General features: G+C 37.0%; 3 protein-coding genes across 3 annotated transcripts; all 3 read right to left on the reverse strand.

The window, feature by feature from the left end:
* Window positions 1-5,197: 5,197 nt before the first annotated feature.
* Window positions 5,198-44,772, reverse strand: LOC149246484 (uncharacterized). Its single transcript, XM_089455704.1, has 4 exons — window positions 44,501-44,772; window positions 5,910-6,343; window positions 5,635-5,790; window positions 5,198-5,541 (listed from the first exon to the last, which is right to left on the reverse strand). Exons 2-4 carry the CDS (start codon window positions 5,970-5,972, stop codon window positions 5,464-5,466), a joined length of 297 nt encoding a protein of 98 aa, XP_089311830.1. The 5' UTR covers window positions 5,973-6,343; window positions 44,501-44,772; the 3' UTR covers window positions 5,198-5,463.
* On the reverse strand, window positions 40,834-42,015 carry LOC149246485 (uncharacterized). The gene has a single exon (XM_089441682.1). The coding sequence runs from the start codon at window positions 42,013-42,015 to the stop codon at window positions 40,834-40,836; it is 1,182 nt and encodes a 393-aa protein (XP_089297808.1).
* Window positions 44,773-48,095: 3,323 nt separating the features above from the next.
* LOC149246486 (uncharacterized) lies at window positions 48,096-48,831 on the reverse strand. Its single transcript, XM_089455705.1, has 3 exons — window positions 48,714-48,831; window positions 48,411-48,533; window positions 48,096-48,320 (listed from the first exon to the last, which is right to left on the reverse strand). The coding sequence occupies exons 1-3, from the start codon at window positions 48,774-48,776 to the stop codon at window positions 48,240-48,242; spliced, it is 267 nt and encodes an 88-aa protein (XP_089311831.1). The 5' UTR covers window positions 48,777-48,831; the 3' UTR covers window positions 48,096-48,239.
* Between the last annotated feature and the right edge of the window lie 23,258 nt (window positions 48,832-72,089).

The following is a 72,089-nucleotide window of genomic DNA, read 5'->3' on the forward strand; positions in this document are numbered from 1 at the left end:
GTGACCCAAACTGGGTCTCCATATATTTATTTAAATGTATAGCAATTCATTGATCAAAGCCTGTTTTAAAAATATACAATTATTATTATTATTTTGAATAAACATTGGTTGTAATAATTAACAATATCGCTATTTTATTATTAAAAATATTTATCAGAATATTTATAATAGACATCTAATACTGACTGTTTCAAAAGAAGTTCAAACACTTCAGTGGATGGATATTCAAGCTATTAAAATTTTCTTTCATGTCATTATTATTGAAGGAGTGGTTAGAATGCCAAAGGAGAAGTATGTGGTGATGATATTTAGTCCATTTTCCCTTAAATTTAAGGCCTATTATCAAGATGTATTAATTTTAACATTTATATAAAAATTAAATTAAATTTAAACATTAAAGGGCATATATATTTCAGGAAAATACAATAACAATGTAGTTTTAAATGCACATTACATCAATTGCTGTAAATTTCTTACATGTTGCTTATGGATTCAAACTAAGATACAAACAAAAATAAAAAATGTTGCAAAATGTTCAATCATGCTCAATATGGAAATTAGACCTGAATTGTGCAATTATGGGTGAGCGTTTACTGTACCCAAATAAATTTGAAAGTATCTTCAATACTCTTCAAAACAATAAGAAAGTGACGGGGTCCCCGCAAATACTTTTGCATGAAACCTCTGAGATGACGCTACGAGCAACGCCTATAACAATGCCCCCAGGGTGGGAGTCTTTTTCTCGATATAGGTGTTTGATGTGCAAATCATAATAAAAAAATTAAAACACATGCATGTCTGGGTGTGGCATTCTGTTTGTAAACATAAGACAATCTTACCCATCTCTAATAAAAAAAAATATGTGGTTAAGGTAGATGGTGCCTTGTTGTGGTCAGGATTTATCATATTTAACTCAATTTTAATTTTCCCTGTAAACGAATCTATCGCCAATGTATTTTGAACTTGGAAATTTGGGAAAATATTGTGAACTAATCATTAGATGAAAACATGGTGCATAAATTTACTGATTTTTTTTAGGTTGTGATAATGGTGATTAATTCTAGACATTAAACTCTTTTTCCACCCTACCGATCCAAGGAAACCATAGTTCCACCTCGATATCTGTGCATATGAGATAATGATGCAAAAATGCATGGACGCCATACGCCCCTAGATTGATTTCCACACAACTTAGAAGCATTGTTAACACTTTGTGACCACCTGCATTTCAGTAATGCATTACAATGCGTTGATCTAGAACAAGTGAACCATTAATCTATACAACCGTCATAGTAATAATGTTAAAACTTAAAACAATGGAGTTATATCAAGAACCATGATAAACAATGTTAAAAGATAATCTAATACTGGGAATGAAAAATACTGATTCAATAATCAATGAAAACACAAACTGGATAATTGAAGTAAGCTCGGCATTAAACAGTAACCCAACAACCCTCATCGTTGAACCAACCAACGCACAATAAATAATGATGAAAACAACAGGGCTATACTACTACTCCAATATCCATGACAAATGTTGTGATCGATGGAACAAAACAAACATGCAGCATGCAAAGCCTTGAGCAATGTATAGAATCAATGGTGAAGAGAACAAGAAAGCAAATATGGTTGTGCCAAGGATGTGAAAAAGAACCAAGAAAACGTTGGGGTGGGAAAAAACTCAGATTGAAATAGGAAATAGGGGAGCTTTGGCTAATTATCACAAACCTAAAAATTGAAACAAGAAAAAGAACCAAGGAAATAGACCATCTTATCATTTTTCAAAAATGTATTATCATCGCATAGCTAAAAATTAAAACTAAAGAATAAACAACAACCGAGAGAAAAGGAACGAAGAAACGACCCATTTTCAGTTGAGAAAAACATGTTTGAAAGAAAAAGAACGAAGAGCTGAGAAAAATTAATGAAGAAACGAAAACATTTTCAGTTGGATTCACATAGCAACCACGATCCACAGCATTTAGGACATGTTTCAAACGATGAAAAATGACTTGGAAATGATAAATAAATTCAAACAATGGAATTAATGAAAGGAGTGGCCGTGTAAATACATTCTGAGGAGGGTACCAAGGAGAACAATCAGAAGTTCCATGGGAAGGATTAGTAGTGGCAGAGGGGGTGCTGTCAAGTTAGGGATTCAGGCTTTGGATAAATGTGTGGTTCTTGAAAGTTGAGCATGTTTTTCATTCATTTTGATTTAATTTGGGTTTGATTTTGGTCCTTTAAGAGTTGAAAAGAATTTGGGTTTGATTTTGGTCCCTTAAGAGTTGAAAAGTTGATTTCATTTGGGTTTGATTTTGATCCCAGCAAGCCCAGCTCTCAAGCGATGAATTAGCTTTTGGGTTTGATTTTGATCCCAGCAAGCCCAGCTCTCAAGCGATGAATTAGCTTTTTATCTGGTGCTGGATTAACCTTTTATGGAAATGAGGTGTTTGAAACTTAGGTATGTTTTGTAATCATTTTGTTTTTATGTGGATTTTGAAGAGATAATTTCATTTAACTTTTTATCAAACTGAGTTGTTGGATTAACTTACTTTTATAGAAATTAGGTGTTTGAATCTTTGGTATGTTTTGCATTCATTTGACCTCAGTGGATTTTGTTTTTTTTAAGAGTTGATTTATTTTAGCTTTATTTTTTACCTTTTCGAGTTAAAGAGACAAATACATTCAACTACAGCTAAAAAAACACTTAAATACACAAATACATATAAATTACATACTAAGCTACAACTTTTCATCGCAGTGCTTCCATACACAGAAAATCTTAAATACACAAACACATATGAATTACATACTCAGCTACAATTTTTCATCTCATTGCTTCCATATGCATGCATTGTTTCTTTTCAATAAACATTTTTTCTATATACAGGAAAATTGTCGGATTAACCTACTTTTATAGAAATTAGGTGTTTGAAACTTTAGTATGTTTTGCATTTGATCTGAGTGGATTTTGGTTTTTGAAGAGTTGATTTCTTTTAGTTTTGATTTTTGACGTGTTCGAGTTGAAGAGACAAATATCCTCAATTACATCTAGAGCTTGACAAACACTTAAATTAAAAAAAAAAAAAAAAAAAATACATATGAATTATATACTAAGCTACAACTTTTCATCTCGTTGCTTCCATATGCAGAGAAAATCTTAAATACAGAAGCACATGAATTACATACTAACTTACAATTTTCCATTTCAATTTCTATATACATTGTTTTCATATATTTAGTACTATATACATTGTTTTCATATATTTAGTAGGTAGATTAAGTTTCCATATTTTCACTAATTTCCAATTTTTTAAAAAGATATGAATTATATATTAAATTACAATTTTTCATCTCATTAGTTGTTTCCATTTCTATTTTTTTTTAAACATACGAATTACATACTAAGCTACAATTTTTCATCTCATTGCTTCTATATGCATTGTTTCCCAGTTACAATTTTTCATCTCATCGCTTCTATATGCATTGTTCTATATTGATAGAAAATTTTACTTCCAAGTTACAATTTTTAATTCCAAATTTTTTAATTCCAATTTTTTTATTTTAAAAAGCATTGTTTCCATATGCCTTGTTCTATATACAAGGGAAATTTTACATTGCTTCCCTATGCATTGTTTTATATAGGGGGGGAATTTTAAAGTTGTTTTTATTGAGAAAATTTTAAAGTGCCTTGTTCTATATACATAGAAAATTTTAAAGTGCCTTGTTCTATATATATAGAAAATTTTACATTTTACATTGCTTCCATATGCATTGTTTTATATTGAGGGAAAATTTTAAAGTTGTTTTTATTGAGATAATATTGTTTTCCATATCCATTGTTTTATATATATTGGGAAAATTTTAAAGTTGTTTTTATTGAGATAATATTGTTTTCCATATCCATTGTTTTATATAGAGGGAAAATTCTAAAGTTGTTTTTGAGAAAATTTTAAAGATTATATAGAGGGAAAATTTTAAAGTTGTTTTTATTGAGAAAATTTTAAAGTTGTTTTTATTGAGAAAATTTTAAAAATTAATATTAGTAGGTGGGTTAATTATCCATGTTTTTACTAATTTCCAATTTTTTTTTATAAATCCACTAATTTCCAATTTTTATTTTAAAAATAATTTATCAAAATTTTATTTTAAAAATAATTTATTAAAATTATATAATATAAAATTATTTTACAAACTCACTAATTTCCAATTTTTTTATTTTTATTTTAAAAATAATTTATCAAATTTATTTTACAACTTCACTATTTTATCTTTATTTTAAAAATAGTTTATCAAATTATTTTACAACTTCACTAATTATATAGTATAAAATAGTTTATCAAAATTATTTTACAACTTCACTAATTATATAGTATAAAATTATTCCACTGGCCCAAAAAAACTCCCAAACTAACTATGTCAATGCCTTTTTTATTTTTATTTTAAAAATAATTTATCAAAATTTTATAATATAAAATTATTCCACCTTAAAAATCTCAATGCTTAATCTTAAACTCCCCTTAGAGTGAGACTAAGTGCTGAAGTTCATGTATTGCATTCTTTTAAAGTTAAACTCCCCTTAGAGTTCCCCGAAGTTTATGTATTGCATTCTTTTAAACTTAAACTCCCCTTAGAGTTCCCCTTACCCCTTGGAGTGAGATGTAGTGCTTCAAACTTCGCTCGGGTAGTCTCCTTTTCTGGTGATCTTGAATCCCCTTAGGGTGAGATGAAGTGTTGAAGTTTATGCATTGCATTCTTTTAAACTTATGTATTACATGCTTTTCAGATGAGGTGCCCTTGGAGTGAGATGAAGTGCTTCAAACTTCGCTCGGGTAGTCTCCTTTTCTGGTGATCTTGAATCCCCTTAGGGTGAGATGAAGTGTTGAAGTTTATGTATTGCATTCTTTTAAACTTATGTATTACATTCTTTTCAGATGAGGTGCTTGAAACTTGAGGTTTGTTTCATGAGATGAGGTGCTTGAAACTTGAGGTATGTTTCAAATTTTGAGATGAGGTGCTTGAAACTTGGGGTATGAAACCATGAAACATGAACCGATCACGATGAATAGAATCACCTCATGATAATCGAATCACCCCACGATGAATGGAATCACCAACAGAAACAGAAACATTGGACACATCACATGATACTACACGGTTCTATTCCGAAAATCATCCACAACAATTCGCAAACGGTTAAAACCACTTTGTGTGCACATTTCCCATTCAAACATATATAGTCCTGAATATATTGTTTCATATAGCCGACGCACATCAAACATTCCAAGTCTCATCTCCACATTCTAATTAACATTCATCCACTTGTCCACATTATCAACAGATGCATCACATAATTTTTATTACTAGACAAAACTGGGAGACTTATTACAATCTGCCTTCTCTAACATAAAGTCTCTCAGCATGGGACTACAGTCCTAACTTAATTTCTTCCCCTGGCTACTGATCGCTACCACCAAAGGGTTTCTTGACAGCGTCCATGACACTCTGTGTAGCGCCCTTAGCCTTATCCCCCGTCTGCATTAACATCATCAAAACACAATTATTTTCAATACATTCAAAAGAAAAAGTGACATTCAAATTCAATAGTTAATATGCTCAATCAATAACCTGTTGAAAGAAAGAGCCAGTTTGATCTTTGCCCTCTTGCGCTTTTCCCATGATGGACTGACCCATTCCCTTTGTCGCGTCAGTGGCCTGAGAAGTCTTCTCCTCACTCATATCCTTCATCTGACCACCCTTCTGTTGAGCAGTCCCCATCATCCCCTTCGCAAAACAAAATACACAATGTCATCAATAACAGTAACCCAACTCAAAATCTCTAAACAGTACAAAAAAAAAGAAGAGAGAATGACAGAGCACAGAAATAATATATAAATCGTTACCTGAGATGTTTGTTGAGCTTGCTCAACCTTCTCCTGCCCATATTGCTTGCACTGATCCGCCATCCTTGTCCTTGTGATTAAGGAATAGATCGACCGATGTCTTCAAAGGTAATGCAAATATGCAATGCTCTGATAGGGTATCGCTGAGATAATACTGCGTTGAATAGCATGAGCAGAGCCCCATATAAATATCAGTCACCGGAGCACAAGAGATTGACACGTATCTCACTCATGTGATACCGCTGTGGACAGATGTAACCTTCCCCTGAGGACGTGTCACTTATGCACAGACTTCGGTAAGCAGACATTCACGAATACTATGAGTCAGAAGGCGGGTTGTGCTCAAATGAAAGAGATGAAGAACTCTCTTCACGTTTTTCATCTCTCCTCCATCCCATTCATCATGACTGTTATGTCTGAGAGGTTTCCAGTACCTATATCACCGGGTATGTTCATCATGTGCAAAACCAAAATACTGCAGTCCCAATAAAAGACTGAGAAATTAAATATCATAACTGTCCACACATTAGGTCTGTATGTTCATCCAAATTCTAAAGGCACTGTACAAAACAGATGAAGAACTCATATACGTCCATATCGCAGAGAAATTGTGGCCTATCAGATATAAAAAATACAAACAAAAATATGAAATCAGAAGATGTTCTTCAAAGAGCGATCTCGCCCTCGTCTTGCACTGCACCATCGAATATAAAACTGTAGTGAAAAGAACCTGGATTCACCACTAAACCTTTCTTTGACAGCCCATTCGCCACGTTGTTTAACATCTCAATACGAGCCAACCAGGATTGTTCTAACATCTCAATACGAGCTAACAAGTATTGTTCTAACATCTCAATACGAGCCAACAAATTGACCAAGTTGGGGCCAAAAAATTTTACTTCCATAGACAGAAATTTGATCCAGACGGTGTTTCCTGGACATGTATAACAGTCCCCAAAGGGTAAGGGACTCTCCTCTAGTATTTCTGCCCTCCTCGCCAAACCAGAAGAACTGAAACTGAATGTGTGAATTGATCATCAACACAACCCTACATCTACATCTTTTAGTATTTGTGCCCTCTTCGCCAAACCAGAAGAACTGAAACTGAATGTGTGAATTGATCATCAACACAACCCTACATCTACATCATCCAGATTGTGAGGCACCATCAAAAAAGCCAACAGGATACTTCGCCTGTAAAATTTCCTCTTCGGATTGGGTGTCTTGTCAACTTTGCTTACCCGCACCCCAGCCTCCAACCAAGCCTATATGTTGGTACACATCCGGGCAATATCCAAGGAACTATCTTCAAATATCACATAATTCGTTGCGCGCTAAATTTCCCAACTGATGAACACAGAATAGATTTATACTCCCCTCGCCTATTGAACCAGCATTGATAGCCAAATTCAAGCAAGGAGAAAGCCCAAATTGCAGGAAGCTCGAGAAAATCCAAGACCCTCACCCACACTAAAATAGAAAATGGACATTGTAAAAAAAGTTGAAGGGCATTCTCCGGTGACTCCAGGTGGAAAAAACACCATCCTGGGCCAAAATTCCCCCTTTACAAACGTTATCCCAAGTAAGAATGTGTATTTTCCATGCTAGTCGATCAAAAATAATTATTTTCAAATGCACTTTCAAACTCCATAGCCCCTGTGCCAGCATTGATTTGTCAAACCATGTGCTTTGTAGGAAATGTATTTGTTAATTTCCGAAACTACCATGCTCCCACTATGAAGCGAACCACTCCAAACTAAGTCATCCCCTCGTCCCTTCATTACAAGACCTGACGACTAAAGATATGCAATGAGCTTATTCCAATAATCAGTGTTTGAAGGGGATAGTCTAACCTTCACAGCGTCCATCCAAGACGAGTAAGGAGAAATAGCAACCTTCTGTCTGTAGGATTTTTCCCCACATCCAAAGAACCCATGCATATTATAAAAAATGCACTTTCTAACTTTTAAGAAACTATTCCATATATGAGATCCCTTCTTTGTACCATCACTCTGGCTTTTATACCATTTCAAGAGATACATGTTGTTCAAGTATTTGTCATAAATGATTTCCTACCAAATACCACCCAAAAACTCTAAAATCCAGTAAGTCCCATCCACCGAACTCCTTTCCTTTAGTAAAGGCATCCAAGCACACCAGATGAAACTTGTGATACCCGTGGCCCCCGATCATAGGAAATGTGCAATAATATCCTTGATCCATAGAATGAACTTAATACGAAGCATGTAAAGGTGCACTCAATACACTGAGATATGTTGTAGGACCTATGGATAAGTGTATATTTGCCTCCTAGAGATAGCCAGCGATAAGACCATGATGATAGACACTTCTGAAGCTTATCCAGTGACTAATTCCAATCCACTATCCGGTATTTATTTGGTTTCAATCTTAAACCCAAATACGGGAAATCTTCTTCAATACTCAAGACAACCACCCCAAAAAACCTAACAATGTTGGTTACCTCCTCATCATTTCTAGAGTAGTGGATCAATAAATATTTCTTACCATTTAGACAAAAGCCCAATGCAGCACCATATCTAACGAAAATGGAATGTAATACATTCCACTGAGCCAAAGAGACCTATCCAAAGGTAAGAACATCATCAACAAACAATAAATGAGAGACAGAGACTCTACGAGTTCCCTACAAGCCACATAAAGCGCCTCCAATACGAGCCTCCCCAATTTTCTTGCTCAGTGATCAATGACCAAGATGAATAATAACAGGGATAATGAGCACCCTTGGTACAAACCTCTCACAACCCATAAAAATTTGATGGGGCACCATTAATCAAGAGTGCAAAATTTACAAATGAGACACACACCATGATCCAGGAAGCATTGTCCATAGATAACTCAATCTTAGAAAGAATCATTCGTAGAAAGGAGCAATCAACATTGTCATAAGCCTTGTGAAGATCCAAATTCATAACCAAAGCATATATCTTCTTTGTGCGAATGGTATGTATGCATTCCTGAGTAATTGCCACAACATCCTTGATCTGTCGATTTGAGAGAAAATTGAATTGTTCCGGAGAGATATAGCTAGAAAGAGTTCCCTTTAGCATGAACGCAATGATCTTTGAAATCAGCTTATATGTAATGTTGCAAATGGAAATCAACCAAAAATATGTGAAAGCAATTGGGTGGGAGAACTTCGAGATGAGAGTGATAAAAGTGGAGTTAATCACCCCATATACCCAACCAGAAATGAGTGATTCCTCCACCATATTCAAAAGATCCCTACCCATAGTAAAAAAAATGTAAGAAGAGCTCTATTGTCCACCCATCCAGGTCAGGACACTTGTCCTTCGTGAAAGATATAAGAACCGTGGATATCTCTTCCATTGAAACAAACATCCCCAACATCACATTTGATTCTGCCATAAACATAATAGGGAAAGCCTCAATACCCAAGAGTTGTTCATGGATATCCACTTCCGTGTGAGCCAAGAACATGCCTCAAAATAATTGACAACCTCCCTCTTTATGTCTTCAATATTATAAACTCTTGCCCCTGAAGTAGTCTCCATTTCCCAGATAGAATTCATATTCCTCCTATGGGTAGCGTAATGCTGGAAAAAATGGGTATTACGACCTCCATTCTTGATCCAAATTGCTCGGCTTTTTAAATGCTAGGTGGCCTCTTGAATCTTTAAAATATTTCTTTTTTATATTCCAACTCCTTCAGGTAAGTGTGTTACAAAAGGGACAGGGCCACAAGATCCATTTGAAGACCAAGACTTTCCATCTCAACGCCAATCTTCTCCAACTCCACTCACGTATTTAATTTTTTTTTACACTCCCACGATCGAATCACATATTTTAACCTCTTTAACTTATCCATAATTTGGCTCATCATCGATCCTTCTTCTGAAAAATCAAAATACATCCAAGAATATCAAACCATTTTGTTAAAGGCCCCCTTGTCGAGCCAAGACCTGTTAAATTTGAAAGGGTGGCCTTTCTAGGCCTTCTCCCCTCTCTATTGCATAATAATCAGAGTATGATCTGAATTTTTTGCCTCAGAAACCCATGACCTTACATTCCCCAACATTTCTAGAATATTCTCATCTATCAATATCCAATCTAACCTTCTCCCAATATGGTCAAAAGCGCATCTACCATTACTCCATGTAGGACGAGGGGAAAAGGTCTAACACCCACTAAATGGTTTTCCGCAAAGAGATCCCATAACTGATTTCCCAGTGGGTCGATATGACATTGTGTTCCCCAAAATTATTCTCCAAAGATAGTAGCAATTAAATCTCTAGCTAACATCATTGAGCCAATCTTCAAAATCTCGTATTCGACCATCCTATTCCAAAAACCTTGTATGTACTGGAAAGAAATTTATATATTGAGGAAATTGTAGATGACAAGATAAACCCCTAACCAAAAAATTGATAACATGATGCCTGGACATTCACTATCCTTTTGCACATCAGAAGTTCCTGGTGCTCAACACTAGTGAAGAGACTCAATATGATCATCACCAAGCTTATTTCTAAAATTTCAGGGACATCTTGCCATCAGGTGACCTGTATGGTGACAAATTAAGCATTGGAAGGGAAATCCCAAAAATCCACCTGTTTCCTAACCTTAATAAGTTTTGTAATATTGATTAAGTAAGTAGTGTATTATTATAGTTATTACATATTTTGGAAAGTTCAAATCAGTTTTTTATTTTACTTATTTATTTAAGATTTTTAAAATATTTTGAATATTTTAAAATTTATAATTAAATTATGAATTATTCTTATATAATTTTATAAATGATTAAAGTGATTGGGAAACATACCCTCTTTCAAGTGACTTCATAAATCACTCTAAGCATTTGGAAGCAATATCCTCTTTAATTGTGTCCAACTATCCTTATATCTATTACACATTTAAAATATTTTTAAAGAGGATTTCAAAATAAAAATATTCTATTATATAAGTGACTTAACTTCACTTATAGCTATTGAATTTTCTAAATATTTTTAAATTTAGAATAATTTAAAATAAATAAATAAAATAAAAATTAACCAAACTATACTCAATAACTATATCATATTTAACACAACGAGGAAGGTATACATCTCATAACTATATCATGTTTAACACAACGAGGAAGGTATACATCTCGGTTCTAGATTTCCAAACATCTTCTCCCATGTATATTATTAGGAATACAGTTATGGTTGGCCAGCTGGCCCTTTTGTGGAGAGGGTGCCACAACCATCCTCTCATACCAATATTAACACTTGCTGGTTGAAAGATCAATGACAAGTGCCCCCATAATGCTCCTTCAAATTATCCTTAGAGAGCATCAAATGAATGGCAATGGTAGTAGAGTCATTCGCTGCAACCGGTAAAGTGAAAAGATAAAGGCAAACCTTTGAACATTAAAGTTTACATGGTAGTGTTAAATCGTTTCAATTAAAAATAAATTAGGTATATAAAAGTCATAAATATAAAATATTATATAGAAAGATAATATGAGAAATATGTTTTTTATTAATGAGAAAAAATAAAAGGTGAGGTTTATTTATTTATTATTTTCTAAAGTGAGGTGAGGTGATTTTTTATTAGAAGTTGATAGTTTAGTAAAACATCTATATTGTTAGTTTGACAATGAATTAGTAACTTTAGGTAAAATGTAACTAGACAGTTTTATATCGAAATATTAGTTATGTAATGACGGTCGATGATATAAAACTAACAAATGCTCATGAAATGTGATGAGCGGAGAATCATTGTTGAATAACAAATTCCAATCCAATTCAGTTTCTTGTCTTGGTTATTCTGTTGAGTTTCTTTGTTTTTCTTCATTATTTCCGTTATTCGTACAACAAGTGGTATCAGAGCTCCGAGGGCGGTGAGCCTGGGCATGAAAGAAAGCGGCTGTGTGTTGAAGGCGTGAGTCCAAGACTTTTTTCTTTGTTGTGTGAAGACCAGCGAGGCGTGAAAGGCTGTCTGCATCAGCGATTGGTGTAAGGCGCGTGAGGCTGAGACCTGCAAGCTATGCGTGAATCCAAAAACCTGAGCGTGAGACTAAGACCTGCGTGAGGTATTTTTTTTTCCATGAAAGAGCCTATCCCTACATGAGAAGTCGTGTGAAGACGTGCTGTCCTTGCGTGCAGAGCCAGATTGTTGCGTATTAAAAAAAGGTCGAGCGAATGAGAACATGCAGTGCGAGTTGAATGATTGCCTGTGTGAAAGACCTACGTGACTGTGTGAAGACGCTGCAGTCCAGCAAGGAACCGAGCCTGCGTGTGTGAAGACGTTGTTGTCCAGCGAGGAACCGAGCCTGCGTATGTGAAGGAAATCGTTGCTGTGCAGTGTTCTGAGTGAAGTGTATTTTCTCTGTCTGTGGTGCTGTTGCGTACCAGAGATCGAGGAACCACTGCCCAGAAGAAAACGCTGGTGAATCTACCTGATTGCTGAGACGTTGTGTGCTGCGTATTGAAGAAGTCAGAGCCAACTCGAAGAGCAGGTGCTGGTCAAAGCTGCGTGAAAGACCGGGTATTATTTTTTTTTTCCAGCAATGCTAAATAAATTCTGGGCTTGTTAAAGGTTTTTCCTTTGAATCGAAAAAAACAAAAGGAACAAAATATTCAGAAATTGTTTCAGAATTTTTTCAGTAAAGGAGTGAATGTGTGAAATTGGAGGAAAAGAAAGGGTTCAGGAAGGGTTTCTTTGTTTGTTTGAATAACAAAGGGGTTTGTAAGAAAGGGTCTCTAAATAAAGAAAGGTTATTATTTTTTGAAGGAAAAATATAAACCCTAGTTCAGAGGCTGAGATTATTTTTTTTTCTTGAAAAGCAAAAACCCTAGAAAGACTGAAACCCTAGGAAGGTGGAAAAATGGCCAAGATGTCGAATGCGAAATTCGAAGTGGAGAATTTCACCGGAAATAGCAATTTTGCTCTTTGGAAACTGAAGGTTAGGGATTTTCTTGTGCAACAAGGGTTGCACAAGGCATTGGATGGGGCAACTAAGAAACCTGCAACCATGACTACTTCAGACTGGGAGGACTTGGATGCCCGAGCTCTCAGTACCATCTGGTTATGCCTAGCGGATGAAGTTCCCTTCAACATTGTTGAAGAGACTACGGTGTCAGGATTGTGGGAAAAACTTGAAAATCTCTATATGACAAAGTCATTAACCAAAAGAATTTATCTGAAAAGGAAAGTATACAGTCTTCGAATGAAAGAAGGTTCAAACGTTGCAGAACATTTGAATGTTTTTAATACACTAATATGTCAATTAACAGATATGGAATTCAAAATACAGGAAGAAGATAAAGCCATAACCTTGTTGTGTTCTCTGTCTGAATCGTGGGATCACTTCGTAACTTCAATCAGCTTCAGCTCTGCTGATTCTTTGAAGTTTGAATCAGTCGTGGGAGCTCTCCTATCTGAAGAAGTACGAAGGAAATCCAGCACTGAAACATTTGCATCAGAAGCCATGGTCGCTAGAGGACGCTCAAAGGAAAGAGGAGATAAACCAAGGGGGTCTTCCAGATCAAAATTGAAGGGAAAGAAGTGTAAGGCAAAATGTTGGAACTGCGGTAAAGTTGGACACTTGAAGAAAGACTGTTGGAAACGAAAGGAATACTAAAACCCGAAGAACGAAGCGAATCAGGTCGATTTAGGTATGATAGATGAAGTTTTATCTGCTGAAGAATTATGTATGATAGATGAAACTTCACCTGAATGTAATGTCTCTCAGGGTTTTGATAGTTGGTTGTTAGACTCTGGTGCTTCGCATCACATGTGCCCACATAGAAATTGGTTTACTTCATATAAAAATGTAAATGGTAGTTCTGTGTTTATGGGTAACAATGTGTCATGTCAGACTATTGGGATGGGAGATATCAGGATTAAGATGTATGATAACACAGTTAGACATGTACCTGATTTGAAGAAAAATTTGATTTCTTTGGGAGTGTTGGATTCAGATGGTTATAAGTTTACAGGTCAGGATGGCGTCTTGAAAGTCTTTAAAGGAGCCCTTGTGGTTATGAACGCAGAAAAGGTCGGAAATCTTTGCAGGTTAAAAGGAAGTACTAAGGTCAATGAAGCAGTGGTTGCATCGGAAAAGGAAGAAGCAGGTACTCGTCTATGGCATCAGCGATTGGGTCATATGAGCGAGAAAGGTCTTCAGATATTGATGAAACGTAAATCTCTTCCCGATCTTAAATCCTTGAAGTTAGATTTCTGTAAACATTGTGTCTATGGAAAACAGTGTAAACAGAGATTTAAAGTTGGAAATCATAATAGTAAAGATGTTTTAGATTATATTCATTCTAATCTGTGGGGACCATCCCCTGTTGTGTCATATGGAGGTGCATTGTATTTTTTAATGTTTATTGATGATTACTCTCGTAAAGTTTGGGTCTATATGCTAAAAAGGAAAGCTGATGTATTAAGTGTCTTTAAACAATTTAAAGTAATAGTAGAGAAAAGAACAGACAAATCTATTAAATGTATAAGAACTGACAATGGTGGTGAGTTCACTTCAGTTGAATTTGAACAATACTGTAAGGATGATGGAATTGTTAGACACAAAACTGTTGTTTATACTCCTCAGCAAAATGGTGTTGCTGAGCGTATGAATCGGACTCTTATGGAAAGAGCTAGAAGCATGATTAGCAATGCTAACTTGCAAAAGGAGTTGTGGGCAGAAGCAGTATCTACTGCTTGTTATTTACTTAACAGATCACCTTCAGTAGTAATTGATTGTAAAATTCCTGAAGAAGTTTGGAGAGGTCAGTCTTGTGACTATTCACATTTGAGGATATTTGGCTGTGATGCTTATTCTCTTATTTCGAAAAATCAGCGTTCAAAATTAGATCCAAAGTCAAAATGTTATGTCTTTGTTGTGTATGACTATGCAGTGAAAGGATATAGGTTGTGGGATTCTACATTGCGGAAGATAGTCATTAGTAAAGATGTAACATTTGATGAATCCTCTCCGTTAAAATCAAATGTTGAAAGAATTGAACAGGAACAGGTATCGCTGAATCAACGAGTTTAGTTGGAGGCTAGACCTTTCGGTGACAGTCGAAAGGAAGGAGAGACTTCTGGAGAAAAAGGTGTTGAAGACACAAAGGAAGCCGTTGAAGCTTCTGAACCAGTGCAAGTTTCTGAACTAGTTCAGCAACTAGTTGCTCTGAGAAGGTCTACAAGGGAAAGGAAAACTCCCAAAAGGTATGAAGATTCTACTTCATCTTTTGCTTTGATTACTGAAGATGGGGGACCCTCTTGTTATCAGGAAGCAGTAGATGATACAGATAGAGAGAAATGGAAAATGGCTATGGAAGAAGAAATGGACTCCTTAGCCAAGAACAATACCTGGGATCTTGTATAGCTTCCTGAAGGGAGAAGTGTTGTTGGATGTAAATGGGTCTTCAACCTGAAACAAAAAGTTGATGGAAGTATCGAAAGGTATAAGGCGCGACTGGTAGCAAAAGGGTATTCTCAGGTTGAGGTATAGACTTTCATGAGATTTTTTCTCCAGTTATAAAACTTGTTTCTATACGTACTGTGTTGGCACTAACTGCATTGCTTAATCTTGAGTTAGAACAGTTAGATGTTAAAACAATTTTTCTACATGGTGATTTGAATGAAGAGATATATATGTAACAACCATAAGGTTTTGTACGAGGTCGCAGCAGAAGATTAGTTTGCAAGCTCAAGAAATCATTGTATGGTCTGAGGCAGTCTCCCAGACAATGGTACAAGAAGTTTGATTCCTTCATGGTGAGCCAGAACTTTATAAGAAGTGAGTATGATCATTGTGTGTACTTCAAAAGTTTCAATGGCATATTCATTATCTTAGCTTTGTATGTTGATGATATGCTTATTGCAAGCAAAAGCATGGAAGAGATCAACAGGTTAAAGGCTCAACTCTCTAGGACGTTTGATATGAAGGATCTTGGAGCAGCAAAACATATCTTGGGCATGGAGATACACAGAGACAGGAAAAATGGTAAGCTTTGGTTATCACAGCAGAAGTATGTGGAGAAGGTACTTGAAAAGTTCTCTATGAATAATGTGAAACCTGTTAATGTTCCACTAGCTTCCCATTTTAAGCTTTCTTCGGTTTTGAGTCCTAGAGCTAATGAAGAAAAGCAGTATATGTCTCATGTACCATATGCAAATGTTGTAGGCAACTTAATGTATGCGATGGTATCTACAAGACCTGACATTTCACATGCAGTTGGAGTTGTCAGCAGGTTCATGGCAAATCCAGGTAAAGAACATTGGCAAGTAGTGAATGGGTGCTTCAATATCTAAGAGGCACAAGTGACCATTACATCGTCTTTAATTGTAGTGAAGGATCAGTATGCAAATATGTAGATGCTGACTATGCAGGTGATTTGGACAAAAGAAGATCTACTACAGGTTATGTCTTTACTCTTGCAGGTGGAGCAATTAGTTGGATGTCAAAGCTTCAAGAAACAATTGCGTTGTCCACTACCAAAGCTGAATATATAGCTGCTTCAGATGCCAGTAAAGAAGCAATCTGGTTAAAGGGTCTGCTCGATGAGATTGGAAGGACACAAGAGAAAGTGAATGTACTTTGTGACAGTCAAAACGCTATTCACTTGGCTACAAATCCTGCTTATAACAGCAGAACCAAGCACATTGACGTAAGGTATCATTTTCTGAGACATGTGATCGATGGCGGAAAAGTAGCTCTTCAAAAGGTCCATATGCGAGAGAATTGTGCAGACATGTTCACAAAGCCAGTTACAATAGAGAAGTTGCGATGGTGTTTAGCTTCTCTTGGCTTGCAGAAAAGATGATGAATGGGCATGGGCAAGAGATTAGGAAAACTGTTGTCAAGGTTGAGTTTGTTAGTTTGACAATGAATTAGTAACTTTGGGTAAAATGTAACTAGACAGTTTTATACTGAAATATTAGTTATGTAACGACGGTCGATGATATAAAACTAACAAATGCCCATGAAATGTGATGAGCGGAGAATCATTGTTGAATAACAAATTCCAATCCAATTCAGTTTCTTGTCTAGGTTATTCTGTTGAGTTTCTTTGTTTTTCTTCATTATTTCCGTTATTCGTACAACACATATATCTTTAGTTTTTTAAATAAAGTTATAATAACAAAATCATTATTGAATGGATTTTCGTGATTAAATAGTAATAATTATTTAGTATGTTTTATTTAATAAAGAAGATTTTTTTACATTTAATAATTATTTAATAATATTGGTGGGTCTTATTTGAAGATGATGATGATGATGATGAGATACATTAATTGAGTAACTACTAACCAACATAAGGTAGGAGGGTTAAGGTAAGACCCTATGTCCTCCCCCTTCCGAAGCAATGTTTTTATCTAGTTTGGAGGTGGGAAGATTATTGTAGAATCTCTACTCATTCTTATGCAATATCATTTGGTTACATACATTTCCACTAGATTGGTACATCTCAGATTGTAAACTAACACAATTGATGCTCTTTGGCATATGGACCCTCCATCTAGTTTTGTTGATTTAGTTTGCACCATGCAATTCAATTAGAGTAGCTTTTTCTATCATGATACATGAAACACTCATTGAATCTTGGATTTTTTAGACTAGAAAAACTAGTTTGTAGGATAGTTATTCAATGCATTAGTCAATGATGATATGGCTCCATAGAATTAATATGATGTTAGTTTCTCGTGGATTTTATCTTTGAGGTATGTTTCTTTATAGAATTCATGGTAAAGAAACACCTAATCCTCATCTACAAAAAACACTCTAGTAGTCCTAGTCACATGTTGCTTCATTCTATTTTGAGCCATAACAAATTGTCCTAAAGGCTAAAGTGTGTGGAGAATGGTTTCATTTGTGTGAAGTGTGTGATCTGCTACCTGAACCTTGCAAGTTCTTGATAAATAGAAAGCCACCGACAAGGGGTTTGGCTAAATATAGCTTCATATGGTGTCATTGGAGTAACTCCATGATAATTGGTATTGTACCACCATTTTCCAAGTGAAGCCATTATGTCCATTGGTGTAGTATTTTGGAAGAGAAGCATCACGGGAAGCATTTTAATCACTTGTTCACCACTTAAATTTAAGCGTCTATCTAGGGATGATATATAATGTTCATTTTTAATTGTGTACCTTCATGTTTAAACAACTTAGTGAATGTGGGATCCCTGACGAAGACAATTGGTGTGGGCATAATATGTACCTTACAAATATAACCCATAAAGACTTGTGCCACTAAAGAAGGTGTGAATCAATGTAATACGGTATAAAAATGAGTATGTTTGGAAATATTGTCAACTAGTAGTATTGGTTAGTTTCCAAATTTAGAAGACCCATTGTAAAAACCATATATATGTGTTGGAATTAGTAGTGGTTGCAATGCTCCTATCATCTTCACCATATCACCCTTGTTTCTTTGGAAAGTGTCACATACCACTAGAAAATTATGGATGTTTGGTGCCATTCCCTCTTAAAAGAAGCAACACATAGTTCATTTATAGGTTTTGCAAATCCAAAGTGAATTTTTGTAGGTGATGAACACAATTCCTCTAAAACCCTTTAGAATTCTTTACCAAAACAATGTTCCCTGTATACCTCAATGTATCTTGTTGCCATGCATACCCTTTAGGAGAACTACGGTATTCCTAAAGCCTTTGGATTCGTTGAACCATACTATTTTTTGCTAGCCATTCTTTATAGGATACATCCAACCATCACAGGAAAGTGAAGGAATAGGAAAAGAGGGACCGATCCTCCTAAAATTGCTTTGATAAACATCAATCATTATATTTGCTTTTCCTTTCTTATAAATGATTTCATAATCATAGCCAAGCATCTTAGTGACCCAATTATGCTAATTTGGTGATGATAGCATTTGTTTTACAAAATACTTTAGGCTATGGTGGTCAATCTTGACTTAGAGACACCTCTTGCTGAAATGTGGATATGAGATCTCAATTACATAAAGGGTAACCGTTATATCTTTCTCATATGTGGATTTTTTCAAATTGTGTTCACACAAATACTTATTTATTAATTCCAAGAGACACCCTTCTTGCATTTCAAGAGACACCCTTATTTATACTTATTTATTAAATTATAACCAATAAATGTTATCGATATCCATTCTCTTTCAACAACGTATAATCTATCATTATATGAATTTTATACTGGAAAGAACTAAAATAATTTGATTTTTCATCAGTAAATGATGAGTTAATTAAGTAATTTCCCACAACAATGTTAGGATTATTGATTAAAATTAGCCCATAATCCAATAAGCATCCCCTTACCAACTATAGTTTGATTATATTAATGTAAAATTAGTGCTCTTCTTCGGGTTCCTTCTAAATATTCTCAATGGGCATCTATCTCATATGAGATTTATATGTAAAATATATTTCACACTTATTTTTGTGGATGAATGTTCACAAACTCGGCTCTCTATGATACGTGTGATTATTCAAATCATCTGTAATTAAATATGATACATTTTAATGGTAAGAATTGATTTTTTATTTATTTTTTTTAATTTAAGTAACTGAGATAAAATGCATTTTTTTTTAATTAAAATCAAGTAGAATCATTTAAAATTATGGCTGATGGGATGTAAATATTGCACAATTTATTTGCATTGCAAGAAAATGGAGAGAAAGCATTTTTTTTACTTAAAATAAGGTAGAATCATTTTGAAAAAAGGATAATGGGATTTTAATATTGTCCAAATTATTTGGTTTGCAAGATTAAATTGGTTGTATTAAAGAGTGTGCAAAGCTCACCCTAGAAAACAACACTAAGCAAACTCGGCCGTGAAGTTCTGAAGCATGGTGGCTATGTTTGTCATCCTGAATCAACTAATCGCCTTGTAATTCTCTACATCTTTGTATAAGCTCCATCACATTACAGAGGCAACATAATTCCATGGATTGCCTTACATCATTTTTAGTAAAAGCTAGAGTTTCCATTTTGATTTAAAAAAAAAAAAATGATTGATTGCTTTGCTCTTCCATTTTGCAGTATGGAAAACAACGAAGCAATTGACCCAACAAACCAATGAAGCCATTGGAACAGAAGAGGGGAGCAAGAAATTCATTTTAGTCAAGGTCTCACCTCAGCAAGGCTCTCAAAGCCACAAGTGTTGTTGGTGTGATCGGATATGGAACTAAATCATAAACTGTATTTGCATATGCTCCTTATGTTCGTAGTGAATGATAGGGGCCTGCCGCCTATTCCAATGACTTAGCATATTCTAACACGCTTGCTAGGTTAATGAAGTCAGCTAGCTCAAGGTAAGCAACTAAGTCCATTGGCAATACCTCTTGTTAGTTCAAAGCATACATAACACACAACATATTTATACTCAGAGACTTAGACGGGAATAGCAAAGAATAATTTCAGAGACAGACAAATGGAGAAACAACAAGATTACTCAATCAGACACAATGGAATAGATAAAACAATCATTGGAGAACAAAAATCACTTTGCATTACGTAACAGGCCTAGACCTTGGCTTGCTTTCCCTAGGCAGAGAAATTACAAATCTATAGAGGCAGAAGAAGGATCTAGAATCCTGTATGTGATTCAAATGGAGATCTAGAAACTAATGGCGGTGTAGAAGGATCTAGAATCCTGGAGATCTAGAAACCAATGGTAGTGTAGAAGGATCTAGAATCCTACATGTGATTCATGAATTTGGCTTCACACTTAACATTCTCCCACTTGAAGCCAAATAAGAGTCATCAAGTCACATTGAGGCCTACCATGCCTCTACATAACTCATGTTTATTTCGTGGTAGAATCTTAGTGAGCATATCATCAGGGTTCCTATCTGTATGGATTTTTTCCAAGGATAACTATTCTTCCTCCAACACATGCCGGATCCAATGGTACCTTAAGTCAATGTGCTTGGTTTTTGAATGAAATGCTAGGTTTTTCACCAAGTGAATGGCACTCTAACTATCACAATATAACACATACTTGTCCTGCTTTATTCCTATCTCTCCTAGGAATCGTTGCATCCACAACATCTCTTTACAAGCTTCTATTGTAGCTATGTACTCTGCTTCTGTTGTAGAGAGGGATACTATTCTTTGTAGCCTTGATACCCAAGATACTACTGCACCTGCAAATGTATACAAATAACCTGTAGTGGACTTTCTGGTGTCCATATCTCCAGCCATATCTGCATTTGTAAATTCTTCAAGCATAGTCTCATCATGACCAAAACATAAACAATAATGACTAGTACCTTTGAGATACCTCAAAATCCATTTTACTGCTTGCCAATGTTGTTTTCCAGGATTGGCAAGGAACCTGCTCACTACTCCCACTGAATATGCAATGTCTAGTTGTGTGCATACCATGGCATACATCAAGCTGCCAACTGTTGAGGCATGAGGAATCTTGCTCATTTCTTCTTTCTCCTTGTCATCACTAGGACATAATTCAGTACTCAGCTTGAAGTGGGCTGCAAGGGGTGTACCAAGTGGCTTGGCACCCTTCATATTAAACCTGTCAAGCACCTTCTTGATATATTTTTCTTGTGATAGCAACAACCTTTTGTTTTTCCTGTCACACATAATCTGCATGCCCAATATCTGTTGTGTTGGTCCCAAATCCTTCATTGCAAATTTGCTACCCAAATATTTCTTCAACCTATTGATCTTATTTTTATCATGCCCAACAATCAACATGTCATACACATATAACAATAATATGATATACTTTCCTTGATCATACCTCTTGATATAGACACAATGGTCAGCTTCCAACCACCTAAAACCATGTTCCAACATGAATGAATCAAATTTCTTGTACCATTGTGAAGGTGCCTATTTCAACCCATAGAGACTCTTCTTCAACCTGCAAACAAGGCCTTTTTTGCCTTTTTCTATGAAGCCTTCTCGCTGCTCCATATAAATTTCTTCCTCCAAGTCACCATGAAGGAAAGCAGTTTTTACATCTAACTATTCACATTCTAGGTCTAAAGCAGCAACTAGACCAAGAATGACTCTAATGGATGAGATTTTAACAACAGGTGAGAAAATTCCAGAGAAGTCAATACCTTCTTTTTTGGCAAAACCTTTCACCACCAGTCTTGCTTTATACCTCTCCTTCTTTTCGTCACCTTCATGCTTAATCCTGTAAACCCATTTGTTTTGTAGAGCCTTTCTACATTTTGGGAGGTTTACCAACTCCCAAGTTTTATTTTCCAGCAAAAAGTTCATTTCTTCTTCCATTCTTCACTGTGCTCAACTTTACAAGCTTCTTGAAAACAATTAGGCTCGCCTTCATCAGTCAACAAAATATAGTTTGAAGGAGGATACCTCTGTGAAGGCTTATGAGGCCTAGAAGATCTGTGAACCAACTGTGGTGGTGCATTATCAGGTTGAATCTCCTATAAGGGTTCCTGCAAGATTCCTTCTTCTTGTTGTTCATCATTTTCCACTTGTTGTTCTTGATGCTCCTGAATTTGCTGTTCATTTTCTTGCATTGGTGGGATGTTTTCCTGTTGCTCTTCAAACCTGTCAATAACCTTCTTGACCTCAAACTCACCTACAGTCCTCTTGAACATTTCTGACTCATTAAATATATCATCCCTACTTCTAATAATTTTATGTTGACTGGATCCCATAGATGATAACCAAAATCTTCATCTACATATCCCAAAAATATGCATTTCATAAATTTATCATCTAGCTTAGTTCTATTTTCTTTGGGAATATGTATAAATGCTTCATATCCAAAGATTTTCAAGTGAGAATAATTCAAATTCTTACTAGTCCAAACTTCTTTAAGGATACCGCCATCCAAGGCTGTAGTTGGAGATCTATTTATGAGGTAGTAAGCAGTCCTGATTGCTTCAGCCCACAAATTCTTCTCCAAACTAGAATTGGACAACATACTTCGCACCTTTTCCATTATGGTGTGATTCATCCTTTCTGCGACACCATTCCGTTGAGGAGTACTAGGCATAGTCTTCTCATGCTTTATGCCAAACCTGTTACAATATTCCTTAAATTAATTTGAGCAATATTCTCCACCATTATCTATTCTTAAACACTTCAGCAATTTTTTAGTCTCTCTTTCAACAACAACATGGAATTTTTGAAATATCCCAAACACTTCACTTTTATTTTTCATAGGATATGCCCAAACCTTCCTGGATGCATCATCTATAAATGTTAAAAAATATGATGCTCCTCCTAATGATTTGATGTTAACAGGTCCAAACTGTTACGAAACCAGCTCACAAAAAGATAGAAAAGAGAGATCCACACCTTAGAATTCAGCCTCTTCGAGGGGGCAACCTCCTTTACATTACATAAATGAACAATTCTTGGATGATACAAATGAAAAAACCTCCTTTCTATATATAGGAGTCTAAGGAGTCACAATATAATCCAACCGACCTAACAATAATAATATAAAGCCACAAAAATAACAATAGAGGGATTCTATGGGGCACAGAAATAACAATATGGGGGTAATAGGGGCACAACAATATAAATAGGGGGTATAACTACAATAGTAATGGGGTAATCACTAGTATTATAGGGACCCAACATGCCCCTCTCCTTAAAAAACGTGTTGTCCTCAATGCTTGAGCAGTTCTGGATACTTCTGCATAAAATTCTCATCCTCCCATGTGGAATCTTCAGCGGATAAATTCTTCCACTTGATAAGATACTCTGAAATTGATCGATTTCGTAGCTGTCGAGTTCTTGTTTTTGTGATTGCTTCCGGTTCCAATATAATTTTTCCTTCCTCGTCAAGTTCTGGCAATATTGTTTGAATTGGGAGCTTGTCACCTATAACCTTCTTTAAACATGAAACATGGAAAACTGGGTGCAATCGAGAAGCTGCAGGAAGCTCCAATTTGTATGCCATAGTACCAATCTTTTCCAACACCTTGTACGGACCATAATACTTTGGTGATAATTTATTATCCTTCTTAGCTTGCTTTAGGGACATTTGCTTATATGGTTGTAGCCGTAGGAATACCCAATCACCTACATCAAAACTTCTTTCACTGCGATGTTGATCTGCCTGTTGTTTCATTCTATTTTGTGCCAACACGAGGTTATCCTTTAAGAGTTGGAGGACTTGTTGTTGATGTTCAATGTGATGTTCCACTGCCTGAACCTTAGAATTTTCTCTTAAATATGATGTGATGGATGGTGGTTGATACCCATAAAGTGCCATAAATGGGGTCATTTTTGTTGCTGTATGGAAGGAAGTGTTATACCACCATTCAGCCAGAGGCAACCATTTGACCCATTGTGTCTGTTTATCAGATACAAAGCAACGAAGATATCCTTCCAAACATTTGTTTACTATCTCAGTTTTCCCATCAGATTGAGGATGATAAGATGAGCTATGAGCTAACTGAGTACCAAGACAAGAAAATAATTTTGTCCAAAAATTTCCAGTGAAAATGGGATCTCTGTCACTTACAATAATCTTTGGGTTTCCATGTAGCTTTTGAACTGTTTCCATAAATGCAGTAGAAACTGTACTGGCTTTAAATGGATGTGATAATGCACAAAAGTGTGCATACTTGGTAAGTCTGTCAACTACCACCATGATGACACTCTTTCCCTCAGACTTGGGTAAACCTGTGATAAAATCCATTGAAACCTCCTCCCAACGTTGGCTTGGAATGGATAAAGGTTGTAATAGACCTGGTGTCTTAATTGTTTCAACTTTATTTTGCTGGCAAACCAAACATTCCGCCACAAACTTTTGAATATCTGATTTAAGGCCATCCCAAAAAAATTCCTTCTTAACCCTGTGGTAAGTTTTTAAAAATCCTGAGTGCCCTCCTAAGGGAGAAGTGTGCAATTCCATAAGAATCTTTTGTTTTAGCTGGAAATTCTTACAGAGGTATAAGCGATCTTTGTACCATAACGAATCATTTTTCCAGCTAAATGTATCAGAAGTACTGGAATCTTGTTGTAGCTTTTGAATAAGTGCCCACACTTCTTCGTCGTTCTTCCATTCCTCCCTTGCTTCGTTTATCCAATCTGGTTGGATAATAGAAATGGCACACAACAATGCTTCCACATCCTCATCCTTTCTTGAGAGTGCATCTGCCACCACATTTTGCTTCCCTTTTTTGTAGATGATTTCAAAGTCATAACCCAACATCTTTGTGACCCACTTTTGTTGCTCTTCAGAGGATAATCTTTGTTCTAAAAAGTATTTAAGGCTATCATGATCCGTTTTTACCTTGAAGTGTCTTCCCATTAGGTAGGGTCGCCATTTCTTAAGTGCATGGAGTATTGCCAACATTTCCTTCTCATAAATAGCTTTGCTTAAAAACTTTCCCTTGATTGGACGACTTTCAAAAGCAATGGGTCTTTCATCTTGCATTAGAACAACACCAATTCCATTTCCTGAAGCATCACATTCCACAATAAAGGTTTTTGTGAAGTCCGGTGTAGCTAAGACCAGTGCTTGGCACATTGCCTCTTTAAGATGTTCAAAGGCCTTTGTTGCTTCCAAAGTCCATGAAAATGAATCTTTCTTCAATAATGTTGTTAGAGGTGCTGCTATTCTCCCATAATTCTTAACAAACTTGCGATAATACCCTGTCAACCCAAGAAATCCTCGCAGATGCTTTATGGATGTGGGGATTTTCCATTCCTTAATGGCTTTAATTTTGCTAGGGTCTACCTTAACTCCTTCATGAGATACAATATGACCCAAATATTCCACCTCCTGGACTCCAAAGAAACATTTGGATCTTTTTGCATATAATTGTTTCTCCTCCAATAGTTGTAACACCCTGTCAACATGTTCAACATGATCCTTCCAAGACTTGCTGTAGATTAGTATATCATCAAAAAATACTAACACAAATTTTCTAAGGAATGGTTTGAAAATTGAATTCATCAAACCTTGAAATGTTGAAGGTGCATTGGTAAGGCCAAAAGGCATGACCAAAAATTCATAATGACCCTCATGAGTTCTAAATGCCGTTTTAGGAATGTCTTCAATCTTCATTCTGATTTGATGATATCCCGAACGAAGATCCAACTTGGTGAAGTAAATTGATCCATGCAATTCATCCAGTAATTCATCAATAACAGGAATGGGGAACTTATCTTTAATAGTGAGCTTGTTGAGCTCCCTATAATCCGGACACATGCGCCATGATCCATCCTTCTTGTGCACCAATACTACTGGAGCCGAGAAAGAACTTTGACTCGGTTGAATTATACCAGCCTCTAGCATTTCTGCAACCATACGTTCAATTTCACTTTTTTGGACATATGGATATCTGTACGGCCTGATGTTTGGAGGAACACTTCCTGGAATCAGATGAATAGCATGATCATGATCACGCATAGGTGGGAGACCTTTGGGAGTCTCAAATACCTTGGAATGATTGTCCAAGACTTTTTGGAGATCTGGAGAAATAGATGATTCCAATGTGGAAACATCTAGCGAACATAATTGTGCAATTACACCTCTTTGCTCCTTTTTTAGAAGCTTTGTCATGCCATTAGAGCTGATTATCTTTCCTGGTTTCCCTGCAATACCCCTTAATTCAACTTCCTTTCCTTCCACAGAAAATTTCATGAAAAGTTCTTGAAAATTAAAAGCTATTGTACCCAAGGATTGTAGCCATTGGACTCCTAGTACAACATCAGCACCTCCCATTGGAATGGAAAGCATTGGGCTAGTCAATACATATTCTCCCATGGATAGCTTGATATTATGGCACTTTCCAGAACAATTTATTGTTCCTCCATTTGCAATCATCACTTGACACTCTGGTGCTGGATATAGGAAGCAATTCAATTCTTTTGCTACCCTACAATGAATAAAATTGTGGGTGCTTCCTGAATCAATCAACACTATTACCTTTTTCTTCTTGATTTGTCCTTCTATCTTGATGGTTTGAGGAGTGGTAATTCCCGCCAATGCATTACAAGATATGGTCGGATTTATTTGTTCTTCATCTAGGCTTTGTTCCTGGAATATATCCTCTTCTTTTGACCTTTCTTGCTCCTTTTCTTCTTCCTCTTCACAATCTATGTAGAATAATTTCTTCTCAGCACACTTATGACCTTTTGTGTATTTGCTATCACAATTGTAACAAAGCCCTTTTGCTCTTTTTTCTTCCAATTGTTGTGGTGTCAACCTTGTAGGTTGTGGAAGACTATGGACAACAACACTTCCGTCTTTATAGTTGTGAATGGTATGCTTCCTAGTTGCCATAATTTTGCTTTCCATTTTTCTTGCTAACCTGAATGCCTTCTCTAATGAATCAGGTTCCCAAAGGTGCACATCATGTTGGATATTATCCTTTAAAGACCCTATGAACACATCAATCCTATGCTCCTCTGGAATATCTTTTACCCTTATGTTCAATTTTTGGAACTCCTCAATGTGCTCCATTATTGAACCCTTTTGTTTGAGACTTATCAATTGGCTAAAAAAAGTGTTGCTTTTTGTATCCTCATAATGTGCTATCAATTCTTCTGTAAAAATTGCCCAAGTGATAAATTGTTTACGAGAACAAAGCCATTGATACCATACAAACTGATTTGGTTCCAAATATAAAGTTGCCATACGTACCTTTTGTGTGTTTTGCACATTATTGAGATCGAAGAATTGCTCCATCTGTAATATCCATGTGGCGGGATCCTTGCCATCAAACTTCCTCATATCGATTTTTGGAACATGGTGAGTCTTCGATCCAACATTAGAGTCTATGGAATCATGATTAACATTTCTTTTGTTCTCATCATGAGTTTCCTTTACTACCTTTTCACCATTAGTGACCCTTTCTTGTAGCAACTTCTTCAATTCTTCCATGTATGTCTTCAAATCTATCTTCAAATTTGCCATCGAATCCTCCATCTTAGCTTCCATGCCCTTTATCTTAGATTCCACGCCATTTACCTTAGCTTCTGTTAGCTTTTGTGAGCGTGACATTTGTTGCACTTGTTCTTGTAATTTTGATATATCATGTAGCATTTCTTCCTCTTCTTCATGAGTCATGCTAAAACTTTCAGGTTCCTTAGTAGGTGTTTGCATTTTCTTTCCTCGGGGCATCAGTTACCGATAATAATGCTTTACTATGCCCTTTGAATTCCGTTAATCCAAGCTTACACAAAAATTAAAAAAAAAACTACACACCTTTTTTCACTTTATAGAAGCCTGATATTGAATCTGATGTATCTCTGTACTTTCAAATCATCCAATTCTGAAATTGCTACTTGTAGTAGCCTTCTATGTCCTCTTTCCAATTCCACAAATCTGAGCCAAATTGGATTCTCCAAGGAAGAGTTATGTGAAATCTCCCACAGTGACTTGCTTTTAGACTGGTTTAGTAGAGCGAACTTGTACGACGTGCCACAAGTCCCTGTTTCAACCTTTGAATCTAAAACATACATACAAGAAACTACAGTCCGTTCTCTTTCTGTACCTTCTTACGAAATTTCAATCTGATCCCCAGAGAGAAAGTTATGATGATTTTCCCCAGGTCACCTATTTTGAATGTAATTCAGGAGTCTGCAAAAAGACCAACTTCCTCAGATCATATCTCCGCAAATATCACGCAAAAAGCTCTGAAATTCGGACCCAAGGTTCAGCGCGATTTCTTCTCAAATGGGTTTTTTTTTGCGACTTCTGAAATGTCACAGAAAAAAAGTTATAGCGAAAATTCCACGATGACCTGTTTGGAGCAGCAAAACCCTAGAATCCAAAGCTCTGATACCAAATGTTATGAAACCAGCTCACAAAAAGATAGAAAAGAGAGATCCACGCCTTAGAATTCAGCCTCTTCGAGGGGGCAACCTCTTTTACATTACATAAATGAACAATTCTTGGATGATACAAATGACAAAACCTCCTTTCTATATATAGGAGTATAAGGAGTCACAATATAATCCAACCGACCTAACAATAATAATATAAAGCCACAAAAATAACAATAGAGGGATTCTATGGGGCACAGAAATAACAATATGGGGGTAATAGGGGCACAACAATATAAATAGGGGGTATAACTACAATAGTAATGGGTTAATCACTAGTATTATAGGGACCCAACACAAACACATCTGAGTGTACCAATTCTAACACATTTTTCTTTCTATCATGGCCACCTCTAAGGAATGAAACCCTTATTTTTCTACTATTTATACAATGCTCACAAAGATCAAGATTGTAGGATTTAAAACTTGGCAATAAATTTTTACCAACAAGGATTTTTAATCCCTTCTCGCTCATGTGACCCAGGCGCTTATGCCACAGGTCTGTTGAATTTCCTTCTTTTGTGACAATAGCCAAATCTGATTTTCCTATCAGTGTCTTCAATGTGTATACTGTTCCTATCTTGGGTCCTTTGGCCACTACCAATGCTCCTTTGCTAATTTTCCAGCCTCCTTTTCCAAAGCTTGTGGAATAGCCTTCATCATCCAGTCGTCCCATAGAGGTTAAACTCATGTGCATTTCTGGTACATGCCTGACATGTTTCGACGATATATATTTTCCATCTTTCATCTTGATCTGAATATCTTCCACTCCAACAATACTGTAAAAATGATTATTCCCCATATGCACTCTACCATAATCACCAGGATTATATGAAACAAAACTATCTTTGCATGGGGTTACATGGTGAGATGCCCTAGAGTCAAGGACCCAATCAAAGCTATTTTTAGATGTATATACACATGCATCCTCTATTGAAACATTGAACAACACATCACCATCTGTGGCTACAGCAGTAGTCTCACCTTCATTTGTGCTCGATGACTTGTGATTTGTACTGGACGGTCTATGATCCTTTTGACCTTTCTTCCAGAATCGACATTCTTTCTTCATGTGCTCGGGTTTGCCATAATGAAAGCAGATGATCCTACCTCTCCTTGATTTTGATCAGCCTCTCGATCTTGATCGTCCTTGACGGCCTCGATCCATTCTCCTACCACAATCAACTAGAGCTAAAGCCTCTCCTCCCTGGTTTTTCGCAATTGACTTGCGTCGCAGTTCCTCATTCATTAAACTATTGTTGACATCATCAAACTTCAGGCTCCCTGTAGTTGTTGAAGTGCTCATAGCTACAATTGAATTTTCCCAACCGTTTGGCATAGAACACATTAGCAAAATGGCTCTAAGTTCATCATCTAAAATGATTTTAACAGAGGCAAGTTGATTAGTAATAATATTAAATGCATTCAAGTGCTTAGCAACTGACGCACCCTCCTTCATTTTGAGATTATAAAGCTTATTCATCAAGAACACTTTGTTTGATGCCGTGTTCTTCTCATATAGATCATGGAGCTTCTTCCATAATCCTTCTGCCATCTTTTCTCCGGACACTTTGAAATAAACATTCTTTGCTAAATATTGGCGGATTGTTGCAATCACCTTTCTATCTAGCTTATTCCACTCTTCATTTGTCATTGATGAGGGTTTCTTTGTTGCGCCCTCAATCGAAAAACACTGATCCTTAGAAATCAGTGTATCCTCCATCTGTGATTTCCATAGGGAAAAATTAGCCCCGCTCAACTTCTCCATATCTATAACTGTTGTCTCCAATTTCAGTCAAATTCATGCCCCAAAACACAAAAACTCCACTTAAAAATAAAACTTTAATTATTACTCTTTAAAATTTAGTAATAATGACCTTCCTCCTTTTAAGATACCCTTTTCAAAATTCCTGCTCCTTTTAAAATATACTTTTCAAAATTCCAACATATAATTATATATGTTTCATAATAAATATAAAAAACATATATAATGTTTTAACCTTTTCACATTTCACACATATATATGCTGGTTTGAGAAAAAACTTGACGTATATGTGCAAGCTTGATGTAAAAAAAAAACTTATGAACACCACGTTTCAACTCCATTCTCCCCGGAGCTCAACGTTTCAAACTCCAGCAACACGTTTCAACATAGGTCCACAACCTTGCTTTTCTTGTAGCAACTGTCTTTTACTTCCAGCATTCCCCAGCGATTTCCTGGACAGATCCTTCAATAGGTCTAGAGGTAACAGCCAATGTTTTAACGAACGTTGCTAGAGTAAGGCTATGTCACTAAGCGGCTTGCGCAGTGGATATTTGACCCTAGCTCTGATACCAATTGTTAGTTCAGAGCATACATAACACACAACAGATTTATACTCAGAGACTTAGAAGGGAATAGAAAAGAATAATTTCAGAAACAGACAAATGGAGAAACAACAATATTACTCAGTCAGACAAAACGGAATAGATAAAACAATCACTAGAGAACAGAAATCACTTTGCATTACGTAACAAGCCTGGACCTTGGCTTGCTTTCCCTGGGCAGAGAAATTACAAATTTATAGAGGCAAAAGAAGGATCTAGAATCCTATATGTGATTCAAATGGAGATCTAGAAACTAATGGCAGTGTAGAAGGATCTAGAATCCTAGAGATCTAGAAACTAATGGTGGTGTAGAAGGATAATCCAATGCTTCCCATGTGTTTTGTGGCATGTGCTTAAATCTAGCGATGTGTCTGTTTACTAACACCTGCGGGTTTTGGTGTAACAGCAATCGTGACTCCAACACCTCTGTCTTAGCTCCCTTTGCTTCATGGTAAATGAAGCCATTGGAATTTGGAACAAATTGGATTCAATTGGAACGAATAGGGAGGGATAACCACATCTCTACAATAGTGGCGTGTAAATCATCACATTATTTGGTGCCGCTTTAATTGAAAAGTGGCTACTACATAAATTGAAATGTGTCTATGAAATATGTCTTTGCTAACCAGCCTCTGGTGTTTTATGTAGACACGTACCCACTTACAAAGCCATGTATTACCTTCATGGTGCAACAAACGTTAAAATAAGTGAAAATAATGTACATTTATTCTATGAAGATCTGGTGCTATATTACGCAGTATATTTCCCACTTAAAAACTTCTCAGACATCTCGTGAAACAAACAAGACAGTATATGGTGGACCATTCAATTATTTTTATTTGGGGAAATATGGCGATGGCGCAACACAATTAAGAATAATCCTCACACATAGTGCATCGAATCCTTGAGTGGTATCATATTTTTATGGATAACAAAAAGGATAATAGGAACACTACTATTAAGAAGCCTGGTCTGGGGGATATACATCCGGTTGTTTTTTATATGGGGTAGCACAAAATGATGTTTTTGGATGTGGTTTTTGGCTTAGAATATCGGAGGAACAAGAACACTGGGTACATTGGAGTGCAGGCCAGGGTTCAAGTATGAAGGCCGAAATTATTGCTATATAGGGATTACTTTATTTTACTACATATTTGGACATCCCCAATATTCACATATTTGGCGACTCAATGGGTATCATTGAACACATTTAAGGGAAAAGCAATATCACACTACTCCACCTACAGGGATGGCTAAATCGTATTGGGATTTTATGGGGCTCCCATAGTGGCTACTCGATTCAGCACATTGGGAGGGAATACAACCAAAATGCTGATAAGCTGTCAAAGATGGGATTAATGGATACAATGGACGGGATGCATATAGAGATAAGACTGGGCAACAATATTTTGGATGTGGGGATTTTACGCCTCCATGGATAGGATAAATATGTTATGTTTCGCCTTATGTATATGATGGATAATTTAGCTTGTTTTGTGTTTTGGTATTTTTTTGTCTATTTGAAACAACAATATTGTATTGGATCACACCGCTGATGAAGTATATGTGTGTTTTATCTATAAGATCAATGATACTTTTCCATTACTATAACCTTTGAGATAGAATTGAATGTCACATGTCTTGACAAAAGATCTATAAAAATAATATGCACAAATATATTATGTTGCTAGAAAGATATACTGGTTTATATTTATTAATATAAATGCCTGGTTTATATTTATTAATATAAATGCAGTTTTTTTCTCGCTGGAAAAAAAAATTATCCCAATTATAACATGGAATTATGTAAAATTATTTGTCAGCATAATGGCAAATGAATTTGTGTTGTCAATCCACGTACAGCTTCCAGATAAACCTTGCTTTAAAGTTTCGAAGCATGGTATAAGTGGAACAACGGCAAGTGTTATTTCATGGACTATAGCATCATTAATGTGGCCTGACATGGGGCCGATTTAAGACATTACAACACGCCGCGCGGTGATGAGAGAGAAAAAAAAAAGAGCGGCGTGTTGTAATGTCTTAAATCGGCCCCATGTCAGGCCACATTAATAATGCTATAGTCCATGAAATAGCACTTGCCGTGGAACAACCCATCAAATTATATTTACTCATTACAAAGATGTACTATAATAAATTAATATAATTATGGAACACATTATAATGTGATAAATTAATATAGAAGTCCGGTTAAAAATAGGAAAGGAGGTAGTTAATTGACCGCCACAGGTCTCATCAAACGTTACCACGTGGATATTAGCTTCTCGAGTTACTCGAAACCTTGGTCTGCGCAGAAACATCACCAACATTAGGTGAAGAAGTAACGTTAGGTTTATACCCTGAAATGACTCAAAAGAAAGCCTATATGACGACGATGTTTGTAAAAGAGCATGGACGATACTTTGAAATTGCCTACTTTCACCTTAATTTATGTTTTTAATTACTTTTCACTAGTCATGTAAACCTGAAAACTATTGGCAGATTAATGATGGATTTAGAGAATCGTTGTTGGGGGCTTACTCTTTTTTTTTTCCTAATCATAAATTATGCATTTGTGACTCCACATTTTGTGTGTTCAAGCTTCCATTTCTTCACTATCTATGTAGTAATCTACATTTATGTAGTTGTTAATATTTTGTGTGTTCAAGCTTCCCCTTCTTTAATATCTATGTAGTAATTAATTAATATTTTGGAATTGATTTTGTAGTTCAAAAATGATTAATGACTTTAAATCCTTTATTTTGTTAATTAATTGGATTGATTTTCTAGTGCAGCAACGATTAGTGACTCTAACTACCTTTTTTGGTTATCCTGTTTGAGTAGGGAACAATCTCTAGATAGTAGTATTTCCATGTTGTCAAAATCAAGCTAGAAAGAAATGGTGCAAAGCGAAATGATGAGTAGTATTTCCTTCTTGTCAACATTAAGCTAGAAAGAAATGGTGCCAAGCATTAAATTATGAGTCGTTATATTTGGGAATTTTTTTTTTTTTTTAATTTATCAGAGTAAAATAATATCAAAAGTTAAGCTAGAAATAAATGTTAAATAAGCATGGTTAAATACTAAAATTCCTATTAACCAATAAGTTATTATTGTTAATTTTTTTAAGGACGTATATGTCTCTTATTGAATGATCAACTTTTACGTGGCAAGAAATTAAGTGTGGCCTTTTACATTTGAGCCTCCTTGACTACCACTACGCATGAAATTAAGTGTGGCCTTTTGCATTTCTAAGCCTCCTTCGCTTTACTTGTATTATAGGCCAAACGCATATAAATAGGCCACAACACCATAAAAGACTCAAAAAAATTATTTAAATATGCAATAGCCAAAGCTATCGACTATTTTCAATGCTAGGCATTGAAATTATATCGACTATTCTCAATGCTAGGCAGTGAAATTACAAACTTCTATCGTGAAATAGAAATTGATTAATAATAAATAATAAACATTATAATTGATTAATAATAAATGATAATTTAGTCTCTCTTGGGTAGTGATTTTAAAAATTAAATATAATAATAATGCAAAATCAACACAATCAACATTATTGTTTCTTTTCTCAATTATATATACTTTCAATTATTTATGTAAGTAGCACAATCATATTAATAAATGTTGTTGATATAAGTAGTAGAGGTCAACTTAGTATACACTATATTATAAACTTAAACTAAACTTAATAAAGTGGAAGATAAAATTTTTAAAAATTTAACCCATTTTAATTAAACTTGTAAATTTAAATTATCTAATTTAAATATTTTTAAGTTAAATTCATTTATATATTTAAAAACAAATTCATTTATATATTTTAAAATAAATTTTAATTTCTGTGATCGGGGTGCGAGTTAGCCCTAGTGGGCTTGTCCAGACCCAGAAATTAATGTGTATCTTAAAGATCGTCATGACCACCCTTCACATGCATGCAACTCTTGGAGTGGTGGTCGCAAGCATGTGAGGTTTAATGTTTGAAGGCGACAAAGTTTTAAGGACCCTTGAAGTGGGAAACATTCTGTTCAGTTGGTTTAATAAGGTAGCTTGGGAACTTATGCTCCTATGGAACTGGTATGCGAACGGGATTCGGGGGCAGCCGGAGGTCGCCGTCGTCTTTAGGTTTTGGCAATGATTCCTGATATGTTTTCTGTCTTAACTCAACAAATTTTGTTAGCATGGAGCAGTCAATTCAACCTTTGGTCGGGGATTTGTATGTGTCTGGTCTATGGGGTGACGGGAACTAGAAGTGCCAGAGGCATGGCCTCGCTGGGTTCATGGTTGGGTTTGTCTCCATTGTCTTGCTTGTCCCAGCGTCTGTAAAGTATGGGATATGTTTGTCTCGCATGAGTGCATGCATGGATGAGGTGGTAAAGAGTTGTGAATGTGGAAACTCCCATCATGAGGGTTTGGAAGAGCTGAAAGGGGGTTGGGTCTGTGGAGAATTAGGTTTGGTTCCAGATTACCTTGACATAGAGAGAGCTCATAGTTGAGCCAGGGGTTTAAGGAACTCCACATATACCCTCTGATGGTAGAGGGGCAAAGGTGGAGGAGCCCTATTGGCTAGTTTCTGGGTCAGTGCGGTCTTGTGGACTAGAATATCCCAGGTTGGGAAAATTTGTTTAGACAGAAATCAACTCTAGTTTCGGCATTGGGTAGGCTTGATGCCGAGCATATGAATCAGGTCTTTGTGAATGGGGTTTTTATTCCCATATCTTAGGCATTCTATATGGAGTCGTGTAAGAAGGGGTTTGGTGGGCTATGGGCTCAGTTCCGTGGTTGTCTTAAATCCCCTTTCAATTCTTGTTATAATGTTTGCCTGGTGAAGTTAATAACTGGTGGAAAGTGTTGTTATAATACTGAGGCCTTGGAAATGGTTGGCACGGTCAGTTCACTCAAGCTCTACAATGGGAAGAGGAAGACAATTGCAAACAATGGTACTATAATCCTATGTTGACATCCAATTAGTCGCAATATGTGGAGTGGGTTCCTTACTTGGTTGGTTTCGTTTGAATTTGAAGCAGGTCTGCAGTGTGGGCGCGACCTTTGGCAGCGTCAAGCACCCAAACTACAACCTTGTGCTTGTGGAAATTTGGTGTTGGGAAAAGAACAATATTTGTCAAGCAACAACAACAACATGGCCTGAGCAAAGGGTACAAGAAAAAATGGCAATATAAGTCGAGGACGGGGAAAGCAGAGAAAGGCCACCTCATCACCGAGAAGCCAACGCAGCTCTTCCAATGGGGTGACTAGGGCGGGTCGAGGGCATAAGACAACCTCTCGCATAATTGAAGAAGCAACCCAAGCTTACCATGTCAGTAGCTCCAACCTAGTTAGGCAGCTGATTGCAGAGTGGGAAGATGAAATTCGACAGACCGTGGAGAGGTTTGATTTGGACATGGATAAGTGGCAAGCAGTGGCCCTAGATCCGGGCCATACTCGTGGAAGAGTAACCCAATACAAGCCAGACATTATACTTGTTCTAGATTATGAAGAGCATTTTGGCAAAAGCTCTAAAGAAATTTCCTCCTGACATGCATGTAGCGCCTTGGAGACAGTCGGATTATACCAAAGAATTTCAAAAAGTTTAATTCCAATTGCAATAACATAGTGGTTGGTTGCGCCAAATTGAGCAACACATCCCTTGCATACCCCACACAGCACTGCTAGGTTCCACTGTGAAGGACCTTGCTCCAGTGGATTCCACTGATGATGAGTAGTGACAGTGCATCTATGTTTTTACATTTTGAATGTTCCAGTCCCAAAGTTTTAGACTTATTAACAGTTATGTTTATAGTTATTTAGAAAATAGGAAGTATAAAGACGAAGTTTATATAGCATGGCTAGAGAGACTTATTATTTTTTTGCTTATGGATGACATATTTTGCGATTAGGTGGCCAACATACCTAGTTTATGGATGACATATTTTTTGCTTATCAAAATATAACCAGAAAATTATAAGTTCACTCACACTTCTTTTAAAATCCCAAACCATTCTTTTAAAATCCTTAAACGTTTAGTTAGAAAAGGCCTTTCATTTAATCCAAATTCCCATATAGTAATTATGCAGTTTAAAATCCCAAAACTTTAGTTACAAAAGGCCTTTTGTTTAATCCAAATTCACATATGGTAATTATGTAGTAAATTTTGATAGCAGAATGCACATTAATACTTTATATGTTCTCTCTGACTCTTTAGCCAAAATTGGAATCAATAAAATTCCATCCACGAAATCAGAGAAATGAGTAGATATGACCAAAAGCTGGTTAGCTACTAAACTCGTCCAGTGGGTACGCCAAAACTTTGTTCGCCATTAAACTTGTCCATTGCATAAAAGTTGGTTTTCCATTCAACTGACAACCAACTGCAATTCATGTGTAATGTCAACAACGGAGGGAAGAACTATAGAAAATGAATATAAGAATTAATTAATGGATTCTCCCTTACAATTCATCAGAAATTTGTTTTGGTTTCAAGCGGATTATAACATACCAGTGCAGATAGTCAAGTCCAACCGTCAGGATCCGTCGTAACCCGGAGGGGAAATCCTTATGTTGCATTTCCCAAATCCAAGATTTAGTCCGTCCGACCGATTGTGATTTAGACGAAAATATTCTTAGCTTATTATTAAATCTAAGTTAAATCTGTATAATTCTTAATTTATAAAAAAATTTGAAATATTTTTAATTTATTAATATTAAAATTCGTTGGCCATATAAATCCAATATAAACCATGCCCAAAGTGTAATAAAATCTTATTAATTTTTCAAAGTAAACCCCATAAATCTTTCAAAATCAACCAATCAACTGCTTAACTGATCAAAATTAAATCAATTTAAAAAAATTATAACTCTAATATTAAAAATACTGAATTTTAAAAATATTTTTTTTTTTCAGAGAAAAAAACTATCATAGATTTATATTAAGAAAATATAAAGATCTTCAATACATATCATGTTTGGATTGAGGCATAAAAATGCCCAACAACCTTTGCAAAAAATAGATCCAAATAGTCCATTGAGGCATAAAAAAGCCCATCAACCTTTGCACAAAATAGATACAGATAGTCTGAATCTTACCAAATCTGAAATAAGAAAAACATATACTTCACTTCTACAAAGCCTGCTTGTCCAAAATTGCAACAGAACAAACGATCACTTGAAGAAACAGCCCCATGTGAAGATTACATGCAATAACACATAAAGAAATTGGGGCAGACGGCCCAGCCTTGGAAAAGAGAACCCAAAAGACTTGATACTGGAGATCTGAAAGGAGAAACCATCTTGCAGGAACAAAGACCCACGGCATCATATAGCAGGCATATTTGGCAAAGAGTCATTCTGATGAAAGGAATCATGGCATGCCAAAATACGCTGAAGAATTGCATGGAGGGGTTCCTTAGAACCTTGGAAAATTTGTGTGTTTCTCCAGTTCCACAAGAACCAACATGTAATAATGAACAGCGATCTCCAAGATGAGGATTGTCTACTCCACCACATAAAACCTTCTTGAACAGAAGAAAAGATGATGTAAGGAAAACCAAAATATAAAGACAGATCATACCAGATATAAAGGGACGAGGCACATTGAAAAAACATATGCAGATTTGTTTCCGCATCATTTTGGCACATGGAACATCTGCTCGGACCCTGCCAGTTTTTCCTTTGAAGAACCTCCCATGTGAGATTTTTGTTCCCAAATAACAGCCAAGAGAATATAATCATTTTAAGTGGACATGCAGCCTTCCAAAGACAGGGAGGGAAAAGCGAATGAGGACTCCCAGCGATAACAAAGATCATTTCTGCATAAATATGCTTTACGCTCACAGGCAGATTTGGTTTTTGGAGAGACCATACCAGGCGATCCTTTGATCCAGATCGTGTGATTCCCATACTATCAAGTCTCGCTTTTACCGAATGCCAAAGAGGGAGCATCGATTGGGGCAGATGCAGATCCTCCCCATCAATCCAAAACGGGGAAGAACCAGACCAGTCTTTTATCAGCTTGTCCCATGTGAAGCATCCCAACCTATGAAGATTGTGAACCAACGGAGAGGGGAACGAGAACTCCCGGGCAGATGAAATAGAATCATAACCAATAAATATACTAGTTCCGGAGCAGACTTTCCATCGAAAATTTTTCATGAAAAAAAGATGGACCTTCCTGAGACTTTGCCATATCATCGATCCACTCCTGATGCCAATGGACGCCTCCTGTACCAGAATTATATGCTCCTGCCTTTTAAATATTTCACCTTTATAATCTTACTCCATGGCCCATTGCCAAAAATACCTCTATAAAGAGACTTACAGAGGAGGGCTTTCCCAAATGTGCGCATATCTAAAAGGCCCCATCCACCAGCCCTTTTTGGTTTTGATATAGAAGCCATCTTGACAAGATGAATTTTGTTCTGATATGCATGTCCTCCCCAGAGGAAATTAGCAGCTAATCTGTTCATTCGTTTTATAATACTGGCAGGGAGAAAGAAGATATGAGCCCAATAGGCTGAAAGTTGGCATAGGACAGCCTGTACTAAGATGAATCTGCCAGCTAGAGAAAGAAATTTAAACTCCCATCCTGAAATCTTTTTATAAAATCGGTCCAGTAACCATTGCCAGTCCCTTTTTGAGTATCCTTTTGCCTTTAAAGCAAAGCCCAAGTATTTAAACCCTTTCTTAATTGAAAAAGGAGCAATGCCCAACAGATCAGATATCCAGAGGACGGTTTCCATGTTTGCATCATTGTGAAACAAAGAAGATTTTTCCTTATTGATAAACAAACCTGTAGCTTTCTGAAATTTTGAAAGAATGTCATTTATGCATGCCCAGGAGACCCTACAGAGCATAGCAAAAATGAGGACATCATCAACAAAGAGATTGTGAGAAATGGAAATACCCTTACAAATCTTTACCGGGCGACATCTTTTGTCCTCAACTGCTTTATTTATCTGCAGACTGAGAGAGTTCATTACCAGAATGAAGAGCAGTGGGGAAAGGGGACATCCCTGTCGGAGTCCTCTCTCCGCTTGGAAGAAAGACGAGGGAATTCCATTTATAATCACTGAATATCTTACGTTCTCAACACAGGACATGACCCAATTGACACTTTGTGACTTCAGTCCTATCTTAGCCAGCAGAATTCTTAAAAAGCCCCAATCTACACAATCATAATCTTTCTACAAGTCAATCTTGAGGACAGCCGCATCCATATTCTTTCACAGCATTGTAAACAAACTTTCCTGTGTCATGGCAACCGCGTCCAAGATGAAACGGCCCTTTAAGAACGCATGTTGGTCCCCAGTAATGAAGGAATTTAGAATAGGCTTCATTCTCTCCGTAATGATTTTGAGATTAATTTGAACATAATGTTGCAGAGCAAGATAGGCCTAAAGTCGTGAAAGGATTCAGACTTGTTCTTTTTTGGAATTAGCGCTATGAAGGTTGAGGAAGTAGCCGAATGAATGCTTCCAGACATCCGGGATGCTTCAACCATCCGCAACAGATCTGTTTTGAAAAGGTCAAAGAAGTGAGAGAAAAATTCGATTGGCCAACCGTCCGGCCCCGGACTTTTATCCTTTTTAAAAGATTTGATAGCCTTTAAAAGTTCTTCTTCAGAGATTGGCTTTATGAAATCTTCTTTTGCAGCGTCATCAAACATTTCCGGCACCAGCTCAATGCCCCATAGGGCATCTTGAATGAGGACCTCCCTTCTTCTATATTGATTTTGGAAGAATCTCACAACCTCCATCGATATCTCTTGCTATGATAAGAAAACATTACCCTTTTCATCTTTAATGCTCCAAATGGACTTTTTTTCTCTTCTTGAACTTGCAAACTTGTGGAAGAATCTCGTATTTTTGTCCCCCTCTTTGAGCCAGATGGCTCTGCTCTTAAGACGCCATGTAGCCTGCTCCTTTAGTAAGATCAAATGTTTCCTTTTCTCTAATTTTCTTATCATGCTTTTCTGTTCTAGAGATAGACTGTTGGGATCAACCGACTCTAGAAGGGAGTCCAGTTCCTTACGTATATTATTTAACTCCTTTTTATCCATCCTCCTCTTTTGATTTTGCCATTCTTTCGTCACTGACCTCAATCTTTCCATCTTTACATGGAATGGCATAAAAGGTGCCATTTCAGATTCAAGGAGGCTCTTCCATTTTCCAGAGATAAATTCATTGAAGGATGGGTCTTCTAAGTGAGTCCTATTGAATTTAAAAGGGTAACCAAGTCTGATTACATTATCACGCCATTTTAGGAGTACGAGTCTATGGTCAGAAGAGTGATCATTCCCAATAGATAATACTGGCGTTCCCATTTTCCCAATAATGCTAGCATGTATGATGATTCTATCAATTCTCTTTGCTATGTAGGCCTGCCCAATCCTGCTATTGTCCCACGTGGGCATCATTTTATCAGGAGCAATGTCCACCAGATCCCTGTTTAGTAATTCCTTCTTTATTTTGTCAGCTAGAGGGTCATTTTTCTTGCAATTACCCCAACATTCATCAGAACTGAGGGTCAAATTTAAGTCACCGGCTATCAACAACGATTCGATCTCAAGAATTCGGGATTCAAAAATCCTTTCCCAAAAGGAAATTCTGTTTTTATATGGAGCATAGACATTTAGCAAGTTGAGTGCAAAAGCTTGACCCCTGATAGATGCTGATATTAAAATTCCTGCACAACACTTGTAGGCTTTTGCCATAATCCAAGCTGGATCCCACAAAACCACAAGACCACCAGACTGACCATTTGCCTCAGTGGCAACCATATACCACATAGGAAACATTCTCCTAAAGAAGGCTATTGACACATAGCTGGGATGAATGGTATCTTGTATAAAAATGATCTTTGGATGAGCCGTGTAGAAAATATCCTTTAGCGCATTATACTTCGGGGCTGCGCCCAAGCCCCTGATATTCACAGAAGTGAGGAATGTCATTTAGATGACTCGCCAGCCACGCATGCTCTAAGAGGCTGAAACTCCGGTGAATCCAGGACAGGAACTTCCACTAGAGATAAGTTTCTCACGCCATGCTCAGTAACTATAGACCTCCCTCTAAAATGACGACTACCACCCTTTGATTTCTTCCTGACTGTGATATTTTTTGCAGATTTGGGACTTATGAAGAGATGGGATGGGCTGGAAAGCTTATGAATGGTCAGTGGTTCAAGTTCCAGTGATGTCCTATTGAGAAGGCAGTCAACATCGCTGTCAAAATTGTTTGCCGGAAATTCTGAGAGTAGATTATCCGGGGAGGGCATATGACAAAGATCTTTTTCTTGTATCTGGATAGGATCCTTCCCTCTCGGGTTAGCAAGATGATATTTGACAGGAGTCAGAGAAGAGGAGGATATCTGAATAGGAAGAGAGCCAACGACAAAATCCCTTTGATTCATATCAGGGGGGGAGGGAACCGGGATGTCCTCTCTGGGTTCTGGAGTTGGAGAGCATAAATGAGGTGAGGTAATTGTATCAAAATGACCAAGAGAGTCTTGAAGAGAGCAGCATAAGTCCAGCTCAGATGGTGGATCATGAGTAGGGAGCTTATGAAACATTTTTTGACTAGGAGCCGAGTGATTTAGATTATCCTGTTGAGAGATCTCCCGAATGTCCAGGGAATCCGGGGAGTACTCTGACTCAGACTTCCTGACTCGTTTGACATTAGATTTCTTGATTCTTCGAGAGAAACGATGACTGCAATTTTTAATCAAGTGTCCAGTCTTATGGCATAAGGAACACCTGAAGGGTATACCCAAAAAGTCTAATCTTTGATGGATTTTGAAACTGCCCCATGCAATCTCCATATGATCGGGATATCCTCCTTTGTACGGCTTCTCTATAAGGATCCAAGCAATTCTCTTATCTTTCTCTCCTGTACACCAGGGGTCTACATAAACAAACTTGCCTATCGAATTCCCAATTTTTGAGAGAGTTCCCTCCGACCAAAGTTCCAAAGGCAAGTTTGGAAGTTTCACCCAGATCAGACTGTTTGATGGGGTATTCTTTAATGGATCAAAACCTATATACCATCGAGATAGGACCAAGAAGCTCCTTCCAAAAACCCAGGGATTATTTAGAATGATCTCTAAATCAGATACTTTTAGGAAATGGAAAGAGTACCATTCCTTCATAAGGCGGGAGATGATAGGAGTATACCCAATCAAAGGAGCCCATTTGTCTGACAGCCACTTCCTCATGTCCGTATCACCCATTTAAGGGAATTGCCATTTCCCAACCAGAGCTAAATTCTTCAGACTGTCAATTCGATTTGAAAGAGTGGCACCATCCAAAGAAATGGCTTTCGGGGGAGGTACTATCTTGACATGATTTTTGGATTTGTTGAAGAAAAGAGATGGAGACCCGACTTTCCTGGAAAAATCCTTTTTAGACTTATGAAACTCTTTACAAGCTGGATTAATTATCATGTCTTCCACTGTAGCTTGCCAGCCTGTAAGGTTCGTATGTTTTTTCCACGCCTCCTCAGCTTGTATAGTGGCCTGTACAAGCGCCCTCGTGGCTGATGAGTCAGACCCATCCGCCATATTGATGGGGGTAGGAATGCAATTAAAATCGGAAGGTACTTTGAGACCTTCAGCCACAGCAACAGTACAGAAAATATCCAACCCGCAAAATCCTTTCTGAATAAACTCCCCAGATGGAGTAACTCCTAGAGGGTGAGGAAATTAATAGGACGAATAAGGCAAGATCAAAACCGTAGATCTGATCCTGACAAAAGGACGCAGCTGGACAGGGATAATTAAGAGTACCAGCAAGATGAGGATTCGGGATCCGAAAGATAGAAGGCTCCAGAAAGGGAAAATGGAGGCGATAAGACTGACACTCTAGAAAATGCTTCTAATGATAAGACATGAAAGGACAATTCCATTCCCCAGTGAAAGACTAGAATTGAATGGGATAGATTTTTTGTACTGTGCCAATAAGGGAGTACTAACAAGTGCAGAATACACAACAGATGAGGGGTGCTGACGACTATCTGAGAAAATTTGAATTTTTCAGATCACCGGGTAGATAGGAAAAGCCAGAGACTCAACTGGTTTTCCGGCATCCATTTTAATATAGCTTTCAGTGTCAGATACCAAATTAGAACTGCATAGTTAGAACTGTAACACTATGCAGGAGAATGGTCTTGACAATCAATACAACAACAGAATGGCTGGACAACACACCACCATTTACCAATTCTAATGCTGAAATCAGAATAGGGACTGTAAAAGACTATAGAGTTCTTTATCTTAACATAAATCGATTTCAGCATTTTTTAAACAAACCCAGAAAAATCGCCTATATCAATTGCTATAATGGATAACAGATTACTTCAACAGATTACTTCAGACACTACTAAGAAACACCCTATATCTCAACACCAACGATCAAATGACATAAGAAGGGAAACGAAACTAACCTTGTGAGCTTCGCCGGAGAAACAGGAGAGAGAGCGTCCAATACCATTGCATAACTGATATTTACTGTTGGGAGAAAATCTATAGCGATACAGACCATCCTCCTGGCAATACTTACTGAGAAAACCGAAACCAGCAAAATAGAAGAGAGCCTTCAAGAACGAAGGCCCAGAAGGAAACTGATATTTACTGCTGGGAGAAAATCTATAGTAAAGGAAAATTTTCAGACCACCCTCCTGACGATACATACAGAGAAACCCGAGGCCGAAAGGCCCAGGATTGGAAAAGGAAACCACAATAAAGCTTCTGGGGAGGTATATATAACTTACAAGCAAAAACGAATCACCAAAAACGACTCCCCCGCCAGGCGTCTTCTTGCATGGGCTTGAGAGCGATACCAGCTCTACGTGTCCATAGGATAGGCTGGGGGTGCATGCAGAAATCTACTGTTGGATGCAGGATGGCGCTGCGTGTAGGAGGCCTATAAATCCTACCAACCCATGAACCACTCAGCAGTCTTGACAGGGGTCTATAGATGTCTTAGGGAGGCGCACATTATGATAACACCCGCTTAAACCTGAGAAACCAATCAACCGCAAGGAGTTTAGAATCTCCTGAAACGCTGCCTGGCTCAAAGGTTGACGAGTGGCTGAATCCTGTATGAGACTGAATAATGGCAGCTAGACCTCTCCATGACATATATAACCAAATCATTATAAAAAAATAAAAACGACTCACGAAAATCCGAAACCACTGAATCAATCATTGAAAATCAACCAATCAATTGCGCAACTAATCAAAATTAAACAAATTTTAAAAAATTATATAAAATAATATTAAAAATACTAAATTCAAAAAAAATTAATATCCACACATCTATCTTCCACACACATATACATATATATATATATATATATCCAAATCAGACTATGACACTAAAAAAAAGTACATGTCCACACATATATTTTGTAATAAAAAAATATATATATTAAATGAAAAAATGGGATCCACTAAAATTAAATTGAAAATAAATTAAAAATGGTATGGTAGATAATTAGAGAGATATTCTTAAAAGTTTAAGTTTAAATGGTTTGATCTTTATAATTAGATTGTGCTTCAGAGTGAAAAAAAGAAACCAATAAAATTAAATTGAAAATAAATTAAAAATGGTTTAAGAAATTAAATTGAAAATAAATTAAAAATGGAATAAATTAAAAATGGTTTAAGAAATTAAATTGAAAATAAATTAAAAATGGTGTAAGGTAATTAGAGAGATATTTTAACATTAAAACTTAATTTGAACCACTTCAGGTCAAATCAAATCCACTTCACATAAAAAACAATCTAAGTAGTTTAATCTACATAATTAGAGTGCCCTAAAACTTAATCTGAACCATCAGATTAAATCAAACCCACTTCAGATTAAAAAACAATCTAAATTGTTTAATCTGCATAATTAGATTCAGGTTAAATCAAACCCACTTCACATAAAAACCAATCTAAGTTGTTTAATTTGCATAATTAGAGTGCCTTTTGGATTCATCCAAGTAAAATCAAACCCACTTCACATCCAAAAAACAATCTAAATTGTTTAATCTGCATAATTAGAATGCTTTAAAAATTAATTAATCTGAACCACTTCAGGTCAAATCAAACCTATTTCACATCGAAAACAATCTAAATTGTTTAATCTGCCTTATGGATTTTTGAGAATGCTGATACCATTTATACAATCAAAAATATATTTTAAACAAAAACAAATCTTGAAATTGTCCGTCAAATTTTGATGAATTAATTCCAGTCAATAAGTTACACTAATCCATTATGGATTAAGCTAATAAGTTACACTAAGCCATTATGGATTTTTCTAAAAAAATACTTTTAATAAGTTAAACTAAGCCATTATGGATTTTTCCAAAAAAATTAATTAATTTGAACTTGTAACTATAACTTTTCTAAAAAAATTCTAAAAAATAATTAATCTGAACAACTTCAGGGCAAATCAAACCCACTTCACATCAAAAAAAACAATTTAAATTGTTTATTCTGCGTGGATTTTTCTAAAATCTGAACTTCAAGGCAAATCAAACCACTTCACATAAAAAACAATCTAAATTGTTTAATCTGCATAATTAGAGTGCCTTATCGAATTTTATTCTGCGTGGATTTTTCTAAAATCTGAACTATCTCAAGGCAAATCAAACCCACTTCACATAAAAACAATCTAAATTGTTTAATCTAAATTGTTAAAACAATCTAAATTGTTTAATCTGCATAATTAGAGTGCCTTATCGAATTGGATATTGAAACCATTTATCATTCAAAAATATATTTTAAACAAAAAATCTTGAACTCTGCATAATTAGAGTGCTTTATCAAATTGGATATTGAAACCATTTATCATTCAAAAATATATTTTAAACAAAAAAATCTTGAAATTGTATTGTCAAATTTTGATGAATTAATTCCAGCTAATAAGTTACACTAAGCTATTATAGATTTTTGAAAATGCTCCAACATTAAAAAAAAGAAAAAAAGAAAAAAACGAACAGATATTCAAATTGTATTGCAAACCACCCGACTAAACTACACTAACCCATTAAAAATTAACCTGAATCAAAAACCCATTAAAAATTAAGCTGAATCCATCAAAATAATAAACTAAATTTATTAAAAATAGAAGTATATTAAATTGATTAAAAATATAAAATCAAAACCAAAATGGATCAATCAAAATAATAAACTAAATTTATTAAAAATAAAAGTATATTACATTTATTAAAAATATAAAATCAAACCAAAATGGATCAATCAAAATAATAAACTAAATTTATTAAAAATAAAAGTATATTACATTTATTAAAAATATAAAATCAAACCAAAATGGATCAATCAAAATAATAAACTAAATTTATCAAAAATAAAAGTATATTAAATTTATTAAAAATATAAAATCAACCCAGTTAATTTATTAAAGATATATAAAATTAAATATATGAAGACATAAAAAAAAATTAAATTTATTAAAAATATAAAAAAAATAAATTTATTAAAAATATAAAAAATAAATATATAAGACGAATACAAGAATACTAATTTGGATGATGAAATAACAATATGATTTTTACAACCAGAAGAATCCAGAATTTTATATAAGTCTGGTATAAGAATACTAATTTAGATAAAATAAAAATATGATTTTTTTAATGGAGGTCGAGCTAAATGAAGCTGAAAATTCTTGAGTGTAAATTCAAGAAACTAAGTGTATTAATAGCTAGGAAAACTTATATTTCAATGAAAAGTGAAAACGAAACGAATGAAAGAACCGGAATTTGTTTAAAACGACAGATGCCTCGACATAAAGCAATGACAACCACATAAATCATGTATCACCCATAAGATAAAGCAATAGAAAGGAAATGAATCATATACCAATCCTTGTATAACGAAAAATCCAATTCAAAACTTCGTACACTATAAAATTATTTCTGATACAGAAAAGTAACAAACTGCAAAAACCATAAATAGATTGCCATATCAAACATGTAACTCCGGAATGCAAAGAAAATGAGAGCCTCAAATATTCAAAGCCTCATCTCCAGAGTCTCAGATTCGGATTCATTTCATTTGGTTGGTAATAAAATAATGCATCAAATATTTATTATCCACAAAAATGGGAGAGTTATTACAATCTGCCTTCTCAACATAAAATCATAGTATAGCATAGCACCACAGTCGTCATCATTTGTTTTGTTCACCACCGAAGGGGCTCTTTACAGCGTCCATGAAGCTCTGCGTAGTACCCTTCGCCTTGTCCCCCGCCTGCATTAACATCATCCAAACTCAATTAAATCCACCACACTTTCAGCTTCAATTAATAATTACTTGTTTAATCATGAAATAAAAAACAACCTGTTGGAAGAAAGAGCCAGTTTGATCTTTGCCCTCTTGGGCTTTTCCCATGATGGACTGCCCCATTCCCTTTGTCGCGTCAGTCCCCTGAGAAGCCTTCTCTTCAGTTATATCCTTCATCCCCTTCATGATGCAAAATATAAAATACCATCACCAGCAGCAATAACATCAATAACGAATATAAAATACCATCACCAGCAGCACTAACATCAATATCAGTGAAATTACTAACTGATACAATCCAGTCCTTTAAAAAATAATAATCAAAAGAGTTGAAATATGACCACTAAACACAAAAATTACTTGAGTTGTTTGCTGGGCTTGTTCAGCCTTCTCCTGCCCATATTGCTTGCACTGCTCCGCCATCTTTGTGAATAGTAACTAGATCGATCGATTTCTTCAACACTAATACAGGTAATGTAATGCGATAATTTGCGTTGAGAAGAATGAGTAGCAGAGTCCCTTATATAATGAGGGAGCGCAGCGAGTGAGATGGACAAGTGTCTTCTATGTGATACTGCTTTCAACTAATGTAGCCCAAAACTTGAAGTCGTGGCACCCATGCATAGAGATAACAACCCACGCAGACGATGAGGCGCGCTCTATACGTTTTTTCTTTTCTTTTTCTAATTACTGTTGTGTGTAAATACAACGTTGTTTTCAACCACATGATGAAGGCCACGAAGGCCAGAGCAGATTATTTTCAACCACGTGATGAAGGCCAAAGCAGATTTTTCCCAACGAGCAAGGAGAATTGGTTTCAAGAGCAGTAGTGTGTAGAAGTTGTGGTGGATATGGTGTTAAAATATGCAGGAGAAAGGAATAAAAAGAAACAGAGTACACAGTGAAACACAACTACGGCTGTTAAATTAAACAAAAACTAGACATCAATTTACATAACAATGAAACCTCAAATTGTTAATTCACACTATATTTACCTAACAATGAAACCTCAAATGGTTAATTCACCCCTCGATCGTTAGATAATTTATGATTTAATTTTGGGAGGCGGCGGAATTCTGCACCTGTTTGAGAGAACCCATTTTTATAAAACAAGTTCTTGGTTTTGTTGGCGTTCTTATATACAGCTTAAGAAAGGGTTAAAGGATTGTTTTGCATACAGCAAACTAAAAATATATATATTTATTTTTGCAGGGTTCTTATCTGAGAATTCGAGGTTCGATTGTATTCTTTTTCAAAGAAAGTTCTAAGTAGCAATAATTTTAACTTTCTTGCACCTCAAAACAATCAGATGAGGGCTGTATTAGGCATTGGGATAAAATGATTTTTCCTAATATATTTACAATTTGATATCAATGAGATGACACAGATAAGCAACAATGGTGTAGTTTGGTGTAGTTCAAACCATGTATAGGGTGTTTTGGTGTAGTTGATTCTCTCTATTTCATGACCCGATATGTATTACTCAATGTTGATTATGTATTATTCAGTGTTGATTTTGTTGGGCTAGCTAGGCTATCAAATGAGTGACACAAGATAAGTAACAATGGTATGGGTCAAACCATGTATCCGTGTGTTGGAGTTATTGATTTCCTTCTATTTCATGACCCAATATGTATCACTGAGTGTTGATTTTGTTAGACTAGCCGAGTTCACTAGGTTCCCGGAGAAAATATTGTTTTCACTTTTTATTAATTTTATTTCTTTAATTTTTAATAAATTTTTATGGTCAAATAAAATTGAAGTAAATAGCTAAATCATTTTAAAATGAAAAAAAGATAATTTTATAAATGGCTATTGCATCTATGAGTGCTCTTACACTAAAGTTTACTCTCTCTCTCTCATTGTTGAAGTGGGTGACACCATTAAAATCGATGATTTTTCCAATGGCATTTTTTCGAGTGGAAATCTAGTAAACTGCACGCATTCAAGCAAGGTGATATTTAACAATGTGAGTACTCAATTGGATTTTTGGGCTTCAACTAGCCCATGGCCCAAAAAGTCAGCATTCTTAATGATAACAATGCTTTTTCAAAATCAATTCAATTATTTTGGTATTGATTTTTTAGTTTCTCTTTCTTTCCAACAGTCACTGCTATAAGGATTTATTTGTTTTTGGATTTCTTTCTTGCTTTAATTAGGGGGTTTGAAAAATAAACACTTATTTTCATCATAGCTAAATCCATGTTAGTTTGAATAACCCATTTCTCTCTCCTACAACCAAGTAAGCATCAACAAAAGCCAAACAAGCATAATCAACAACATGTAATAGGAATTGCTTCTTGCTTTCTGTGATATGGTTGATGTTTTCTTTCCATGATTAACCAACTTCCCCTAGAATATATATAAGAATTGATGTTGTGGTGATCATACCAAGTTGTTATCTGAATTCCTAGTTAAGGTTCAAAAATGGAACAAGTTATTGTAGAGGAACTCATTGTTAGGTCCCTATAATACTAGTGTAGCCCTCTATTGTTATTGTTGTGTCCATGTAGACCCCCTATTGTTATTGTTGTGCCCTTACATTATTATTGTTACTTAGGCTTTGATTATATTGTAACCCCTTAGACTCCTATATATACCAATGAGGTCTTTCCATTTGTATCATCCAAGAATTGTTCACTTATGTGATGTAAAGGAGGTTGCACCCTCGAAGAGATTGATTTTCAAGTCGTCAATCTATCTATTCATCTGTTTTGTGATCTAGTTGCATAACATTTGGTATCATAGCAATGCTTCCACATCCTCATCCTTTTTTGAGAAGGTTATCGGTGACAAGCTTCCAGTTCAAACAATATTGTCAAAACTTGATGAAGAAGGAAAAATCATATTGGAGCCTGAAGCAGTCATGGAAACAAGAACCCGACAGCTATGGAATCGATCAATTTTAGAGTATCTTATTGAGTGAAAGAACTTATCCGATGAAGATTCCACATGGGAGAATGAAAATTTCATACAGAAGATTCTAGAACTACTCAAGTGTTGAGAACAACACTTTTTTGAAGGAAATGGACATGTTAGGTTTCTATAATACTAGTGTAGCCCCCTATTGTTATTGTTGTGTCCATGTAGACCCCCTATTGTTATTGTTGCGCCCTTACATTATTATTGTTATGTAGGTTTTGATTATATTATGACTACTTAGACTACTATATATACCAAGGAGGTCTTGTCATTTGTATCATCCAAGAATTTTTCATTTATTGTCCAATTTGAGGACCATGCCCACATCACCTGGCTATACCTCTTCCTTCCATAAATTTAATCTTATGATTTGTCTTCAGTAATCCAACAATGGCATGCTTTGAGCCAATTAAAACTGTAAAGAGCTAATGCATAGAGTAGAACAAAGGAGACCAAAATATTACCAAGCACAAAATTCTCTCAAGGGATTCAAATAGGGGATGTTTACTGGTTGAGATATAATAAATAATAAAAGCTGCAATGATGATCCGAGAGATGTAAGTAGAACTAAATTACATAATCTCGGGAACAGGGGTTTGGAAATAGAAAATCCTACATCCTCAAATATTCTCCATATGATAATTCAGGTGAAAGGATGGAAACTTCGTCAAATTGGAACCCAGATTCCTGGTATTCATGAAGGACCTATGAAGAAGCCTTTTCCCATTACAAATCAAAGTCCTTGTGCATGGCTTTGTCCATGGAAACCCTTCTACACCTCAACATCATGAAAGAAAGAGCAACAACTGTTGGTACTTGACAAAAATGTTGGACAAGCACTAGAAATTAGTTGACACTCGACATTTCAATACGTCTGGCTCCATACAATTAATGTCATTTAGTTAGGAAAGCAAGTTTGCCACCAAAACTTTTCTAACCATTCAAGAATTACTCCATAACATTATTTATATCTTGAACTTTCAAACCCTAAAGGATTGTTTATCTGAATCACTAGAACAATGTAGCAACCGATTATTTAACCCTATTTAAAGAAGAACATAATTGAGGAAGGAAGTCAGTTCGTGGGGATTTGAGTTTTCGATAAATACATGATAGAAAATAAATATGTTAAGTAGTTCCGAGAGGCTGCCTCATTTCAACATTTAGAAAACAATGTTATTGTTCCCATTTTCGAAACAATAATTGAGATAAGTATTAATGAAAATGCCAAAACTTAGTTTCAATGTTGAGGTATACTAATTTATTTAAAAAAAAAGTAGTTTTAAAAATTTAGGTCCCTATATAAAATTAGTGAAAGCAAAAAGCATTAGTGATTTGTTAATCATATTGTGGCTACAAAAGCAAGTCAATAATGATTTGTTAAATGTGTTGATACAGTGAAATTTTTAAGCCATACTTCTCTCTTATACATTTTTATTAGAACATGTCTAATAAGAGAATGTATTAGTTTGCAATTTCCTTTTTATTTCCATTGATATTAGGGTTTTATACCTTGTTTATTAAACAAAGAAATTTATTAAACTTGATTGGCACTATCTAGTTTAAAATGCAAAAATTCCAAAAATTAGAGCCTCTATCTTGAAGCTTCCAATGATATATTTTGCAATAATATCACCTATAAGATCAGATTGCAAATATTTACTATTCTCACCAACAAAATTTGATTTCAAATTTCTAACTTTGCAAATAAGATAAATATAACAAGTGGTCCATAACAATGTAGTTCCTACTGGACAAGTTTTAAAATGCTATTTTTTTTTGTTAAGCTTGGCAGGACCATTCCATTTTCTATTAAACAAAATCAAGTTTACACCACAAATATTGACCAGGTGGCCTCAACTTGCCCTAAAGGGAAACCAAGTCTGTTAGCCACTTGTTTGCATTGTAAGCCATCCAAAAATAGTAAAGTCTTAAGCTCTCTAGCCAAGCTAGATATATCTCTGTTTCATGTCCATACACTACATAACTATCTAAACTGATATTTGCGTCACAAAATTTAAAAGCTATCCACATAAAACAAAAATATGCATATGTAAGAGTCTATTCTTTTTACTCCTCCGAGGTAGATTCAACAGGTGCCAAATCCTTGGTGGATGCCCAGGCTTGTCATTCAGTTCTACTATGCAAGGGATGTGGCAGTCAATTCTATCCAACCTGATGTCATTCAGTTCCACTCATTCGTTCACTTGCAGTAGTCAGCCTCACCCCAAGCACAGTTTAAGGAGTGTGGTGCATCAAAACCCAACAACAAGTAGTTATCCCCCTGGCGGTCGTAGGCACTACCCATCTAGCAGAGGGTATGGATACCAAACCAGACAATTGCTGGCAATTGCCTTCCCCATTGCCACCAGCAGTTCTCCACCCCTAGGCCTTCTTCCTATTTACCCTCCTCTCCCCCCAGAAAAACCCCAACCATAACATAATTAAAGTGGTGGAGTGAAGCTGAATAACATACTTGGGATCAATAAGCGATTGTCATCAAGCTTGGAGTTTATGGTTTTGTCTCCCTCCCGCACTGCTGCAATATGACCTTCTCCATAAGCTAACACTCCAACATTGAACATTGGCCTCCCTCGCTTACCTATATTCCTTACCTTACCTCCTGTCTTGCCACCTTTCCCACCTCCCCAACATGCATTCATGCCAAGGGTCGTCGCATGCATTACCTTGAGCATGTGGGGGTAAATAGCACTAATTGTGAAGGTACCGTTTATTACTACAACCATCCTCTCCCAATTGTCGGCTTGCACCCTGATCGGGTTATTGAGTTACCGGGGATCTACTATCCCTGCTTTGTCTGAGGTCCTGTTCCAGAATTTCCCCTAGGGTTTTGAAGTTTTCATCCTAGGGTTGGACTGGCCATCGTTTTTCTAACATTTCATGTTGATGGTTACATACCTAGTTGGTAAGAAAGTCTGCCCCTTTATTCCCTTCGCTTCTTACATTTCTGACCTAAATGTAGTTGAACTTAGGGATTATTTCTTTGATTTCTTGGATGAGTCTTGCTGTCCTCTAGCTTTGGCTGAGCTTATCCCACTTGGTGCCATTGTTTATTTTTGCTAATGTTTTTATGACCAGGCTTGAGTCCCATTCCACCACTAAGTTTCGGTATCCCATTCTGACAGCGATTAGGAGTCCCTCTCGCGCTGCTGCAAACTCAACCTCATTATTGCTGAAAAGTGTGCAACAAGAAATGCTTGTTGAGAATGCAACAAGATGATGGAGCTTGGTGAAAAGAGTCGCCTTCACTAAGTGGGCTTGTAGGCAAATTATGGCGCAAGTTCTATTTTTGGATCCCAGCAGGGATGATCACAACAGGAGTGACCACAGTAGGGATGATCACAGTAGGAGTGACCACAACAGGAGTGATCATAGCAGGAGTGATCACCGTAGGAGTGATCAAAGCAGGAGTGATCAGAGTCTATTTTTAGACTGCTAGTCAAAAATAGAAAAGTCAAATATTATTGTCTCATAATAATATTTGGACTATAAACTTGATCTTATTCTCTTAGAGCACTTCAGTTTGAGCTACAGATGTGGCACATGCAGCTGTCAGAAGGAAGTACACTTTCTTTGTGGGTCAGTTGAGTTGTTGCATGCATGACTTCAGTTAGAACTCAATCAGTTGAGTTTGGTGGAGTTGATTGTAGAGTTAATGAAGTTGTGTTCAGTTTGACTTGGTTAAACTAGTTGTAATTAGTCTAACTGCAAATAGACTAATGATGAGTTGTTAAACTAATTATTAACTCATAATGAAACTATAAAATACATCAATTAACTCAGTTGCATATCAGTGCATGTTCAGTTCAGCATGGACAGGTGTTAGAGGATCAGATTGCTATCAGTTGTAATTATAGTCGTGCATGATGATTTGCACAATCAAAAGGATTGAGTATGCCAATGAATTGGCTAATACCAAGTATTATAGCCTCTGCTCACATCTTTCATAGTGTGAGTGATTCTTTGGAGGTTAAATACGAGTTTGGTAAACCATTCTCATTCATTCTTTAGCAGGTATTGAGTTGTGGAGGCAAGCAAGCAGCAGGGGAGATTTGGAGATCAAATCTGAGCTGTATTGTGTGTAGCATGAGGAGATAGTACTGAGTACTTGGGATGAGTATTGTACTATGTATTGTTACATGATTCAATCAATATAATATACAGATAGTTGGGGTTTTTAGCGAGATGCTTTCCCCGGGAAAATACTGTGTTGATATGTGTGATTGATGCTTCTATGTGCGCCTGTGAATGTTTCTGCTTCTGTAAATTGATGATCAACGTAGAGGAGGTTATGTATTATGCATGTTCTGCTTATAAGTGTATAATCAAGATAATCTCTGTGAATATGTGTCATATTATTCAAAATTTCTACATGGTATCAGAGCTGTTGATCATCAGATCTACTATTCAGGAAGTGTTTACATTCTATTTCTTCATGTAAAGTCTATAATCGGGCCAGGTAGCCTCTAGATTCATCCTTCTTTTGGAAGGTGAGATATCCGGTGAATTCCCATACAGTCGATCTCTGTACAAGAAATACTTTGTTCTCATGAATCCTAGATTAGAGGCGGTTGAGTTGTTGAGCTGGTGGAATTCGAATTTGCAGCAGTGTTTTCTTGGTGTCAAAGTTGAAATGTCTTTCAACGGATTGCGATTGGCGTATGCCCTTGAGGGAAGCTCGAACTATATTTCATGGAAGGACAGGATGGAGGTGGTATTAGATGATAATGGGTTGAAGGAGTTCATAGATGCGGATGTCCCAAAACCTACTGATGCTGCTCAAGTCATGGATTGGCAAAAGAAGACAACAAAGTGTCGAAGGATTCTGTTGGAGGGCGTGAAGGATCACATTGTGTCTAGCTTGCATGGAAAGAATTCTCCATACTTGATGTGGAAGGCTTTAACAGATCTATTCCAAAGCAAGAGCGATCAGAGGAACCTGGTGCTCAAGGATAAACTCAGAAACATTAGGTGTGAGAATGGAGACAGTATGCCCCAGTATCTCACGAAGTTCACCCAATGTCGGGATGAGCTGAGAAGTGTGGGGGTAACTGTTGAGGATGAGGATATAGTGAGTCTAGCACTCCTTGGCCTTCCTAAGAGTTGGCATAGCTATTAGGACTCGTTGAATGGAAGGGAGAAATTGCCAGGATGGGAGAGACTTTGGTCGGATCTTGTGCAAGAGGAGATTAGACGGCGCACCAGACACAGTTCTTCATCTATGCATGATCAGGAGAACTGTGCCTTAGCGAGTAAGGCGAAGAATGGGAAGGGGAAGGTTTCTCTTTCTGAATACAGTTCTTCCAATGATGGGAAGAAGGTTGACAAGTCGAAGGTGCGATGCTTTCGTCGTCATGAGTTGGGTTATTATGCTACTAATTGCCCAAAGAAGAAGTCCAAGAAGGGATTCGGGGAAGGATCTGAAGGTGAGGCACTTGCTTCACAGTTTGAGTTGGATTTCACACTCTTCGCATGCATGGTTTAATCCATGATGGGAAGTAGTTGGTTTCTTGACAATGGAGCTTCTTTCCACATGATCGGTGACAAAATTTTGTTCAGTACTTTGGAGGAGAAATATCTCCAGATGCTCATAGGCATGGGTAATGATGAGAAGTATAGTGTCTCAGGTGTAGGCACGGTTGTTTTTTAGAGGGAGCATGGAGCTCGCCTTACCTTGACCGATGTCAAGTATGTACCAGGACTGAAGAGAAACTTGGTGTCGATCGCTATGCTGGAAGACAGAGGTTATGATGTAGTCTTCAGTAAGGGAAAGGTTTTCTTTAGACACATCATCACTAGACAGGTGGAGCAGATTGGTTCACGGGTCAAGAACCTATATGCTCTTGAGGTTTAAGATGCATGCAAAGCCTTGAGCAGCGAGGCAACTAATGGAGACTTGGTGGTTGAGAGGGAGCGTATATTAATTCTTAACATGCAGAGCCAGAAGAAGTCTCAGACGATTGTGGAGGAGCCACGATTGGCGCAGCAGCTTCAGGAGGTTGTGGAGCAGCCACAACAGGGGGAGCTGAGTGGAGATTGAGTAGAGACATCTACTCATCCAGAGACCTACGGTAGGGGGAAACTTCGAGCCAGGTGGCCTGAGGGATCGCATGTAGCCATACCTCCAGGTAGGAGGTGGGGTGATGTGGATTGATCGTCCCAAGGAGGAGGGGAAAGATCCTTGAGGTACCCAACCTCTTGGATGAGACCTTGCTACGAGAGCCCTGATGTGGAGTAGCAGGAACTGACTGATTGGGTAGAGAAACATGCGGATGGAGTGGCAGAGAGAGCGACAATGCAGGGAATCCCAGGACAGTGCATAGCTAGCAGGCTGCAGCAATGCGAGAGGCACAAGTGTTTTGCACAGTGCTAGGTGGCACAGAGAGGTGTGAAATGGTGTGAGATGCATGGAGATGTTGTAGTAGCGCAGATGTCAGAGGGGGAGCACTTTTCAGCAGTAGGAAGAGCTTCAGCATCAGAGGGTGTTTCTAGCCCAACAGGGAGGTTAGTTGGGAGGTGCAGTGCGGATGCAATGCCGGGAGATAGAACTAGCAGCAGCACAGATGTAGTTAGAGATCAAAGTGACAGAGGCTAGAGCAGTCAGATACTAAAGAGCACAGAGATGCAGAGTTTTCAATCGACAGAGGCAATAGCAGTTAGAGACTTTGATGACAGAGCAAGTGGACCGACCAGATGTGTTGCATGGAGAAAATTCCAGAGTTACAGGATCGGGTTTGAGAGGAAGCCCTTCTTGTTGAGAGAGAGTGTTGAAAAGTGTGAAAAAAGAAATGCTTGTTGAGAATGCAACAAGATGATGGATCTTAGTGAAAAGAGTCGCCTTCACTAAGTGGGCCCGCAGGAAAATTATGGCGCAAGTTCTATTTTTGGATTCCAGCAGGGATGATCACACCAGGAGTGACCACAACAGGGATGATCACAACAGGAGTGACCACAGAAGGAGTGATCACACAGCAGGAGTGATCACAACAAGAGTGATCAGAGTCTATTTTTAGACTGCTACTCAAAAATAGAAAAGTCAAATATTATTGTCTCATAATAATATTTGGACTATAAACTTGATCTTATTCTCTTGGAGCACTTCAGTTTGAGCTACAGATGTGGCACATTCAGCTGTCAGAAGGAAGTACACTTTCTTTGTGGGTCAGTTGAGTTGTTGCATGCATGACTTCAGTTAGAACTCAATCAGTTGAGTTTGGTGGAGTTGATTGTAGAGTTAATGAAGTTGTGTTCAGTTTGACTTGGTTAAACTAGTTGTAATTAGTCTAACTGCAAATAGACTAATGATGAGTTGTTAGACTAATTATTAACTCATAATGCAACTATAGAATACATCAGTTAACTCAGTTGCATGTCAGTGCATGTTCAATTCAGCATGGACAGGTGTTAGAGGATCAAATTGCTATCAGTTGTGACTATAGTTGTGCATGATTATTTGCACAATCAAAGGGATTGGGTATGCCAATGAATTGGCCAATACCAAGTATTATAGCCTATGCTCACGTCTTTCACAGTGTGAGTGATTCTTTGGAGGTTAAATACGAGTTTGGTAAACCATTCTCATTCATTCTTGAGCAGGTATTGAGCTGTGGAGGCAAGAAAGCAGCGAGGGAGATTTGGAGATCAAATCTGAGCTGTATTGTGTGTAGCATGAGGAGATAGTACTGAGTACTTGGGATGAGTATTGTACTATGTATTGTTACATGATTCAATCATTATAATATACAGATAGTTGGGGTTTTTAGCGAGATGCTTTCCCCAGGAAAATACTGTGTTGATATGTGTGATTGATGCTTCTATGTGCGCCTGTGAATGTTTCTGCTTCTGTAAATTGATGATCAACGTAGAGGAGGTTATGTATTATGCATGTTCCACTTATAAGTGTATAATCAGGATAATCTTTGTGAATATGTGTCATATTATTCAAAATTTCTACAATTAGTACTGGTTATCCCACAAAATTCAGCATTAATTAGCCGAGTGTTAGCCTGGGGGTCTCGAAAGAGGCCACCTAGTCCTGCCTCTCCTAGGTTCCCTTTAGACGCTCCATCGAAATTAAGTTTCATGAAACCTGCTTCTGGAGGAGTAAAATGAGACTAGAATTTCAAACCCGCCTTGTTTATTTTCCACACTAAGGAGGCTATCATTTTAGGGGAAAGGTTGAGTTTCTGTAGGATACAGGCTTCTTGGGGGGGCACTTTCCAGTCTTCTTGATGCCATTTCTTAGCTAGAATTGTTTCCCTGATGTTCTGGACTATTCCTTCCCATACTTTCTCCTGAGTAGTGGCTTTATTCTTAAAGATTCTATGGTTTCATTCCTTCCAAATCACCCATAGATTGAATCCTAGGGACAGACCCCAAGCTCGATTTACTACCGAACTGGAGAAAATATGATTTCGCCAGAGGAGAATTGTTTCTTTGATGTTGTTTTGGTCTTGGTCCATTCTTTCAAAAACTCCTTGCATTTGCCTCCACTTTTGCACTGCAAATGGGCATGTGTTTAGGAAATGCTCCATGTCTTCTCTGTGTTTATGGCATAGCTAGCAAAAGGAGGGTCCCTAAAATCCCCTTTTCTGCAATTGATCACAGGTCAAGATCCTCCCTTTGCAAACCATCCAAAGGAAATGGGTTACCTTGGGCCACCATCCTCCCTTCCAGATTTTTTTCCATATTATATCTTGCCTGTCCTGATCTTGTCTTACTTGGATGTCATAGGCTTTGTTTATGGTGAAGGTTCCTTTTGTGGTGTGTCCCCATCTCAAAATATATGGATCATGTCAGACTGTTAGCTGTCTTGATTTCAATTCTTTTTCAAGAGATTTCCACTTTTCAGTTTCCATTGCCTAGTCCCAGTCTTCCTTTGTCTTCCATCTCCTCTAGCTTCCCATTCCTTGGTCTTCTTTCTAGAATTTCTCCACCACATGCTTATTCTTGTCCCTGGTATAATGGTATATGTCCCTAAGTTCTTGTCTCTCTATCATTCTTTCCCTTTGTTGCCATGGATCCATCTAGAATCTTGTTGTTTTTCCATTACGTATCTCCCAAAAGGCATGCTGGTTAATAAGGTGTCTATTGTGGGCTGCCAAATTCCACACAGTCAATCCTTTTGGGGGATCTTGATATATTAGGATATCCTCTGTTCTCTCAGGCATATTGTATTTTCTTGTCCATATTTGTTTCCATAGGTCAGTTCCCCCTCCGATCCATCGCCACCATAGTTTTTCTCCCATTGTTTGATTCAAAATATAGGGATCTCTGAGGCCAAGCCCACCATCCAAATTCTTTTTTGTCAATCCTTTCCATGATACCAGTGCCCATTTCTTGATCTGTTGTGCTCATCCCCATAGGATTTTTTAAAAATATATCGATCATTTTAGAGCACACTCCTTTGGGGGTTTCCATGCCTGAGAGTTGGTAGATAGGTATTGATTATAACATAGCTTTGAGAAGGATTGTTTTGTCAACTGTATTAAGAAATCTAAAAGCCCAACAATTTAGATTTCCTTGTAATTTTTGGAGGATGTGCTGCCAACAGGAAATTCTTAAAGGGTTATCTGAAAGGGGCATGCCTAGGTATTTGGACGGGAGATTTCCGGTGCTAAATCCAAGGATTCTGGCTAGATGATTCTTGAAATTCCCTTGGGTATTGATGAAAAAAATACAAGATTTTTCGTTGTTTATCCTTGTCCCCGAGGCCTCCATGAAAGTGCTTAGGATTTCCTTGATTCGACGGGCTTCCTTCAAGGAGACCTGACAGAAGAGCATGATATCATCTACAAATTGTTGGTGGGTGATGGTTAAGTCATTACCCCATATCCTTAGGCCTCAAAGTCTAGATTCTCTAACCTCATTTTTTATGTACCAGCCTAATCCTTCTGCTGCAATGATGAACAAGAAGGGCGATATAGGGTCCCCCTACCGAAGGTCTGCGGTGAAGTAAAATTATAAGTGCAAACACAAACAAATTCCTCTAGCCCGATAATGGGTCTAGCCACAACATATACATTCTATGGAATATTTCCTTAGGTTAGAAACAATAAGAGGGCCTACCTCTTAGTATGCTTATCCTATTTGATGATGTCCTTGCTTGCATGCTTCAGCTATCTCTCGCTTCCTTCTTCAGACACTTGAAACAAGTAAACAACAACAAACAACAACCATGATAACAGAAAAATTATAATTCAACCTACTTAACAAGTCAAGAAACATTAAGCCATGAATATGTAAGATGAAAAATCATGTAGGAAATCAAGCTATAGTTGCATATATATTGAATCAAAGAGAGATTACAACCATTGTCTTGATGTTGTGGTTCTCCTTTGACAAGACGAGGTTCCCACACACTTCTGCTAGCATTCCATGATGGCCTCAATCAACAATAGTTTTAAGGCTCTTCCCTTTAGGCTTCACTCCAAACCAAATCACACTTCTCCTCACACAAATAGATAGCTACAACTAGGAATATCTTGTTGTTTACTCAAAACCAAAATAGCACTATCACACCAACATTAACACTAGCTTTTGCTTGGGAAGAAGGGAGGTTTATATAAGATGAATGGATGGGAGATGGATCCTCTTATCATGGGAGAAGGTCTTATCCCTTTAGGTAGTTCCATCATTATAGGGGAAAGGAGCCCAAACTGACATCCTTGAACCCATCCGGCCAAACCATTTACCAAACTTCCGTTACAAAGCTTCTAGAGCTAGAAGCTTCAGCTCTTAATTTAAAAAACATTCCATAACAGGACTGTCGTGACTGGAACATAGCTTAATCACTCCGGTCAACACAAGGGATAGTGCTAATCTCTGCACATCGGTGCGGGGGAGATAAAGGTCATTAGCACCGGTCTTGTAAACTAGGCAAAACAGAAGTTTCAGGGGAAATTGTGCAAAAGGGAATTGATCTGCTCATGGATAGGGACACAATGGGAGTTTCTTCATGAAGGAAAAGCATGTGGGGTTCACTGTAGAGGTCCTCTAGGATCAAGGAACGGGGAGTACAGGGATAGCAACAAAATGTTGTGTAACAGATTCCCCCTAAAGTGTGAAGGCCGAACTAGAGTGAGGGATGAAATACTTTATGAACCAGTGTGGGGAATTGTAGTTTGCCATCGGAAATCCTACAAGAAAGTATAGATACATATACATAACTGAGAACTCTGTCAAATGATACATGAATCGTGGCATGGATGCAACCATCTAGAGAATGATCATTTAAATGGATCCAGGTATGGGCACAACCATCTGTCAAAGAGGATCATAATGAAACCAAGGTATGGTCACAACCATCCAATAATGAGAAGGATCACATATGATAACTCATGGTATGGTAGCAGCCATCCATCTGAAAGAGACATGCATATCAACATAACCATGTCACATCCCTTCACAACCTGGACTTTTGTGATCTGAGTCCAGGGTCTTGCACTCCAACATAACTCGATCAAAGTACACATTTTAACATGTGAATAGATGTGTTGACGTTGAACATGCTAGAAAATTTCTTGATTACCAATCAATGATGTAAACTATTAACAAGCACGAGAGAAACCACCAATAATGACAATTCTCCTCAAGGTACTATCAACACAATTTACGGAATGTGAATAGAGGAACTAAAGTCAAACACCTGTGAAATCACTCGATCTAAAGCCAATGATGTGAACTTGTCGTCGAGTGTGAAGAACTTGCCATTAGGGCATGCAAGCTCTAAGGAGGCTTTCGGTCAACTTCCCGAATAATGAGATGAAGTCGATGGGAAATGACCATGTTGAAGGTGGGCCATAATGTTTCCCACATCATCGACATGAGATGAGAGGATGCAAAATGATTTTGGGCGATACAGAGAATAAGAGGTAAGTGTAACTGCAGAAAGACAACTCTTGAACATATCGACGACACAACTGGAAGTTTGGCAGCTTTTGGATCCATGGGATCAGTGATCATGATGATGTGGTAGAGATCAAATGGAAGGCAAAAATGAACGGCCCAAACCTAGGAAGGTCAACGATACAAAGGAGGATATCCCAACTCGACATGAAGAATAAAGTGTCATGTTCAAGAGTGAGCTTCCGACACAACTGATTAGATTTCCAAATTTCCCCCCACCATTTCTAGCAGGTACCCCAATTATTTTTTAATCGCAATCTTGAAAGGGATAGCATATGCTTGCACTGTAAGTTCATCCTTCGGACGGATTCAAACTAGTAAGTTTAACGAGCCCTAGGAAGGAAAAGCTCATGTTCGTCATGATGATGAATCCAATGTCATTTAATAGTTTAACGAGTCCGACAAAGGTGTAACTCGGTATCTTTATCATGTTTAGAGAGTTTGAAAAAGATACGTAAAAGAAAACTCCACATGGTCCCTTTTCGTACATTTATGTCTCTCGAGCTCGGAAAGGTAGAAAATGATACTTGAGAGAACCGCTTGACCATTTCAGTTAAGGAGTACCTTTTTCGTAAATAGTGCATCCCAGCCCAAAAAAGGGGTAAAATTATACTGGGCACACGAAGTTTTGCATATGTTAACGAGTTCGAAATGACAAGGGATCGGCCATATTTTCGCTTTTAAAGAGTCAAAAAAGAGCTTGAAAGCGGACCCCCAATTATATTTTCTTTTACAAGTCAAAAGGGAAAAAACACTTGGCAATCTTTTCATATGAGCTTAACGAGTCGAGAAAAGAGCTGAAACGTGACTTGTTATCATTGTTGAACATCCATCACCCATCACTACGCAAAAAGGTAAAGTGTATTATCTAGTTCTTGAGGCAAAATAGGTCAAAATATTTACAAAAACTTGATATTTTCATGAAAAAATGAATAAAAAGGAGAACAGTAAATATATTTTTACCACTTACCATTTTACCTTGCTATGAAAACATTTTACTCACTTTTGCCCTAATTGTTTTGGAGCAGATTGTGAGAGATCTGGGAGGTCAATCATTGAGCTGCCAATTACAAGTAAAAGCCAAAGCCCCGAGATCCATTTTCATGTCCTTTATTTTTGTTTTTAACCATTTTTTAGTTTTTTGAGGGGGTTTTGAAAAAGATTTTTTGCCCTCGGTCGGCGCAACTTTCGAGCATGGAATCATGCCAGTCGAGGATGATTAACAAAGCTAGTCACGCCATCGGTGAAACTATTTTTAAAATAGGCACGTCAGTGCCGTGAATGGGGCAAAACCCTATTTCTCAAAAAAATCACCATTTAAACTCAAAATTTATGGGCCAAACATGATTGTTGACTTAAATTAATTGATTTTGCAGGAAAGAATCGCTAAAAATGGTCGACTGAAAGAACGGGAACATGAGGATGTTGACACCTAGGCAATGAATGATCTAAATTTCCTGGAAGCTTTGAGGACTTGCAGGATCCTCAAATTATTTCTCACGCGAGAGATGCAGGCCCAATCCGAGTTGCTTTGGTACTTGATTAGTGTTTGGGACATTAATCAAGAGATATTTGTCATGGTGACCAGGAGCTGGAGTTGGAAACTTCAGATATGTAGTTCATCACTAGATTATCCTAAAGAAGGGAACCAATGAACTTGTATGGGTCACGACCGATTGGGGTAAGCATATATTCATTTCTTGTTGAACACTGTCGTGAGGCCTTGAAATTCAAGAGTGGGAAGATAGAGATTTCCAGTGTTTGGGACCTGGCACTGAGAGTACTTCTGTTGACCATCAATAGAGTGGTGGGGCCCCAGGTAGAACATGTGACCAACAAGTCGAAGTTCCTATATGTTATCGACTACACAACACCTACGATCTTCAACTAGGCAGAGGTCATGAAGATCAACATAAAGCACTAGCTGTCCAAAGCTAAGGCTGGGAATTTGAAGCAATTTTGCTTTGGATCTATGCTCATGACCTTCTTCTTGGTGTTAGGTTCCTATACCAATAGGTGTCATAATTTATGATTGGCTGATTTTAACTCTGTAATATGTACATACCTTTTCTTGTTGCAAATGTTTTCCATATTCAAAAATCAAAAATTAAAAAATGTAAAGAGGGTATGTCCTAGAAAAATAAAAAAAGGACAAAAAGAATAAAGAAAAAGGTTAAAAATTGAAAGAAATGAACCCCAAAAGAAAAAGGGAAAAGACCATGAAAGTGTGCAAGTCCAAATGCCACTGCTATTTTACTTTTTGTACAATAAAGATTGTGTGCAACTTGTTACTTATGCCACAATCCATGGTAACCAAATAGTTTAAGCTTGGTTATTCCATGTTTTGAATTTCATGATTAGAGATAGAGAATAAAATCTGACCAAACTGTTTAATCTTGTAGATAAGTAGATAGGTAGAGTAAACAAAAGGAGCTCAACAGTTTAATCTGAGCCCATGGATGTAATAAGGTTAGACCTAGTTAGAATACCATTGTAAAAGAAAAGAAAAGGTGTTTATAAGGGTTTTCCAGTTTAAGTGCACCCTAATAAAGAGAAGTAAAAATGGTAGGATGTGTAGGTGGGTAAGTAGATGATTGGTTGAAGAGTTATGTGTGATGAATGGTTAAGTTAATAGCTCAAATCTTTTGCTTTCATCACTTTGACAAAGTATGGATGACAATGAAGATGTTTACATCAAAGACAAAAGTCAAACTAATTAACCTCCTCACTCATTTTTCCCTAAATTTTATTAATTTCCCATAAGTACTACCAACAACCTAAAAGTTAAAGGGGCTCAGAGCATTTCTCTGACTTCTGGAGGGACCAGACCCTCGACCAAATAACTTGTAAGGCCTAAGTACTAAAACCCCTTCAACAAAATTCACCCCCTCCATAATTCACTCATCTCCTTCAAATGTTTTTCCTAAGTAAAAACACTATTTTACTTAGGAAAAATAAAGTTTCTTTATAAAACCCCCCAAACACATTTTAGCCTAAGTTATAATGTTGGATGATGAATATATTTTCGAAGACATTTACTTAGCACATTTTCTTTTTTCATAAATCATATTAACTTTTAATTCTTATTATTTATTTAATTCCCGAAACAAATTACCCTTTCCCATACTATTAATAAAAACGCCAAAGAATAAATAAATATCCCATCCCGAGGTTTAAAAAATAAACCATAATAAAGTTAATTAAGTGGGATTAATTAATCGAACTGCGATTAGTTAAGAACCAAACCCCCGTCACGTTAAAGAGGGATTAATTAATCAGTTGGATTAATTAATAGCCTCTCCACCAATCATATCACCCCCGACATAATTAAATTCATTTTAATTATAAACGAGCCCCTCCATTAACTCCCTACCAGTTCCCGCTACCGACTACTGTCCGATCAACCTCCCCACATCTAACGGCTCTCACCCATATCACATAGACCTTTGGACCGAATGTTAACCGTGCGATACAAGCGATTTTGAGTTTTTGCTAGTGCTACGTGTCACTCGATCTATGGCATCACACGACCTCCACCAAAACCACCAACCTCCTAAAGGCAGTGCGATGGAAACCATTACCGCTCCCGTTTACCGCCTCCACTATATCACAAATTTTCCACTGTTCATTCAAAGCTTACCCATCAATATCAACCATTTACCCGTTTAAACATGAAAACCCCAGTTTTTCTTGTTTTCACCTGATTGTGCAGTAAAACCCTATGCACCACCTGAAGCCTCTGTTAACCGATTCGAGTATGTTTTACCTCCCGAAAATCATTTTGGACTCACTCCACAAACCTTTCTGTTGGAAATAATACTGAGAGGGGGGGGTGAATCAGTATTATCAAATTCTTTTCAATTTATACAAGGATTTGCAGATTTGACTATTGAAACTTTCATATACCTTCTAGACTTATAATTTAATTTATTCTTCAGATGTTGATCATTAATATGTGTTTCAGAACCATATAACAGTAAGCAGGAACAGAAAAGTAGAACAGACAGTCACACAAAAGGAACACAAGATATAAGGTGGAAACCCAATGTGGGTGAAAACCACCTGCTACAATATGTCTCTATCTTCTTTCAATTAGAAACTTCTTTTTACAACGATTCTGTACTGGTGCAGTCTTATACCAACACGCAGGCTTCAACCTGCAGAAGGCTACAACCTTCTCTCATTCTCTAGACTCTTCTGGAAGGGAGCTACAACCCCCTTAGCTCTTTTACTAGCTGAGGTACTAGTACGTAGGTGCTGACCTACAGAAGACTTCTCTTTTCTTCCAGGGACCACGTTTCATAAATTTTCAAACTGGATCCATGAATATCAATCAAACATCAAATAGATCTGCAATCAACCAACTTCCTTGTGCAAATACTAAATCAATAACTTTTCAAAACATAGTACCAGTAACCAGACACCAATTTAGAACCCTGAACACTGCAGTAATAGACAAAAGTAGCTAAAACATATTTCAAGAAAAAGTCTGTAACTTCACCAATAGAAACCTGCATACGTTCGCTCCTTCTCTGTGGCTAACCTACGGGTATCCACACCTCCACTGTGTCGGTCCTGCGGATTTCGCGCCTGCACTATGTAAAACCTGTGGATATCCATGCCTGCATTGTGACGATCCTACAGATCTCCGTGCTTGCACTGTGTCGGACCTGCGAGTATCCGTGCCTGCGCTGTGTCGAGTCTGCGGATCTCCGCGCCTACGCTGTGTCGGACCTGCGGGTATAGATAATTTTTCAGACATCAATTGTATCTTAGAATATCAGATTTATAGATCTGATCTTGTGCCAAAGGGATCTCGACCCATCAGTAGATCCGTCTTGTAATGCTCAGGTTTCTCCTTGATTTAGGTCCAGTTATAACTCACCACCCGATCACAGAATTTCAGATCTTGCTCTTCTTCAACACATCAGTGCCCAAGCCAAATGATCACCTTTCCTTTTTATAGTCTAGGCCTTACTCAAACCATGGTCCAAAACCATTTAGATCCAATACTAGGGACCCAATACCTGGGTTCAACACTTTAGATGCAAAAACACGGACCAAAACCATAGGATAAAAAATGTCGGACTAAATACCATGGACCAACCATAATATTTCCCATGTGCGCGCTTTTCTTTGCATGAAAGTGCGTGTACTTTACGTCCACACTTTTTGTTCGGAGCACCTGCGTACATGTCTGCAACTTTTGTTTGGCGCACCTGCATATGTCCGCACCTTTTGTTCGCTACACTTGCGGGTATTTCATTTTCTTCCATTCTGAGAGCCTGAACTGTGATCTTCCATTTGAGAGAGTTGCCATCAAGGACAACACTTATGTCATCGAGCCAAACCTGTGCCAAACCTATGTCATAATGCCAACAATCTCCCCCTTTGGACTTGATGGCAACCCAAAGTCACTCAAAGTCTTTTCTCCCCCTTTGACATCAAGGGCAAAGGGTTATGCTCCCCCTGAGTACATGCTAAAATCTCTGCTCTACTGTGCTGTCTAAGCTCCCCCTGACATATAGGAAAGATCTACAAGAAGATATTCTACAAAAGAAATCTGACATTATACACCATAACGGACCTTCCTATCAACAAAGACTCCTACATACAATTCCCAACTAAGTGGGAATATACCATTGACTCATCCTCCCAACCAAATGGGGATACATGATAAGCACAATACATTATCCATCTCAGGCATAGTGGGGCAACCAATATAGGCCGTTACATGACCTTGACAAAAGAAATATAAGACATAGAGACAAAACATCAGCAGCATCTATCAATCATTATTTAGATCAACATCCATGTTCTCCTTCTATACTTTCTCCTCCAAGATCTTCTACAATAATGCTAACAATGAATTATTAGAAGAATATATGCTCCCCCTGATCCTGTGCCAGCTGGACTCTGACAGATCCATAGTAGATTCTTCTCATCCTTGCTTTTCCATATAAACCAGTGAATGTATGCGTATACCTCATATGAAACTCGCGTACAACCAACAATCTCTGAAACAGATAAGATTCAACAACAAGATGATGCATCAACTACCCCCAAATTTTGTCTAAGGTATTCAAAGGTCTCCCTGGGCAATGGTTTGGCGAGAATATCAACAACTTGTTCCTTAGAGGGAACATACTCCAATTTGACCTTTTGTTCAAGCACTTGTTCCCGGAGAAAATAATACTTGATTGGTATGTGCTTAGTCTTTGAATGCATGACAGGATTCTTTGAAATACTGATTGCACTTGTATTATCACAGAATATGGAGATAGGTGGAGTATAAGTGATTTGCATGTCTTGCAATGTTTGCATCATCCAAAGGAGTTGTGTGTAGCAAGATGCAGCAACTACATATTCTGCCTCTGCTGTAGATAATGCAATAGAGCTTTGTTTCTTGCTGAACCAAGATACTAATCTAGGACCCATGAAGAATGCACCACCACTAGTGCTTTTCCTGTCATCCACGCTTCTTGTCCAATCCGCATCTGTGTATGCATGAAGTGTGAGATCTGTACCTCTAGGATACCATAAGCCATAGTTTTGAGTTCCTTGAAGATACTTGAAGATTATCTTAACTGCTTGAAGATGAGTTTCCTTTGGATTTGCCTGAAACCTTCCAACTATTCCCACTGCATGCATAATGTCTGGTCGGGTACCTGTTAGATAGAGCAGACTACCAATCATGGATCTATAGGTTGGTTGATGTACTTCTACCGATTCATCATTTGCGCTGAGGCTGCATCTAGTCACCATAGGGGTACATACTGGTTTCGAATCCTCCATCCCATATTTCTTCAAGATCTGCTTGAGATACTTGGTTTGTGATAGAAAAATACCGTCTTTGTTTTTTTGGACTTGTAAACCAAGAAAATATGTGAGCTCACCAAGCATGGACATTTCAAACTCCTTTTGCATCGCTAAGGAAAAATTTTGACTCATGTCTTCTTCATTGCTGCCAAATATGATATCATCAACATACACAACAAGTATTAGCAACTTTTCATTGTCAACCTTTATATATATATTGCTATCAGTTGATCCTTTTATAAAGCCTTGTTGATGGAGGTACTTATCCAACCAATAATACCACGCCCTAGGAGCCTGTTTAAGGCCTTAGAGAGCCTTTTTGAGTTTGCATACAAGTTTTGGATCATTTCCAAGAATTAACCCATCTGGTTGTTCAATATATACTTCTTCATCCAAGTCTCCATTCAGGAAAGCAGACTTCACGTCCATTTGAAATACTTTGAACTTCTGAAAGCTAGACAGAGCAAGGAACATCCTTATAACCTCAAGTCTAGCAACTGGTGCAAATGTTTCTTCAAAGTCTATGCCTTCTTGTTGTGCATACCCTTTACAAATAAGTCTTGCCTTGTTTCTAACCACATCCCCATTTTCATTCAGCTTATTTTTGAAAATCCATTTTGTCCCGATGACATTCTTATCTTTTGGTTTAGGAATCAACTCCCAAGTATTATTCTTTTCAATCTGCTCGAGTTCTTCCTCCATGGCCTTGACACAGCATTCATCTTTGCAAGCCTCTCTTACATTCTGTGGTTCAGTGGAGGAGAGCAATGTTAGATAACTTGAAGCTTCTGAAATAGTTCTCCTTGTTTGTACACCTGCCTCTTTCTGCCCCAAAATTTGTGATTCAGGATGATTCTTCTGAACATATCTAGATGGATTCTTTTCTTCTATCCTTATCTGTTCTTCTGGAGCCTCATGAGTTCCTTCTTCGTTATGAATCTGATTTGATGTTGACGGATAGTCTTCGCCATCTTCGAAATCTTCAGATTTTACTTGCCTAGGAGTGTTTCCTTCTTCATCAACCACTACATCAATACTTTCAACAATTTTACCAAGTATTTTATTGTAACATTTGTAAGCTTTTCTGTGGGGAGAGTAGCCAAGTAAAATGCCTTCATCTACTCTAGGTTCAAACTTGCCAAGATTTTCATCAGTCCTTTTAATGCAGCATTTGCTTCCAAAAATTTTGAAGTATTTTACCGTGGGAGTCTTACCATACCAAAGTTCATGAGGAGTTTGAGTTCTGTTTACCCGGATGTTTGTTTTGTTGAGAATGGTAACAGCGGCAAATGGGGCTTCACCCCAGAAGGTTGCTGGTGTTCCAGACTCATCAAGCATAGCACGAGCCATTTGTTGAACCATTCTGTTCATCCTTTCCACTACTCCATTTTGCTGAGGATTCCTTGCAACAGAGAATTCCCTTCTTATTCCATGTTCTTCACAAAAATCGAAGAATTCATCTGAGGTAAATTCTCCTCCTCGATCAGATCTGAGGCATTTGATTTTGCGATTTGATTCGTTTTCAACCAAAGCTTTGAATGACTTGAACTTTTCGAAAGCTTCATATTTATACTTCATGAGTCCTATCCAACACATCATTGAAAAGTCTCCAATGAACAATATGAAATACTCTTCTCCTCGAGGTGACCTTTTCCTAGTTGGACCACATATATCGGTGTGGACAAGTTCAAGTGGCCTGCTAGCTGATCCTTCCTTCTCAGGGAAATTAGTTTTGGTTTGCTTACCAACTTGACATGATTTGCATATTGTATTGTCTGGAATTATGATGTCAAGAAGATCCCGAACTACCTGATATTTGCATGCTTTCCTTATCTGAGAGAAGCTAAGATGCCCCAGTCTTTTGTGCCATAGCCAGTGTTCATCATTCTTGCTTAAATAACATTGTTGTTGTCCTCCCTTGAGTACGTATAAGTTATTTGGAGTTCTAATGCCTCTGATCATTGTTTTTCCTGTATCAAGCTCACGAAAAATACATCCATTTGATCGAAATATTACCTCAGTTCCCTAATCACACATCTGACTAACACTCAGTAGATTATGCTTTAA

Source organism: Pinus tabuliformis, chromosome 7 (assembly GCF_031772625.1).
Source record: "Pinus tabuliformis cultivar Carrire ecotype Pingquan chromosome 7, CPIR1, whole genome shotgun sequence".
Classification (NCBI taxonomy): Eukaryota; Viridiplantae; Streptophyta; class Pinopsida; order Pinales; family Pinaceae; genus Pinus; species Pinus tabuliformis.

Bases quoted from the DNA above. Each gene is read 5' to 3' on its own strand.
- LOC149246484 (XM_089455704.1), bottom strand. From the start codon at position 5,972: ATGGCGGATCAGTGCAAGCAATATGGGCAGGAGAAGGTTGAGCAAGCT. The intron at 5,791-5,909 runs GTAACGATTTAT...TGTTTTGCGAAG, and splicing joins AAGCTCAACAAACATCTCAG to GGGATGATGGGGACTGCTCA. The intron at 5,542-5,634 runs GTTATTGATTGA...ATGTTAATGCAG, and splicing joins CTGGCTCTTTCTTTCAACAG to ACGGGGGATAAGGCTAAGGG.
- LOC149246485 (XM_089441682.1), bottom strand. From the start codon at position 42,015: ATGACATTCCTCACTTCTGTGAATATCAGGGGCTTGGGCGCAGCCCCG.
- LOC149246486 (XM_089455705.1), bottom strand. From the start codon at position 48,776: ATGGCGGAGCAGTGCAAGCAATATGGGCAGGAGAAGGCTGAACAAGCC. The intron at 48,534-48,713 runs GTAATTTTTGTG...TGCATCATGAAG, and splicing joins AAGCCCAGCAAACAACTCAA to GGGATGAAGGATATAACTGA. The intron at 48,321-48,410 runs GTTGTTTTTTAT...ATGTTAATGCAG, and splicing joins CTGGCTCTTTCTTCCAACAG to GCGGGGGACAAGGCGAAGGG.